This window comes from Nuphar pumila, chromosome 15, assembly GCF_984573655.1.
Source record: "Nuphar pumila chromosome 15, dmNupPumi1.hap1.1, whole genome shotgun sequence".
NCBI lineage: Eukaryota > Viridiplantae > Streptophyta > Magnoliopsida > Nymphaeales > Nymphaeaceae > Nuphar > Nuphar pumila.
Genome location: NC_143263.1, coordinates 5,229,028 through 5,301,116, shown reverse-complemented (window position 1 = coordinate 5,301,116; position 72,089 = coordinate 5,229,028). Strand labels below are relative to the sequence as shown.

General features: G+C 38.5%; 5 protein-coding genes across 8 annotated transcripts in view; 2 read left to right on the top strand and 3 right to left on the bottom strand.

Annotated features, from left to right (window-relative positions):
• The window catches only part of LOC149814242 (uncharacterized), a 13,902-nt gene extending 11,080 nt beyond the window's left edge, over positions 1-2,822 (top strand). Inside the window, exons 2-3 of the mRNA XM_089989546.1 lie at positions 1,395-1,512; positions 2,202-2,822. Coding sequence (XP_089845672.1) covers positions 1,395-1,512; positions 2,202-2,405 — 322 coding nt within the window. The 3' untranslated portion in view covers positions 2,406-2,822. The remainder of the gene's footprint in view (positions 1-1,394; positions 1,513-2,201) is intronic.
• Positions 2,823-17,150: 14,328 nt separating this feature from the next.
• On the top strand, positions 17,151-21,679 carry LOC149814241 (BES1/BZR1 homolog protein 4-like). Of its 4 annotated transcripts, XM_089988952.1 has the most exons (4): positions 17,151-18,460; positions 20,382-21,151; positions 21,234-21,300; positions 21,401-21,679. In XM_089988952.1, the coding sequence occupies exons 1-3, from the start codon at positions 18,245-18,247 to the stop codon at positions 21,271-21,273; spliced, it is 1,026 nt and encodes a 341-aa protein (XP_089845078.1). In that variant the 5' UTR covers positions 17,151-18,244; the 3' UTR covers positions 21,274-21,300; positions 21,401-21,679. The 4 variants fall into 4 exon arrangements, with proteins under 4 accessions (XP_089845078.1, XP_089845080.1, XP_089845077.1 ...); XM_089988954.1 differs by lacking the exon at positions 21,234-21,300; XM_089988951.1 differs by lacking the exon at positions 21,401-21,679 and having other exon boundaries at positions 21,234-21,385.
• Positions 21,680-24,257: 2,578 nt separating this feature from the next.
• On the bottom strand, positions 24,258-29,147 carry LOC149814240 (uncharacterized). The gene is made up of 5 exons (XM_089989124.1): positions 28,898-29,147; positions 26,400-27,302; positions 25,518-25,718; positions 24,992-25,187; positions 24,258-24,647 (listed from the first exon to the last, which is right to left on the bottom strand). Exons 1-5 carry the CDS (start codon positions 29,018-29,020, stop codon positions 24,472-24,474), a joined length of 1,599 nt encoding a protein of 532 aa, XP_089845250.1. The 5' UTR covers positions 29,021-29,147; the 3' UTR covers positions 24,258-24,471.
• A 10,338-nt stretch (positions 29,148-39,485) lies between these two features.
• Positions 39,486-40,280, bottom strand: LOC149814239 (uncharacterized). Its single transcript, XM_089989911.1, has one exon. The coding sequence runs from the start codon at positions 40,278-40,280 to the stop codon at positions 39,486-39,488; it is 795 nt and encodes a 264-aa protein (XP_089846037.1).
• An 11,786-nt stretch (positions 40,281-52,066) lies between these two features.
• LOC149814238 (aquaporin NIP1-1-like) lies at positions 52,067-56,465 on the bottom strand. Its single transcript, XM_089988479.1, has 6 exons — positions 56,406-56,465; positions 55,279-55,436; positions 54,286-54,507; positions 53,306-53,503; positions 52,981-53,042; positions 52,067-52,429 (listed from the first exon to the last, which is right to left on the bottom strand). Exons 2-6 carry the CDS (start codon positions 55,432-55,434, stop codon positions 52,210-52,212), a joined length of 858 nt encoding a protein of 285 aa, XP_089844605.1. The 5' UTR covers positions 55,435-55,436; positions 56,406-56,465; the 3' UTR covers positions 52,067-52,209.
• Positions 56,466-72,089: the final 15,624 nt, after the last annotated feature.

Genomic DNA, 72,089 nt, shown 5'->3' with positions numbered 1-72,089 from the left:
CTCTCATCAATTATAGATGACATTCTGATAGTATATCTGAATATCTCCATTGTATCAAATTCCTATGTTATTTTGCATTGAAATTTGAAGGTTAAAAACAATCTAATAATATTCACTTCTGATTTAGTGCTGAGGAGCCAGCAAGTCATCTCCAACTATGCACCAGTTATTACATGTCTACCTCCACTACAAAAAAATCTTTCAGTTTCAGTTCCGACTTTATTTGAGTGTGCTTTAGAAGCAATGTTTCTTTGATTGGATTCAACCTTTGATTGCTTTGATGGTTTTTCCTTATTGCGAAAAGATTGATTTCTTTTTATTGCTGGTTTCAGAAAAACTTCTCAATCCTTAAGTGGATGTTGACCTAATCTAAGGGTTCCATGTTGGGACCATTAATTGATTTTCCTGGAGAAATGTATCCTAATAATTTAATTGTCTATCATTTGATGATGTTATACTGCATTTAGTTGGCAAACTCGTGACTTGGGCTCGGATCGGACCCCTACTGAGTCACTGAGTTGACTCATTGACTCAGACAAGTCAGGACTTTATATTTTTTAGTGTAAGCACATGAATAAGACATGGAAATAACTAAACTTCAAGCTAATATGTCAATAACTAAGTCACAAAAACATATAATTATGCATGATTATTAACTTTTTTCATTGAACAATATTAGATTCTTCATAACAAGTGACTTTATATAGGAATTATGCATTAAATTAATAAAATACATGATAAAAAAATTATTTAATGGGTTGGATCGGCAGTCCTGAATCGTGACCCAGTTGGGGTCCGATCCGGGTCGACTCGGGCGATTCCCCAGTCGACTCACCAGTTTTGCCAACTATGATTCAGGGTAATGTGGATTTTGATCCAAAAGTTAGGGATGTGATCCTGTTTCTAATGATTGGTTTTTGCAGTGGTGCATGTATCATGATGTAGAATTTGAGTCTAAGATTTTCCTGATTTTCTGTCTTTCAATTTTTTTCCCAATTTCTTTGTTATTATTGCTCATTCTGAGTCTTAAGTGGTGTGTTTGTATGACCATCGAATGTTTTGTCAAGCAGTCCGTGCTAGTAATTTTTTCTCCATCTGTTGTTGATTTTTCATCACATTAACCATCTGCTATAGTGGTATGTTTAAAAACATTATTTTAAATACAGGTCTGGCTTAGAGTAGGTTCATCACATTAACCATCTGCTATAGTGGTATGTTTAAAAACATTATTTTAAATACAGGTCTGGCTTAGAGTAGGTTCATCACATTAACCATCTGCCATAGTGGTATGTTTGGAAAATTATTTCAAATACGGTTCTGGCTTAGAGTAGGTTTTTCCAAATCATTCTCGTTCGTGCATCTCTCTGCTGACATTTTCTCTTAACTTTTTTCAGGTGCTTATCAGGAAGTGAGCTGAAAAAGGTTGCTCTTGCTGGCTGTCCCCATATTGATAAAAGAACTGTATTTTCTGCTAAAAGGCTCCGTTCATTCTTCGAGATTCAAGAGGATAGTGTAAGCATCATCTTTCTGCTTCAATGACATGTTCTTCAGGGCAACCCCAATGAGGTAGTGTTGTCTTTTTGTCAGAACGGTGCATCTGAGTTTCAAGTTCTGAAATTACATTTGACCCAGGATCCAATGATCCTCAAGTTCATATGGCTGCCAGTCACCAAGTCCCTTTGTCACAGGATGCCTGTGTTCACGTCAATGGGCTCTGTAGGACTTGACCTACGTTTGAATTGCTTGTTCCTGCAGGCCCTTCTGGTCATGCATCTTAGTAGCATAGTTGCTGAAAGCCCTTAGAGTAAGTAGGAGTCACAATTCTTAAGAAGTGGGACGAGAAGCTGCCTGGAATCCTGATTATCAAACATGGGAATTCAGATTCTCTCAAGAATCTTGATGTTTTTTTATATGGAATCCCGATCCCTGTTCTAACACTATAGTTAGTATTAATGTTGTTGACATAGATGTAAATCACACTGCCTGCTTAGGCAGTTCATAGCTTTGTGCATGTAATAACTAGAGAAGTTATGGACATGCTGATTTTGTTGGATCAAGTTTCATGGTTTTGTCTGTTCAAGTTTGTCTGAGTCGTTCATAATTTGACCATCTCTGATGTCACAAGAATCATGTAATGGACTTTGGTATCACCTTTGTTCAGTTGTATGAATTGTCCGTTTCTTTTTTCGTTGATTTTTCAGGTTTGTGAAGCCTGCAAGTTGAAAGAGTTGTGCAGTTTCAGGAACCAGGGAGTGCAAACAGAGGAAAACTTGATGTATTTGAACGTGCTCAGAGTACTGACCATCTATGCTTTGAATTCAGTCCACCCGCAGCTCCCTGTATCAGAAGAGACAAAGGAGTCGGTCTGTAAATTACTGGAGGAGGTTGTCAACCTCAGCAAATAGAACTTTTGAGTATCCATGCAGCTTCCTTGTAAAAGGCCTCCAGGAAACAATTTTTGTTCCATACAGGTGGTAGTGTCTCGAATGACTGCTGCTACCTTTTTTCCCCTTGTTTTTACTGAGAGAGAGAGAGAGAGAGAGAGAGAGAGAGAGAGAGAGAGAGAGAGAGAGAGAGAGAGCTTTCTATTTATCACAGGAAGATGGCACTTGATGGGTGTTGTTACCATGTATGAGTAGTGCACATCTAGGAATGCCCAAGATTGGTGAAAGGGTTATTTTCTTCAAAAATTGTAAATTGCAAATGAAGGCATCCAGTTTTGGTCGAGTCATGCGGTGATGACATATATTGTAATCTTTGTTGACTATGATGATGATGATGATAACACGTTGCTTAAGGTATGAACAATGCATCTCTTGAAATGCAATGCCTGATCTGGTCGAAATTTTAGTAGACTGTCAATTGCTGATCAAGCTGCACACTAATGGTTGATCAGGTAATCCCAAGGCCTCTGAGGGTAACCGTTAAAAGCTCATGAAAATCTGGTGTTAGTGTTATGATTATTGTTATGGAGAGGGAGAGAGCATTATCATCATTCATGGTTTAACGTAATATACCATCTTAAGATGGACGGCTTTAAGTGGCGTCCTTTCTTTTGTAGCCACAAATGTCTGAAGTTCTGTGCTTAATCCAGACTGCTATTCCTTTCAATGGTGTGGTCGAGTTTCTTTATTTTCAACAGTCTAATGCAAATGGGTATCATCTACTTCCGAAATAATGTCCGACTTGTATGTTACAGGTGTTTTCTCTTGCATCTTTATACCAACAAATGCTCTCTTTGGATGCCCTGGCCACATGAAAATGGCTGAAGATTAATTAATGCATTGGCAAGAAGGCACAGTATATCTGGATTCTGGAGTTTATAATTCGGCTGGAATAGTTGGATTGCCCGTCCTTATCTACCCTGTTGAAGTAGACCAGCACAACAATTTACATCTCATACTTGGTGTTCATGGTGGACCATATATGGTTTTGAATAATTTGAAGATGGTGTGAAGCTATATGAGTCATCTATGGGTACATTGAGGGTGTTCTATCGTTTAGAAATTGGGCACTGCAACTCTTGACACTGATGCCAACTAATCCTTGAACTTCAAGTTGGGTGGCACCAAGGTCCTATAATAGCCGAAAATTTGTAAGATAAGACATTTGGGCTCTGTTTGGGAGCAGATGTTGGAGAGGAGGTGATGGGAGTGGAGAAGAAAATGAGAGAGGAGGCTGTTATCAACTACATCCTCGTGAGGATGTAGTTGAAAATGGCTCATCTTCACCCGCTTCTCCCCCTCTCAATACCATTCTCATCTCCCAAAACAGGGTTCCCAAACGCCTATGAGGTAGGTGGCATTAATTAAAGCCTCGTTAAATACCATCTACGTATGTCAAAATTCCTTGATGTATAGCTGACATTAGTGAGTTGGTCGATTTTCAAAATTGCTGATCATTTTCAAAACTTCATGGTAGCGTTTTGTCTTGCATAGTAGCCCCAAGGGCGCTCTTGTAGTTTGTAATTCTTGATTACTTTCTAAACACTTTTGCTTATTCATATAAAAAATGCTATAATAAAATTTTAAAATATGTTTAAAGGTAGTAAAAGTTGAAGAATTTTGTTAACATCTACAATAACTGCTCGTCAGGAGCTATATATAACCACTTGATTGTGAAACTCAATCAGGGATCGAACTCCATAAGGTATAATATTCCATGATCTATTTATTCACTGCATACTTTATATTAAGTAATTTAAAAGTTAAAATGGCTTCTCAAAGTGCAGAATTGCTGATGTTTAAGACATTAAGGCACGTAAAACATTTGCGCACTCAAGTGTATTGAAGGTTTCTAGCTCACACACACACACACACACACACACACACACACACACAAAACTAATTTGACTATATATAACCTTTATGAATATGCTTGTTCAGAGTGGTTCCAATCAATAAGTGGGACCACCATCATATTCCAAGTACCCTTATAAAAGGTCAGTACAAACGTGTCATGATCCTACAAAAGACACGAATATTAACAAGTACATATGCACGTGCACACAACCAAACTGATCATTTAGTGAAAATTGAAAGTTATGCTTGTAATATCTAAAACAATTTATTTCTTGCATTTCACAAGCAATTAAAAGATTAAAATATCGTATCTGATACATATTCTCAACTATGTAAAGCTCGCCCGGTACCTTTTGCCACTTATGATAGTAAAGGCTTGCAAACTGGAAGTACCATCAAATATCGTAGGTGAAATGAGCTAACTTTATGGTATTTTTAAAGTGTTACTATACTTACTATATTTTGTTGTGTATTTTCACTTTGTGTATGAACTTTTCAGCCAAATTAAGGCTAGATAAAGCTGCTATGGATCAATTATAGACTAGATATTAGCGGCTCTTTTATGGTATAAGGTCTCATCTGAAGGAACTCTCGGTTGAACCTGAGTTTAAGAGCATGCACTGTTATACAATGAAGGCCAAAGACAGTAATATACTCACGGCCTCTAACCCTTATTTCTTGTATGAGTTGAAGGGCATGCACTGTTTTTCATCACATTGAAGGACTTGTGTAATAACCCAAGGGAGGCCGGAATGGTCATGTCCTATAGAAAAACGCCCCTCCTTCTCAAGGGTCATACTCTTTGAACTCTAATAAGCTATGTATTATAAGTTTATGTATCTTAATTACTTATTTATATAACTTAATATTTTTATGTTAGACATGTAATTAACCATTGAAGGTGACCACTCTCAAAGCTCCAACATTATCATTATCATTTCTGACACCCATCAAGTTGCGATTTTAAAGGAAAAAATAAGAGACACCAACAAACAATATATTCATAAACGTGTGTGTCTGTGGGACTCACCTTGTCCCTGTACTTCATGGACAATGAGTACCACATTACGTGGTGTGGGGACTTGACTTGGTGCATGGGCAGGTGCAAGAAACAACATGGATGCCTTCCTTAGCTTCCAATGACAAGCAAATATTGGACCACGTCATGCTTTTTCCAACCATGTTGCATCTAGAGTGACATGAACCCCACACTTGAGAAGTTAGTGACATGTGTCCATGTGCCAAGAGAGGCTCATGTCGCCTAGGTCATTATCCTTGCAAACTTGATTGAAGAAAAGCAACTACTTGGGGGTGTAGAAATCAAATTGCTTGTGAGAGTTTTCTTTTAAATCGAAATTTCCTTAGAATTAAGGCCACAGCTTTCAAACGTGAACATGTTTTTTCAAAAGGACAGAGTGTTTTTTTATTTTTTACCTCTTTGACTTTCAATTGGGGTAGATGGTAGATGGCAGATGGTACAACTTTAAGGGTACTACTTGCCACAAACAACTCACAAGCAAAAGCCCTATTTCTCGCTTAGTCTTCTACTGGTGGTTCTTACAAATGTCACAAATTTTGGCGAGATATTTTGGCAGTTCTGTTTTTTGTCAAGAAAATATTTTAAAATGTATATGTATATATAAACACGTGAATAAAAATACATAATATACAGAATTTGTTTTTGCCACATTAATATTGAGATATTCTGGTACTTTCAAAATAGGCGATGTTTTGAAAATATCACATTTTTTGGATTACTATATCGCCTTTGAAAATATCAATAATATTTGTGATATAGGTTCTTTTCATAGTGAAAAATGCTGCCGATATTTTAAAATTTTCTCTTGATTTTATCTTGAGAAATTAGAATACCATGAAAAACTTGATAAAAGTGTTTCCTTAAAAAAAAATCTTGATAAAAGTGTTAGAAATTCATAATCGCATTTATTTTGAATACCTCATGGTTTTGTCACAATCTTATCATGTTTATTTGTATTTATATATTTATATATTTGTACTCATTGTTTCTTATTCAAGTTTAAGGGTAGGTTTGAAAGCGAGAAAGATGTAGGAAAAGTTATGCAAAATAGAGAATCTGTACGGATTTTCTTACCCATTCCAAACTAAGATAGACTTTTTTTGCTGAGAGAGTTTTTCTAAAAAGTACATTTTTTGATAGGAAACATTCCTCCAAGAGAGAGGTGGAAGAATGTTTAATAACAAGAGAAAATTTATTTTTACACTCACCACCACCACCCACCATCGATCTCATCACCACCCACCACCATCACCACCCTCTTCCTTTTCTCTCATTTTTTTCATATTTTCTCACTCTATTTTTCTCATCCTACACCAACAAGCAAAAAAAAAATTCTTTTAAAAAACTTCTCATATCAGAAACTCTTTTCCTATGAGAGTTTTTCTCTCTTCCAACCGTGCCCTAAATATGCATATTTTCTTCCTTTCCCAGAAAATGCCGAGAACATGATTTGTGACTATATGGTCCCTAGATATCTATATTAATGTACAGAAAAGGGATGAGGAGTTTTAGGGTTGAGGGCTATCTCTTTTTGGGATGACATGGGCCACAATGGTAACAAATAAATTTTCTTTTGTCTCCAATGTTTTGGAGACAAAGCAAAGGTGTCTAAAGCAAGCTTCTTGCTCATTTGTGGTGTTAGATGAGGGCATGGCGTGGTTTGGATATCTTGAAAAGTCTGAGGGTGAGTTTGCATCGCTGGACAAACGCTGTACTAACAGGACACATGGCATTTGTCCCAGACTCGCCAGTTGTGTCCCACCAAAAATAACACTGCAAGGGACGCTCTCCAACGTTATCAAATGTGGTACACACCGGATGTAAGAGCGCTTTGTCTCCTGCTCAGGTTTGTACCACAATTCAAACGTGCCCTTGATGCAGGAGCAGAGCAGGGTGCAGTCCAGGTACAAGAACAGTATGTATTTCGGGTCTTAGAGATCCATTTGGATCTAGTTCAACTTTAAGGTTTTATTTGAGTTCCATTTAGTTCTAGATCTTTTAATATAATTGATCCATCTCGGATCCACAATAGACTTAGAGTTTAGAGATCTTTCAAGGAGTTTGATGATTGAGATTATGAGTATTCTCTTTAATTTTATGCATCCGTTATTTGCTTATATTTCATTAATTCTGCTTTGGTAGCATAATTTGTAAGAGTATCGTAACTTAGTTGTTCCTCTGCGAATCGGGCTTCCCATTTGCATCACCGAGTCACAACTCACATGGAAGCCACTACACCAAACACAAACTTGTGATAACATGTAAACAATATTAAACGAGCTTAATTGAGCTTTAATGAACTTAAACTGGTGTTTGAACTCAGGTTTGTTTATCTAATCGAGCTTATGCTTAAGCATGAGCTCAGCTCATTCTATAAATGAATGAGCTTGAGCCGAACTAGAGCTACTTAACTAGTTGTGCATAGGGGTGTCAACGGGTCAGGTTTACCCGTACCCGGCCCATAACAAACCCTATGGGGTCCAGGTATGGTGATAAATAAGAAGACCCGATTAAGACCTGTGTCCGGACCCGAAGCTCCGATTAATATATGGAGCCGGGTATAGTTTGTGAAATTTTATACCAGACCCAGGCCCAACCCGAATTTTGATTAAGACCCACAAATTTTCAATGTAAAAATGATAAATTATTATTTTTTATTTTACCCCGGTTTATGTAGTTCTTATCGGGTCCGGGTATGATTTCTCTTATGGCGGGTCCGATTAGACCCGGGTCTGGACGTGACACCATACCCAAAAATAAAGGCCAGGCCTGGTTCCACCTGAGTCCGAACCAAACCCGATCCTTTGGTTGTGCATCCCTGATCTTAGAGACTAACTTGGTGCTTGTCTGTAATCCAGATCAATGTTAAAATCAGTCTGAATCGGCTCAATGACGATTCAAAGGGGCATCATTCACAACTGATCCAATTCAATTTTTTAAATATTTTTAAAAGGGTTAAAAAGTTGTTTTATTTTTTATTATCTAATGACACATACCATCTGATGGTAAAAATTTGTGGATCAAACAATTTAATTCCATTTGATTCTTAGGTTTTTCTTTTAAGAAACCGATTCACCTAGTGAACCCATATTAGCAACATTGATCAAAGTTAAAATGCTGAACGTCCATCAAAGGCGCAACTCAAAATTTCACAATTTTTTTAAGCAGAATTTCACATCTTACATTTACAAGTAGGGACATAAATGGTGGGATTTGGTTAGGATGTAGGCTTTACTGAACCTGACCTAATAAGAAAGTAGCTAAATTGGATTCAGTGTCAGATTCAGAATTGGATGAAAAGTACAATGCCAAATCTGGAACCGACTAGCATAAAAATAGCTAAACGGATGTACTTTTGTGCATAATCGGATTCAGATATCCATTTCAGTTCAAAATTGAACATAAAATCTTAAAGTTGATCCCAATTCAATTATTAATCGGCTGCTCCTTTGCCGAATCTGATTAAATGGATTCTGATTTTGTCAGATATCTGACCCAAACCCAATTCATAAGAAACGGACGCTTAGCCCTAGTAAACCAGTTGCTGCTTTGCATAAGTTTTTGAATTCTCAAAATTGCTAAACTTCTGTTTGTTCTCAGACCTCTCTTAGGCTCTGCCTGGGAACCCGTTATATATATATATATATATATATATATATATATATATATATATATATATGATTTACTGAATTAAAATTCTATTGTTTACCAAGGTAAAATAGGTAAATATAGGATTTATCGAGGTAAATGGGGTAAAAATTTTGAACCATTGACAATTTAAGGAGTTGCAAATACTTTATTTTCAAGAGGAGTTCAAATGGGTAATTTGGAAGAGTTGGAGTTGACTGAAAATAGGGATGACTGTGGACCGGGGAAAAATGGGACCCTGCCCCGCCTCGCCCCATTTGGACCAGAGAAAGAGGTGGGGATGAAGGTAGGGATGACAGTGGGGCGGGGCGGGGGGACAAGGTCTCCACCCCCGCCTTCATCCCCGTTTCATGTCCTCCATCCCCGGTTCAAACGGGGATGAGGCGGGGAGGGGAAAAGTGGCAGGGACGGGGTGGGGTGGGGAAAAGGGTACGTCCATCCCCACCTCCATCCCCAAACGGGGATGGATTTTAACCTTCGCCCCTGCCTCCATCCCTGTTTCATACCCTTCATCCTCGGTCCAAACGGGGCGGGGCCTCGCTTTCTCCGGTCCACTGCCATCCCTAGATGAAGGTTAAAATCAAAACCTGTGCGGAGATGAACTTACGCCCTGCTCTGCCCTGCCTCCGATCTCCGTTAGTAAAAATAACTAAAATACCTTTAGGAATGACAGTGGACCACAAAAAAAATGGGGCCCCGCCATGCCTCACCTCGTTTTGACTGAGGATGGAGGACATGAAACATGGATGTAGGCGGGGATAGAGGTTAAAATCAAAACCTGTGCAGAAACAAAGGCGGGGATGAAGGGCAGAATTTTGAGACAGGGCGGGGGTGGAGACCTTGTCTCCTGCCTCCGCCCAGTCCACTGCCATTCCTAACTGAAATTCTCGTCTCCCTCCAACTTCTTCTCTCAAATGTCAGCCAATTACCCATATTCAGTTCCACATTATATAACTGCCTCCGGTTACATCCCAACTCTTCCCACGACTCCCAAACATAACCTTAGGCCTGTAATTTTGGACTTGGTTGGTAGTGGCTGAGTAGGTCCATATAGGCAAGAGTGCTCGCGTGAAACCAAACTAAGACTTAAGAAAAAACCCATTCAAGTTTCATCAAACCTGGAACTGTCTCTCCCTCAAAGTTTAATAATAATCATAAAATCAGTTCTATCCAGTGTTATCGGATCCAGTTTATGCAGATCTTTGTGTCGACATCTCAAAATCCGGATCTTGGATCCAGGTCCATGAACCCAATTTTTAAGATCTAGAATTTAGGTCTCTCTCTCTCTCCAAACACAAATCCGCACGTGTCCATGACTTTGAGGACAATTTCACCAAATGGAGTGTGGTCCTTTGTGGCTTGGGACTTGATGTTGTACAAAGGTGGGCAGATACAATATTGACTACTGACTTAGGACGTTTGTCTACATTATTCATTTTCAATTCCAAAACTCTTTTTCTTTTTAATGGTTAAGGTGGGGTTTGGCGGATCCCTACCTGTTTATTAAAATATCATTTACCTCAATTCCTAAACTCTTAGGAACGCATAAGCAAGGATAGTGGAGGACAAAAATTGCTTTCTTTGTGACTTTTCCTTGAATAACATCTTTGCCACGCTTTTTTCTTTTTGTGGCATGAAAATAAAATAGTGTTTTGACATTATAACTCTTTCTTTCTTAAAGATGCAATCTTACATGGATTTTTTTTGTAATTTTTCAAAAAATGATTACTTGCTTTTTTAATCTCTCTCTCTCTCTAAAAAAATCACTTTTTCCATATATATATATATATTGCTTGTCTATTGAGGGACCTCGACATGGACAGGTGCATTTGGATGGCGATTTCATAAATTTAATTGCTACCATAACAGTGAAATATTTGTGATATTTTAAAAAACATCACAAAAATGCATTGCTTTCACACAAAAAAAAAACCCACGATTTTGTGGCATGTCGAAGATATGGTGATTTTATCATTAAAACATACATATTGCAAAAAAATATTTTCCCTCTATCATGATATCATACTTTTTGCATAGTTGTCCAAATCAAGCAAAGGCCTAGCAGATCGGTCCATCTAGATTAACTTAAATAAGCCAACCAATTTCAAAAATCTTGTTCTTAGAAAAAATATCAATAACGATAATATGACTAAAATAAAAATCTTTGGTTTTTAAAGGTCACCGAAAAATTCTGACACAACACAACAAAAAAGGTTAATCTTTACTATTCTAGTAGGTAGGGATGCACAAGGAACTGAGCAGACTCAGTAAAGCTGCTGGGCTCGGGCTTGGCTCATCCTATAAATGAGTTGAGCTTGAACTGAGCTATGAGACTCGGCCGTGCAAACGAGCCGAGCTTGAATTGAGCTATGAGACTAGGCCGAGCAAACGAGTCTAGCTTGATTGGCCTACCAAGCTCGATATGGCTTGGCTCATTGATATTTTATATATTGCCCCTCCCTCGAGCCTCCACCTGCCTCCAGCCCCATCTCGACCCCCCACCTAGACTCGAGCCTACTGTCCTATCTTGATCTCCTTGCTCTCTCTCTGAGCTCACTCCTCTCTATCTCTCATCTTTGCAACATGCTAGGAGCTAAGGCATCTGACCAGTGCTGCTTCCGATCGCCACCACCATGTTACCACACCTTTTGTTGAGGATCACCACCACTGCTCTCTCCCCACTCTTGTCTCACTCATACAAACTCTCTCGCCAAGGATCGTTACCACTATCCCTTTCGTCGAAGTTCGCCATTCGCCACCACCGCTCTCTCCCCTCTCTCGCTCATGCACCTCTCTCTCTCTCTCTCATCAAAAAGAAGCGTAGGAAGGGGAACACCATGTTTTGTCACTTCAATGCTTCCTCTTCCTTCTTTTCCTTATTATTCTTCTTTTCTCTCTCTCCTTCCCCTGTTTCCTCTTTTTACCTTCTTTTTTCTCTCCTTCTTGAGCTCGGGCCGAGCTACAACTTTGGTCCGTTGTGCTCTGAAGTGCCAGTAATCCAGGCTTGATTCTGGCTCGGCCCAGTTAAGGCTCGGCTCAGCTCAGGCTCAAGCTGAGCCTGTACACCAGTTCACTCGGGCGAGCCGAGTGTGCATCCCTACTCGTAGGTTCCAAACTCTCTCGTGAAACAACTCGAGGTTTTTTATTTTTTCTTTACGCATCTACATGTTTGGTTTTGGTTTATTGGAAACAAACTCTTAGATCATGTTGTCCTGACATGTATGTTGAAATTTCTTGAGGTTGTTGAAAAATCAATGGCTTACAATATACCAATTTTTCAATTATCTAAAAATTACAATTTTATGTTGAAGAAAATACAATCCTAAGGTCTATTCCTACTATTTACCACCTTTTTTAAAGAATGTATCATTTTCTCGAGCGGTCGTTTGCTCAACCTTGTTAGGTATGGGGGTGGCCAGGTCGGCCCAGCCAAAGGCCAGGCCCGAATCGTCAAACTTTGACCAAGCTTTCGGGACAGCACGTCCCGAACCTTTGACTTTGTCCATGATGCCATCGGCAACGTCATCATCACATCATCATGCATTCCACTTGTCATATTGCTTAAAATTAATAAAATATATTCGAACGATTCCCTGCGTATTCTCGTGCTTCGCTATTCCTAATTTACTAAACTAATCCTGAATATTTCACAAAATAGAATTGTTAAAGAACAGATATAGCCTAGGTGTGTAACTGGGTGGGGAATAGACCCGATGCCCCCAAACTGATTATACCGGATATTGGTGGACCCATGAGTTTGGGTCCAGTCCAAAATATAGACCCATAGTGAAAATGGGTTGGATCTTGAGTATTGTAAATGAAGACCTAAACCCTAAGGGGCCCAATCCTATCATAATGTACTCGAACCCAAATGATTCTTAGTATTTTAAAACCAAACATAACCTGACAAGTGGGTCCCAAATATATACCTGGACCTATTTTGTACCTGAACTGACCCGTACCTAAACCTCCATTTGAAAGTTTTTAATTAATAAATATTATATCTTCAACTAAACATTTAAAGACGTTGATAAACATAGAATTAATATAAATTGCATTTTCGTAATCCAAACTTTTATTCATTTTTGCTTATACTTCTTATTGCCCTTTTATCATAAAAATTGTCGGATTGAAGCAGAATAATACTTGAGAACTCATTGAATTCGATACATTTTTTAATATGATATATCATTGTTTTTTTTTCAACTTAAAATGTTTGGTTAGAGTGAATATACTCTTTTTATGTTCAGATTTTGACAGTATGTGGTGAGAGAGTTAGTGGGCGACACCCTCAAACACACAAAAAGATAAAAAAATGAATGACTATTTTTAGTGTCCTCCAGCTGGATGTCCCCCCCCCCTCTTTCTCTCTCTATTAATATATATATATATATATATATATATATATATATATATTTGCAAGTAAAGGGGGTGTTCTGTAGTTGTTTGTTACAAATTTGACCTTTTAGATGTGTTGAATATGGTTGATTGGATAGGAAACGACATTTAGATCATATTTTTCTGATAAAACAATTATGACTTTTTGAGGCTTATTATTTATAACAATTTTAGACTGTATTTTAAACCTTAACATATGTATACATACCCCCTTCGCGTGCCTACGTCTTAGGGTCATCCATCGGCCAAGAATGATAGCCCTTGTTAACCCCACGTGTGCAAAAATGGTTTTTAACATGGGTAGTTGATCGTCTTTAAAGACCCTTTTAGGGTAACACTTGCTTTGCTCTTGGTAGATTAGCCGTGGGACAGAAAAGTGGTAAGCAGCTAGGATGTTCAAATTAGGGTTGGATCTAGTCATTACTGGGGATGGCAGTGGACAAGGTCTCCACCCCCATCCCGTCTAAAAAAGTTAACCTCCATCCTCGGTCCATCCCATGGCGGGGGGAGGGGGACTTTGGACCTCCACCCGCCCCGTCTCAAACAAATTATCCCGGTCCCTGCCCTGCCATGGGTCTCACCACCACCCGAACCACTCAACTTCTCCATCAAGCTCCCCGCCATAGGAATCACGGTCGTCTTCGTCGTCTGGCCGCCACTAGTCCTTTTCATCCTATGCAGAAAGTTCACCGCGGCCGGGCTCCGCTTCTTTGATGATAACTCAGTCTTCTCTCCTCCGCCAGGATTCATCACCCTCTTCGAAGCCACAATCATCATCGCTATTGCGACGCTTCGACTGGGGTTGGAGCCCGAGTTTGGGTTGTAGTGGTTATAAGAGCTCGATGGGTTATTCGTCGATAGCATACTCGTGCAACTCTTGTTCATCCTCAACCCCTTCGTCGGCCTCTTCTTCGATTTGGTCTCGGCTTCCTTCACCTCGACCAAACTAGGTTTTTCTGGCTCCTCCCTAGGTGTCGGCTCAGGTTTCGCTTTAGGCGGTTTTGCAGCCTTCGACTGAGACGCAGAGAGGGTGCTGCACTTTCTGCTGACCGTGAACGGGGGGATGGAGTTCACTAACTTTGAGTGCTGCGAACCAGAGACAACCAATCTTGCATCTCATCCCTTACAAAGCTGGTCGATGAATCTGGCACCGACGATGATGGTCGCCGATGGTGGACAGAGAGAGAGGGCTGAGGGCCGACGAACCTGGTGTTGTTGATGCACACGATTTAGGGTTAGTAAGTTAGTATATATTAATATGGTTTTCTTGTAATTTTATTAGTTAGGTTTAAATATTTTAGTACTTTTATTAACGAGGTTGAGGCGAGGTGGGGGAAAGTGTAAGTCCATCCCCACACGAATGAATTTTGACCTTCATCCCCACTTTCATACCCTTCATCTCCGGTCCTTATGGAACGAGACAGGGCGGGGCCCCGTTTCCCCCCAGTCCACTGCCATCCCTAATCGTTACCAAGTCTGACTTAATTAGATTTGGCCTAATCGGGTTCGGAGTCGAATTCAAATGAAAAAAGATAAAACCAAATTCAGATCCAACTAACTTTAAACATGATACACTAATCAATTTGGGTTTTTAGTTGGATTTAGGTTCAGGTTTGAATGCAAGACTTAATACCAAACCCAAATCCGATTATTAATCTGATTCATATTTGGGTGGCAATCTCGCTTAATGAACTCGGATTTGGGTTGCACTTGAACAGTTTAGATCCCTATATATATATATATATATATATGAGAGGGTGTTCTCCGAGCACCTACTCTCACCTAAAAAAAATCAATTTTCAATTTTTTTGAACTTTTTTGTTGATCAAATATGATCTACAAGCATTATTTAGTACAAAACAAGTTTTGAATCATGTGATTATAGAATAATGTGTGTTTTTTAAGATGTTTAAAAAACAATGGTTCATAATATATCAAAATTTCATGACTTAAATTTTTTCATTTTATATTAAAAACACATTATTTGAGGACATCCATAAGGTCTGATTGAGAAGATACAACGGGAGGTGCTCCTAGCATTACTCATATATATAAGTAATGCTAACCTACTCCACCTACTTAGGCATGCTCTTGGGAGCACCTACTTAGGCATCTTCTTAATCAGACCTTATCCATGTATTTAACATAGTTTATTTGATAAGAATAATGTTTTGAATTATTTCTTTTAGACACAAAAAGAAAAGGTTTTTTGAGTTGGGTTGTTGATTTTTGAAGATCTTAAAAAACAAGATATATCCTATAATCACGTTATCCAAAACTTATTTTACACTAAAATTATAATTGTGGATCATATCTATAAGGTTTGATTAAAAAATAATAATTTTGTTTTTGAAAATTGAAAACTTTTATTAGGTGAGAGCAGGAGAGCACCTTATCATCCAAGCTTGGTATATCACATAGTTACCAAAAAAAACAACAAAAATGGATACGTGAAGCTAAAGCGGGGAAGTAAGTGTTAAAAAATAATTTGAAGCGTGATGTAAGATATGTTAACCGTCCAAGCTTTCCTTTTTCAGATTTATTTTAATTTCTTCTGCGGACGCGCCGTTGTTAGTGTATGGCCGCACACGCCAACGAGTAAGAGTTCATGGGCCCCACAGTGGGCCCCGGCGAATCACGTGACGGTGGAGCCCACCCCCGCCCCGCATCGCGCTGCTCCGTGTGAGGGAAGCCGCCGTACACGTGCTCCTGAAGGAGCGCGCACGTGCCAGGCCGACCGAAGGAAAGAGGCAGTGGGGTCCCACTGACTCGGGCCACGTGGTTCACCACGCGCGGTGCTCGCTTTTGGAGTTTTACCCGCCAAAACTTGAAAAGTCCGTTTTGCCCCTTTCACTTTCCCCTTTGCAAGGATGCACAAGACCTTCGAGAGCCAACGGTCAAGGGAAACGCCGAGTCAGCGAGCCTGTAAAAAGTCGAAGCGTTTAATTACCAATTTACCCTAAAAAAATTTCTAAAAGTTCTTATGAGTAATTCTCGACCCAGCAAAATTCTTAAAGCATTTGGTCAAGCACCGGACTCATAATTCACATGTTGACCATGTGAACCAGGCCCTAGTTCGGCTGACTCAACAAACCGAGTCCACGGCGTTGATGCAGTCTGATTGACTGGTTAGAGGTGATCCATTTGGGCAAAATGGTCATTTCAAGCCTTTTCAGCAACCGGGCTCGAGCCCAGATAACGAGCCGATCTTCGAGCTAAAGTGATCGTCGGGGGCTTCAAGGAAATTCGTGGTCTTAGTCAAAAAGAGAGGGAAAAGCTTGGCACGAGTTTTCTGCCTTTTCTTTATACGGACTAAAATACCATAAAAAACCTTTAAAGTAAATACAAATGACAAAAGGACCAGTCAACGACTCCCAAAGTTCCTGTGTATCAGGCCAATAGAGGAGAAATAAGGATGTGCTTGTCATTTATTTTGTTTTTCTAAAAATGTTTACTCCAAAATAGTCTCGTGTCGTGTCTTTTATATATAATTTTTGAAGAAAAATTACCTAAAAATGGCGCATTTCTGTCCCTTGTACCGTGTCCTTGTGACATAAATCTGAGGTCAATGGAACCAATCGGAGTCACCACCTTCCATCTATTCAGCAGAAGAAAATGGGGATATAAGCGTCGTTTCATGAATAGGCCGGGGTATGTCGAATACATTGAACGTGTAGTGGCTTTTATGTGATTTTGCAAATAAACATGGTTATTATTTCAAACCTTCCCATATATATGAGCGCCACGCCAAACCCACCGGATCCAGGTTTGGGGCTTCTGTGTCGCCGAAATCTGGTTTCCCGAGCGGTTTTGACGGGTTTCTGGGGGACCTGAACCGGTTTTCAGGGTGGCGGAACCCTGCGTTGCGTGGTTTTCGGAGCGGTTTTCCTTCCGAAAGCTGGTAAAGCAAACGCCTTTGCTCGCTTTACCGAGCTGTTTCATTGTTCGAGACTCCGATTCGTGGAGCGTTGGAGACCAGTAGGGGTTGATCGCGCTTTTAGCGATTGGATTCTTGGCGGGGGGTTGCAGTCTCCGCTCCTGGCTGACGGAAACTCCGTACGGAGTTGTTTTCCGGCAACGCTGATCTGGTTTTCCGAGGGGTTTTGACGGACTTATCGGAAGCGTCTCCACTCAAGGCGGAAAGTTTCGGAGCATTAGGGTTTTCCCGGCGATTTAGGATCGGATCCTCTCAGGTCGGGAAACCCGCTTTAATATCGATTTCTTTTTCTTTGATCGGGAGGGAATTCTTTTGCCGGACGTCCGGATCCGGCGATCAGACCGAATCTGCTTCTGGTGCAGAGTCTTCCGATATAGCGGAACCGATGATCGTAAGAATGAAGACGAGGACTTGATGTTTGAAGTGCGCTTCTTGGGGGAAGCTTCGGTTACGGGAGCGGGGAAGAACGCGTTTTCTTTTATTTTTTCTTCAAAGGAAGAGACAAAGTTAAGGTTTTTGGTGTGAGCTCTCTTGACTTCGGGTGGAAAAAGCGGAAGCGAAGTTGTTAGAATCACGGGAGTGGATTTCGTGCTTTCCAGCGAAGCCTTCTCAAACTAGGATTTCCCTGGAAGTTCCTTCGAGAACTGCGAAATCAGGGTTGCCGGTCTTCTCTCCTACAAGAATCGTTCACTTCTAGGGTTTTCCGGTTGATCTATCGGATAATAACTGCGAAGTATTTCAGGAAGCGTTGAATTAAGGGTTTTCTGGTTCGGTTCCGTCGAAGTCCGAGACAATTAGAGTTTTCTGAGGGAGAACGATAAGCTTTGGCTCTTTCGGGCCCTTATTCATTCTAGTCTTTAGCCCGGAACCTGGCTTTGCCTTCCGAAATTAGGTTTTTGTAGTTTTGATTGGTTTGAAGGGATGACGTCTGGAACGAGGCTCCCTACGTGGAAGGAGAGGGAGAACAACAAGAGGAGAGAACGTCGGAGAAGGGCAATAGCAGCCAAGATATATACTGGCTTGCGCATGTACGGGAACTACAAACTGCCGAAGCACTGCGACAACAACGAGGTCTTGAAGGCCCTCTGTGCAGAAGCTGGATGGACGGTGGAGGAAGACGGAACCACATACAGAAAAGTAAGTACTTATCGTGATTTTTTTTTCTTTTTAGTTTTCGTCTTTGTTGTTGTCGTTGCCGTTATTGTTGTTTTGCGTGTATGTGGTGGTCAGTTTTATTTCGGGTTTATTAGCATACTGGTGGGTAGTTGGAAGAAGATCTGGATCGTCCGTAACTTGAGGCGATGATTTAGGTGGATGTGCCTCCTACGGTGTAGCGGGGAGAAGTACTAGCATGGCCAATTTTGGGAAGTGATGGTTTGTTATGTTGGTCTAATCTTTCCCCATGATGTTGGTGCTTGCTGGACTTAATTGGGATTCAAGATTCTAATTTTTGATGATTGTAAGGTCTCCGGGTAATTCTTTAAAGAAAAATTGCCCGATTTGGATGGTGGAACCTTATCTTTTAACCTTTTAATTAGTGGTTCTTGTTGCTCCATGCAAAAAGTTTGATTCTTGACAAAAAATTGTTGCTTGTAGTACAATTCGTGCACATGATCTTACTCTGATCAGATCGATTATAGTGATCGTTGGGAGAGTGGCCCAATATGTAGTTGGTGTCCTTGCCATCTGTGATGGTTGTTTAACGTCTTCCTTTTCGTGAGAATTCATCTTTGACTTTGTTTTTGTGTACCTTACATGGTTTTATCACTAATCACTATGGATAATTGGAGATGAATAGTTGTGAAAACGAGTCCAAGTTGTCTTAAGCGACTACTGCGATTTCATGTATTGATGCAATTCTTATCTGAAAATGGCCAATCACCGCAAAAACTGGTTGCTTTTTTTATGTAGTTTCACGTGACTTGCATTAGAATGGTATGAGTCTATTTCCTAGTGGGTGAATTCTTCAAATTTATAGTTTTTCTGAGATGTTAGAGAAGGAAATTATGTGGTCCTTTTCCTTCTTCCTTTCCTTTCCTTTTTTCCTTTCATAAATTTTCCCTCCAGTATCTTTTCACAATGCTGTTGAGTGACTTGAGTCACAATAAATCCATGTATTGATATTTGTGGGCCGAGTTTTTCAATCTATTGATATTGATGGCCAGTCACAACAAAACTATATATTGGTATTTCTTTCTCTGTTGTGTCGAGCTTGTGATTTCGCAATGTTGCAACCAATAAATAGTTCTATAAAAGTTGACCATGTGCAAATTTATATTTATATATTTCCACTAATGGATGGTTTAGGAGACTATCACTAAACTGTTGGCCAGAAGACCAGCTTAAAAGATAGAAACATGGATTTGTTTATCAGTTGACCTTGCTTACTCTTCTGTAAGATCCATAAACCTCATCCTAGAAGTTCATGGTCTCAGGCTCAAACTTACAGCAAACTCAATCTCAGCAGCTACTCGTGTTAAAGTCCAGCAAATGGTATTCATTGTGTCTTGGCTTCTAGTACCCTTTATTATGTGGATTCTATTTTTCCACCTTGTTCAGAACAATTCTCGACCGTAATGTCGACTTTCTAATGATTCTCTTGTGCCACTGCATCCGGTGTTTCCAGACTTGGGTACTAAAAATTTTGGGCCCTACAGAGTTTCATAGTTGCAAAGGAACTATATCTGACATGTCTTGCAATTTGTTTTCCCTTTCATTTTTTCAGTATTTATTAGTGAGCTGTCTGCTGTCACTCTCCCATACAAACTAATGCTTAGTTGGGTGCCTGTGACTTAGTGGTTTAACAGATTGAATTAGCATTAAACTGTGCACATGAGCTTTTGCTTAAAGAAACTTGAGTTTGTTGACTCATGTTATCTAATATCTTTTTCAAAACTGGAGGCTAGTTTTCCAAGATAGGATGGAGCTTTTCTCTAGGATTATTGGGATGGGGTTCAACCGTTGTGGCGCCATTGTTCTGCAGTCATTAGTACATGCATGCTTGTTTGTAAATCTATTAGGCATGCATGTTGATTGCAATTTTCCTGTGTTTCACCAGGGATACAAGCCAGTGGAGGGCGTGGACATGATTGGAGGGTCTGCTTCTGCAAGCCCATGTTCATCCTACCACCCTAGCCCAGCTGCCTCCTACAACCCAAGCCCTGCTGCCTCCTACAACCCAAGCCCTGCCTCTTCCTCCTATGTTGATGGCAACTCTCTTATTCCCTGGCTTAAGAATCTCTCCTCTACCTCTTCCAGTCACAAACTGCCTAACCTCTATATTCACACTGGCTCAATCAGTGCGCCTGTGACTCCACCTCTTAGCTCGCCAACCGCACGTGGATCTCGTGTGAAACCCGATTGGGAGTCAAGCAATGGCGACCCTCTAGCCTCCCAAACTGCTGCTGCACCTTGGCCACACCACCACTATGCCTTCCTCCCTAATTCCACTCCTCCTAGCCCTGGTCATCAAGATCCCTATCAAAACGAGTTGAAACTCTTTAAAGGTGACTGGCTTGCAGGATTCCGGCTGCCGTCTTGTGGCAGCCCCACTTCGCCTACCTTCAGCCTGGTGAGCCCTGCTTCTAACCCATTTGGTTCAAAGGATGAGGGGAGCAGCTCTCGGATGTGGACACCGGGCCAAAGTGGGACATGCTCACCGTCAGGCAAGGAGGTGGGCCCTGATCCAGGTGATGTTCGCATGATGGATGCCTCTGAGGAGTTTGCCTTTGGGAACAGCATGGTCGTGAAGGCATGGCAGGGTGAACGGATTCATGAAGAGTGTGGGTCGGATGAGCTGGAGCTTACACTCGGGATCTCTGGAACCAGGTCTGCTGAGAGCTGACCCACTTAATTTTCCCTTTTTTTCTCTATTTTTTCCGTTATTTCATATGTTGGGCTTTTATTGTAGGGAAGAGTGTTTGGGAAAAAGGATAGTGTTTGTATTGTGAGCGGAGTGCAGTAGGGAGGCTTTTAAGGTTTTCTCTGAATTCCACCATATTTGTTCACAGACAAGAAAAATGGGTATTTTATCCAAATTAATTGAAGACTATTTATGTTATGTAATTTGATTCTTAGGATCATGTGATTCAAAAGCATGGGGATCTGCACGTCTGTACTGTCCTTTAAGAAGCTTTCTGCCCACAAACCTCAGGCATTTTCTCCTATCTGAATATGCTGGAATCTGGTTTAAGATGTCCAGTAGGATCTGTGCATGGGACTCGGGGCTCGCTGCGTGGCCGAGGTTTGCTGTGCTCATCAATGGGTCCTTAAAATTGGTGATACATTGTTAGTTTGTTAGCCATGTTTGCTTGTGGATATTTCATCTTGGTGGAAATTGAAGCACGTATAGCTTGTTGAATTACTTCAGATTTTGCGAAGGCTTGTGTGAGGTGTTTTCCAGTTTGAGCCTGTTTGGTTCGTGGAATTGATGATCTCGTGATTGAGATTTTGTTTACGCATGTAAATCGCCATAGAAGTCATTCATGTGGAGGGTTCCTGTGCTTCATGTGATTTACAAAAATTTCTCGCGGATTCCTTCATCAATCAGTGTTTTTTTGCTTGATAGCCAAGCTGGGGCTAGACCGACCCCCCCACCCCCCTCCAGTTATACAACCATACCATTGGGATTTAAACTTGCAACGTCCCAACACAGGGTGACTCCCACTAACTGCTCCTACCAAACAGGCAGAGCCCCTGTTGGAAAGACTCCTTTATTGCAAGAAAATGCTATAATCGGACCAGGATTAGCTAATCTGGTGGATCCGGTTAGGTCCAATCTGGATAGTAGGTATCAGGTCTTGGCCAACGCATCGGTTTGCAACAATGAACCAATCTGGTGACATCTAGGTCAGACCCTGTCCTGAGGGTGCGTTTGTGTTGGACGGTAACAGTCTGGACCTGCTTAAGGAAAGTTGGTTCCATTGATTCTGGGGGCGACATCCGTGTTTGTATCACCAGGTGGTGCTGTGGAAATAGGCTTTTATTTATGCATGGCGCAAACGCACCATTGAAGCAATTCCATCTCCTTGTGCTATTTATCTGGTTATGAGTTGTGCTGATTCAGTGTTTTGAAGGGCTCATCTTATAGCTTTTGGCACTTTACATTTTTAGGGCCTAAGAATGGCTATGTGCATGTCAAAAATGTAGACTCGCTGTAAAACATGAGACACATGCTTAGAATGCATACCAAGTAACGAACTCTTGGGACTCATCCTGCGGAAGTCGGTATGACACCACCTATTTCAAAGTAGATGCGGCCACCCTATGCCCGTGGGAAGTGGTGCGTTCGTGTAGTAAGAAGCCGGTTTCTGCATTAAGACCAGGAACTCGAGCCTGCTTCTGCGGACCTTATTGGCAAACGCAAAAGCTGCTTTCCTCCCACGGTATTGACCCTTTTCTCTTTGGAAATCCTCCCCATGGGGGGGGGGAGAAGAATCAGCGGATGGAGATTTTGCGCAGGTTTCCTGTGCGGAAATCCCTTCTGTATGACACCCTCAATTTTGAAGCATATCAAAATGAGTCCCATATGAGTCTCAGTTAGTGCAAGAGAGAGAGAGAGAGAGAGAGAGAGAGAGAGAGAGAGAGAGAGAGAGAGAGGAAAATGTATTTTCCCAATTCTTTTTTGTTTCTTAGAATGCTATTTTTGTCAGGCACTTACTGAGACTCATGTTTCTACCATGGCCGACTACTCCCATGCTTCTACCATGGCCGCCGATTTAGTGCATATTGGTGGTGATGGTTTCGGCCAGGAATAGTCTGTGGAAAAAGATATTGCATCAATGTATAGAAGCAGGAGGGAGATCATGACCTTTTTTGTCTCCCCTAGTTCAACTAATGAATTAATCTTTTTGATGATGAGGAACCTTCAACGAGAACTGGGTCACTTAATGGGTTCACTTCCCTGGAGGTAAAGCCAGGGTGGGATCACCAATACCCAAATCTTTATGGTGCCCACCAGTTAAAAGCACCCACACAACCAGTGGGAGTCAAACCTGGGACGAAGGGGTCAACACCTTCTCTCTAAGTCTGCTGCCACTTGGGCGACCTGGCCGGGTGTAACTACTGTATTAATCTTCCCAAGCATCATTTCATTGAGGCTGTCAAATAGGTAAATATGTGCATGTGTGCGTGGGGTATATTGTTATTTTTGGTATCTCATATGTATTAGTCGTCTTTCATCTTGTTCATTTGTAATGATACCAAAAGAAATACCACCGAGGTCGTATCCCATTTGGTAAGCAGAATCCTGTGCCAAGCTGAAGGCCCAGATTCGAATCCCTCTGCCACGTGGGGCTTAAGAGATATCTGGTAAGGGTCAGACTAACCCCAGCTTGCCTTTCAAAAAAAATTACAAACCTACTCCTGAACCATAAATGGGAACTCCAACATGTTCTTGATGGCCCATATTGCGTTCGCACATTGCAGCCCATATATTAACATACAAAATTGCGCTTCAAACCTTCCCAAATCCTACACAAACGACTCCCACTTCATCTGCCTACAGTATCTCAAAGCCAACAACATAAACAACGCCCAGACATGTAGGTAAAGAAAAATATACAAGTTTTATTCATCTTTATAATAACAAGCCACACTAGCGGCAAGTTTCTAGATTGTACTTGCCATGGTAGAAGCCATGGTTAAGCTATTCACCTTTTCTGTCTGTTTTCAATGTCTATGTAGGAGGCTTGAAAAATGAATGAACGCATGGAATTGGAAACAAACCCATGATAGCTTTCTGATACTAGCACATAGTTGACTGAATTCCCAGTGCCCCCCTTTATTTTGTCAACTTCTTAGTAAGTTTCATTCTCAAATGAGGCTGTGCTACAATGTCGACTTGATTTTTAGGATCTGTAAAGTCCGAGTTTCCATCACGTATGCTTGGATATTTATATATTTGTCTAGATTCAGTCAAATATGAGAGGATGTATTCCTTCAACCACCCTCTTATGAGAACAATAGATATGTACATGAATGAAAAGAATCGACATGCATCGATATATACAAAGGCACAGGCACGACACAAGAATCAGTTTACAGAAGCGTTTCTAGATTGGGGGATAGCTTGCAGTTTTTCCCTTTCACTCTTGCCGATTCTTCAGGAGCAGTAAAACAGCATCCTGCAGACCCATCAATGATCACTTCTACTTCCGGAAAAGATCAGATAGGGCATCATAGAGAATTGCAGCTGCAGGTGGCCTTGGCAAGGATCCAAGAAGAATTTCATGTGCAGAGATGTTGGACATCCCATAGAATCGGGAGTTCTCTGATGTGCGCGTTGTTACAATGCTTCCTTCAAGTGAACAACCAGCAAAAGCACCTGAGGGATCACAACTTGTCAAAGGCTGCCAATTCATAGATATCTGATCTTCAAAAAACATACAGAATACAGAGAACTTAAGCCTGAAAATGGATTGTATCCAGTGGTTCAGGGTCCAGACCTACAACTGTGGATTCAATGCATGATTGATAAAGTCATAGTGTTCAGCTTAAAGCTACCAGACGTTCTAATGCAACTATTTAACAATTCAATAAAAGATTTAAAATTCCTTTTGCAAACACTACTATTTTTCCCAACCAGCCTATTCTTCAGTGGAAAGCAATTCTGCCTAAAACAACCTAAATATAAAGCAAGATTCCACAAAAGGTTAACAAAAAAATTACCTTTACTACAGCTGTATGTGTAACAAGCTGCATATCCACCATCTCCCAAACGTACATCAGCTTCAGCTGCACGTCCCAAAGCTCCGGCTGCTGCACTCAGAGCAGCACCAACAGAGAAATGCATATTTCCACTGAATGTCTTCACAGCATCCTCGTTCCTCAACACTATAATGAAGTCTGTCAACTCACCTCCTGCCTACAAAAGATCAAGGAAAATTTAAGAGAGAATATCAGCAAGCTGCATTGTAAAGCAAAGTTTGTAAATGATGCTTCGGCTCCCTGAATGGTCTGATTTCAACTGAGCCTATTGCAGACAAGTCAAACCCCAGCTAGAGTTGTCCTGAAGTTGGTTAGTTCCTCATGGACTTGAACAGGGGAGCATCAGCACCATTCTATCTAAATGGGTTAGGATCTAGACCAAGTCCTCTGAGTTAATGGAGAGAGACACAAGTCTGAGGCAAGCAGACTCAGATGCATGGAATCATCAGTAGTCAATAGGTAGCTTATGCAGAAGGACGGTACATACCTGAGTACCCCAGCCAATACCAAGAGAAGAGATTGCAGATGGTGGTGACCACAAACCATCATGTCTACGAGCAATCACAAGGCCTGTCCCTACCTTATATGTAACCATCACGCCAACTTTCACTACAGTAAGAATTGCAAGACCTTTTGCATATTTAAGAATATTATCTGGAATAGATCTCTCTGCTTTCATGCTGCCAACCTGAAAAGTTACTCGAGTATCAATCATAATTAAGATAAATAAATTGGCCGTAGTTCACTTAAGGAACTAAATGAAAAGAAAAACCATTTATAACTGACTGTGGGAGCTTGAAACTAAAAACTGTTACTGCCAGTGTTTTCGGTAAATAATACAGACATGTAAAAATCATTATAGATGAAATTGTAAGGACAAAAAAAAACAATAGATTAGAAAATGTTACTAAAAAGGGACATGTGCTTCAGTGGTAGCACTAATAAGAGCCGTGAATTTTACTCTAGGACAAGCACATAATGAACCTTACAAGAATTTTGAAATTAGATGAGATAAAGGAGAACAAAATAGTTAAAACAGCATTCTTTTAGGAAGCTGTAGTGCTAAAAACAAAAGTACTGTCTTTCGTACATGAAACCTTAACTGTATAGCAACATCCTCTAAGTAAGACCTTTATAACAAACTTGTACAATTTGATTAGATTTAGATCTAGATGAAATACATGAAAGGTGCTTAGGGACAGAAGATGATACCCTGAACAGGAGAATGGAACTAATAGCAATATCAGTCAATAAGAAATTAAAAATGGCAAACATGCTTGAGCAATATTGCTACTAATCATTGATCAATGCAATTCGTCTAAAACAATGACAAAGAAGAGAAGGGGAAAGACAGATTTGAAACAAGTACCTTACAGTAACCTCGGATTGTATTTGTAGCCTTGTAGATCTCATATTCCATTGATTGAGCCCAAGGAAAATTTACCCAGGATCTCAAAGTGCTGAGGTCTGTCAGATCATGTGTTGCCAACTGTGCAGCATGGCTTACTTTATCTACTAAGTAAGACTGGACAGACTCAAGTCGCACACAACAAACGTCACAGACACGTTGTGGGTCATTTGTGCGAAACTTTAATGGCAACAGACTCCTTCCTCTAGAACATTCACCACAGAATATTCCTCCACAAAACCGGCAATGATGCCTTGAACACATTATGGGATGGAACCTCACACTGCATAGCATGCAAGTGGATGCAGAACTGTCAGCCAACCATTTTGGAGGCTCTGCTTCAAGAATTTCATTCACATTATTGAAATTTGTCTCAGTTAGAGTTTCAGCCATTTCTCTCCAAGCTTGATGTAGAATGTGGCTTGACATCCACGAAATTCTGCACTTTTGGAGCTCACCAGATGCTAGAGTGCCCATCTTTCCACGGGCTACCACCAACATCTCCCTCACCACATCCCACATAGTGAGGTCCTTATCTTCTCCACCGAACTGATTCCATCCCAAATCTCCCTCAGGAAAGTAGCCACCATTGGTGAGGAAGCTCCTGTTCCATTCTTCATGATCACTCTCAGACATAGGTGGAACAGAAACCGGTATCCATACACCTGTTTCCTCATAATGAGGGAAATCATAATAGAAGTATTTACCAACCTTCTGGTTATTGCAGAAATCCTGTGTGTAATTGTTCCCATTGATATCTGTAGGGTCAATATTTCTGTATTCTTGTGCCTGAATTCTTTCTTGACCGGAAAAATTTATTACCCTTGAATGGAGATCCTCAGTGTAGATTGAAATGGGAGACACCTGATCCAAATTCCACCACAGTCAGACCAATTTGAAAGTTTCACATGTATGAAAATTCAATGTACAACTCTTGCCCCACACCACCTCCACCCCCTTGCAATTTTTTGAGGAGGATATTGTCCCACATTCAATTGAACATGGTTTTCATTTAAAAGGACTAAATGAAAAAATGTCAGAAGAAACAGATCCTTGGAACAAAACGATTCCATTGTTAAGCCTACCAAGAAAACACAAGATAATATAACAGTAGCATAAATCAGAAAACAATGTTGCACTGATTAACAGAAGCTAACTTCTTAATCAGCTATTACAGAAAACAAAAAAAAAGGACATTTGTTGGTCATAAGCAGCTAACATCCACAGCCATCAGTTTGAAACTTGCTGGCATTAGAAGTTCCAGGAGAGCTGAAAATTTTGAAGTGCACAGTATGTCAAGTGATACACTAAACTAATTTCAGTTCAAGCAATTGTGTGCTTCTAGAGCGCCCAGATCACCTTCTCTCCTTCAGATTTTCAATGCCTAACAGTAGTAAAAGAGAATTGAAAATGACTAGCAGAATTTAAAATCTTAGTTCCACATAAAAGCCAAATTAAACCTTTAAGAAGTCAAGATATGTCACCAACTATCCTTTTAACCTAGGGAATACATTAACATTGATTCTATACTTGATCAACTATTTATAGGTTTTCTAACAAGGAACGTGAATTAAGCACCATCTAAACCATAAAAAAGTGATAGGCCTCACCAAACCAAATGATAGTCATGATTCCTGTCAAAATTTGCCTGTAAAACGGGAAGGACTGACCTTGCATTTCATTACCGATAACACTTCATGATTATCTGAATATGTTGATATCCAAAATGGACACGTATGCTAAACAAAGTTTGTTCCCTCGAACAGACCCACTCTATCAACTTATCATTCGTATGTGCTCTATCTTTGGTTATATTTTAACCAAAACATGTACACTGAGCATCAAAAACTCAAATCGCGGTAAAGGTCAAGAATTCCAATTTTATGTAATAAAACCAAATGAAAAATCCAAACTATTCACAACCATCCACAAATGAAGGTGTCCACTACCAAAACAAAGCGCTTTCATTTACAAGCAATTTAGTTTTATACCAGAAAATTAATGATAATGGTGATACAACATCGACAACAAGGCCGATATCGATACCTATAATTAATGCTATTAACCGTAATAATAAAGAGTTCCAAATTCATCAAATTTTAAATCTACAGGTGCCGAATCACCAATCATGCATCCATAAATTCTACGTGCAGAGTAACGAAAAACCCTAAAAGGCTAAAACCAATCCACGATAACACTATCCAAGAGAGCCTTTCCTTATTGTTATCCATAACGAAACGCACCCACTGGAAAGATTCGTTAAAGGCGCAATCGGATTCACGGAACCGCTCGGAATCCGAATCCGATAACGTCAAAAACTCTCTTGTTCCTTATCTTTTATGGAAGAATTCCAGTGGAATTAGGTTCAAACTCCACACAATTTCACGAAACCAAACACGCCCTAAAGGAAAAGTAAGAAAACCCCCCTAAAGTTTCAAAGAATTGAGGAAGCGATTCACCTGAGGAGAGGAAGAATTAGGGTTTCCTTCTTCTTCTTCTTCCAAGATGGGAGGGGGGACCCGAGTTTCCGCGTCCCGGGAGCCAACGGCTAGGATCTCCGGAGACATAACGTTCCTCTCCATCGGGTGAGGATCAGTTGATGGATTCCATCGAAAGGATTTCTAGGGTTTGCAGGAACAACGAGGAAGGCCTTCGATTTAGGGCTTGACAGACGGGCAGAAGAAGGAGGAAAACGCTTCTCGGAAACGCAATCTTATTAGGAAGCAAACTCATTTATAATTTATTGTAAAATTCACAAAAACATGCCTAGATTTTGAACAAATTACAAAAAATGCATATATTTTGAAAATTTACAAATCCCTGATTGGTTAGTGAAATTGTTCTCAAACACCCGCCTCCTTCAACTGGAGGTGGTTTACCATGGTCAAACCATGGTTAACCTTAACCAAATGACCACATTACGCCTCTTTTTTTTTTCTTTTACCAATTTTCCTTTATTAAAACCTGACTGGGTTTTGAGGTTTAGGTGAGAAAGGAAAATGGTAAAAATGGAGAAGGGTAATATGATCATTTTGTTAAGGATAACCATGGTAAACTACTTGTAGTTGAAGGAGGCGGGTGTTTGAGAATTATCATTAACCAAACGTGAATATGTAAATTTCTAAAAGATAGGCTCGTTTTTGTAAATATTTTAAATTTATTCAAGAACAATTTTTCAAAAAATGCCACTAATTTATCATCTATTTAAAGAATCGAATCGAATATTTGGTTATTATATTCAACTGGCTACTTTATATGAGTGCATTTTAAATGCCCAACTCTTGGTAAATAGGGATGCAAACGGATCAGATCCGAATCAGCTAAATACATAGGAAAATTCGGTTAAAACAACCAAAAAATCATATCCGGTCTGTTTCTTATAATAAGTTGAGCTTGAGCTTGCTCATTATTTAAAAAATGTTTTTTAAAATTAGAGATAATAAAAATTAGGCTCTAAACTTGGAGAGCCGAGCTCAAGTTGACTCATTTACAAAATAAATACATGGTATAAAAGTAGTAAGCACTAGAATTTCAACTCCAAAGTTATTGATGCAAAGCTAAACCCTACAATCCAGGTACAAGTGTTGCTAGGTACATAAATAGTACTGGTTCTGACTCCTTACAGTTGGTTGATCCTGCTCTTATTAACTCCATATCTCTTCTAATCTGGACTTGCTTATGTGGGAGAACATGCCCTTTGAATCTGTCCAGTGAGGTAAGATTTTGGATAAAACTCAGGCCAGGTTCCCTGTTGATAAATGGTGATGCTTTATCTGAAAAAAAAATGTCCTACCTAGAGCGTGCTGGACTGTGTTTCTAGCCTGTGAACAGAGACTTCCTACACTGGATAGGCTTCAAAAGTGTAGCATTCCCTTAGCTAATTGTTGTGTTGTGTGGGTGTCAAACAAGAATCTAATCAACATATTTTCATTAACTACCACCACCGGGTCGGCCGTGTGGCCGGCGAGGTGGTGACACCGGATCAAACCCCACTGGTGTGTCCGTAGCTTTCAGAAGTGGGCCACATAATGGGGGATGATCATGGAACCCCACCCAGAGTTTGAGGGTTCCTCGTCATAAAAACACACATTTTCATTAACTGTGTTGTCTCTAGGAGATTATAGGAGTGTTTTTTGGTGAAATTTGGGTGCCTATGATTATTAAGTAGAACTATTATTCAGGAGCTCAAGTGGTGCCAAAATAAAGTCCTTGGTCATGGGTGGCCCAGAGCTTTTTATGAAGGAGGGTGTTCTTTTAGGGTGCGTTGGCATGATGATGAAGAGGAAGCTGTGGCTGTTGGACTTTTTGGATTAGGTTCAACCGGATGTAACCTGGTTTGATACACAGGGCACACCAAAAGACAAAAATAAGAGTGAAAAAGGCTGTTAGGTGAATGTGAAAAGCTTAGGTTCAGTTTAAGAACGTGAATATGGTTCACACGCAAGAATGTCATGCATGTAACCTCACTCTTCTCCCATTATTTATACAAGGAGATTCACCGTAGCTTTATGAGAGCAACCAAGGTGATGGTGATCTCTCATTGGTTCAAGGGTTCTGCTTACCATTTGACCTAAAGGCTTCTGCTTACCAGCCACGTCTATACGAGCTTAGACCGGACCGACGATGGCGGCTTCCGGTAAGTTGTATTTTCCATTTGTTTTTCACCAACACTGAGTTATGAGCCCCACACTCCTCACTTCAGTTGTGCCTGTGGATGCGTTGGCACACTCTGCCGGTGAGCAGGGTCGCCAGAATTATATTTCAGCTTCGGTAAAATGAGTCCCCACAAGGTTTCCCCTTCTCGCCATCGTACCTGGGCACAACCACCACAGGAAGGTTAGACGAGGCCCTTTCGGGCGATGACTGGCCTCTGTTGGTCCGTTGTTGTCGGCTACCATGGTTGGCCATAGGTGGTGGCTGTCGAAGCAGCCACAGTCGATCGGCAGCCGACCACCAGACTGGCTGCCATCGATGGCTGGATAGCGTTGGTTGACGGTGGCTGCTGCTTGAGGCTGGACATCGTCATCGATGGTGGTGGCCGGCCGTGGGTTGTGCAGTTGGTGGATGGGGTTTTAGCTCCATCCGAACCACCTTTCCACCGCTATTGTTGCCGGCCACCACCACCGATGACGAGAAACTCTGACGTTTCACATTCATTTTTCTGAAAGTGAAACGTCGGGTTTTCACTATAGCATTAAAGCTACAATGAAAACCCAATCCGGCTGGACCTGATTCAGACCCGAATCTATTATCCTTTTTTTAGGGTAGAACAGGTCTTAGTCGACCCGTGGATCCGGTCCTGGACTCGAACCCAGTAGGTGGGTTTAGGGACCCAACCCGACGGGGGCTTGATCTGACTCGAACCAGTTGTTGGGACTGGGTAGATCGGATATGAACCCGATCCAGTTTAGGATTTGGATCCAACCCGAGATTCGTTTAAACAGGGTTTGGATCTGAATTGTGTCCAGGATCCGAATCTGACATGAGATCCAATCTAACTTGGATTCAGACCAGGTATGGGTCGAGGATTCAGACTTGAGATCTAGTCTAATCGAGACCCATTAAATCTAGATCTAGATCTGAACTAAGTCAGATCAAGTTTGAAATTGGATCCAAGCTTAGTTTACCCTTTTTAAGGAGCAGAATCAGTTCTATGATGGATATTGTGCATTTTGGGACAGATTCAGAACTTTTTTTGATTGGTTTTGAAAGGTTTTTCACTGGTTCCTGCATGAGGAGACCTTATTTTTTTGTATATGAGAAAAACATTGATTTTCTTATTTGGTTTTAGGGGTTTATAGGATTTAGTACGTATTTCAGGCCAATTTAAGGTCTTTCTTGACTAGTTTGAGGTAGTTTCAGACCGGTTCATGGTATTTTTTAACTAGTTTCAGCACAAGGACCCCGTGTAATACCTATAACAACATGTCTTTGTCATTTTTCATGCTTTATGTGTATTTATTATCATAGATGCATGACTCTTGTATGCATTTTATTTGTTTTCAGTTATCAATGATATTTAAGCATGAATTATGACTAAATTCATGATATATGTGATGTGTTTCATCAAAATTTTATTTGTACATATGAGATGAAGCATAAATTTGTATTTTTTATATTATTATACATAGTTTATCATGAATATACATGCATTATCATAAGTGCATGGGCATGCTCTATAATACAAATATGTTTATGTTAAAAGATCTTGATTAACTGACTCATGTAATCACCAAAGTGATCTGAGTTGCGTTGATTAAGGTTTTTTTAGATAGTGTTAAAATTTAATATTATGATTATGTGTGACTTGATGAAACATTGATTCTACCCAAAGGTATGTCATTGTGTTCTAAATTTACACATGTTATAATGATAGGTATGTATCAACCTATGAAGCATGTTCTTACCCAAAGACAAAGTGCCGAATTGCTTCTGGTCACATGATTTGCTAGTTTCATCAATTGAAGTCAATTCCTTAAGACTTGAGGAGTTAAAACAACTTTGGGTATTATCATTTTCACCAAAGTAGAACGATAGTGACCCTATTATGCTTGTCTCAGAAAAGGTGAATAATAAAGGGTCTCAATTTTACCTTTTCAACATGAGTCTCATTTGAGCATTTATATGGTCTTCTCCTTTTGTTATTGTAGTTTTAGGTTTATTGATCATTGACAATTCTAATAATATTTCCATCTTAGATGGATTTAATTTTTTGGATTGAAAAAAAATAGTATTATTTATTCTGGGTTATAACCTAGATTTGACTCCTAGAACTGAAAACTTTTACAGAGCAAAGCACAACCGATTAGAAGGCTACCATGTGAAGCGAGAGCGCTTGAGTAGACCTAACCTATTGCTTTTGCAATGAAGAGTGGCTCAGGACATTCGAGGCATCATCTGTCACTGTAGGACAATGACAAAATTTCTTGGAGCCATTGATGATTAATTTATCAGTTCTAATAAGGCTAGAGCCAGTACTCTAATGTCCAAGTTAATGTCTATAAAATATTCTGTTGATAGTCACATTTTAAAAATAGAAGACTTTGCATCTTAGTTGAATGTCATAAAGTTCATAATTTCAAATTTTTTTAGTCCATCTGATTTTGGCCTCATCGCCTACTGAATATAGACCTTCAAGATCTCTTACAATATACATAATGATGAGTGATACTACAATGACCTCTTGACTAAGTGTGTTGAAGATGAAGAAAGATTGAAGGGTGAGAAGTTGTCGAGTGCATATATGGCTTCTTATTAGAGAAAGTATAGGTTGAGGGGCAAAGAAGAGTTTATTCAAGAAGAAGAACAAGAAGAAAATCTTTGAGTAGAGTTTCAACTCTTAGGCGAAAGCCAAATCTCTAAGTGAAGGTTCTTCTATAAAGTATTTCTTCGGTAAGAAGAAGAGACATAAAAAGATGGATTGTTTGAAGCATAAGAAATAATTCGAGAATAAAGGTAACAAGTTATTTGTTTTTCATTAGTGCAATTTAATTTATATTTTATTGCATAGTTGGTGGATTGATTCTGATATCACGGTACACATTGTCAACTCTTTGAAGGCATTTCTAAACAAAAGAAAACTAATAGAACATAAAAAAATATATTTTTAGGAAACAAGACGCGTTCACATGTCAAGAACATTGGGACCTGTAGAGTCGTGTTGGAGTCTGGATTTATTTTGGAATTGGTTGATACATTTTATGTTTTATCTTATAGTTTAAACCTCATTTATATTTCAAAACTTGATAACTTTGTTTTTGCATTTAAGTTTGAAAACTTCAAGCTTATTATTGTTAAAAATTATATTCTCATTTATTCTGCATATGTGTGTGATAGTTTGTATCGTTTAAAAACCAAATTTTAAATTTAAAAATCTCATTTTATTGAGAATACAATGATTGCCAATAAATATGACCTGAAGGATAATCAACCATATTTTCTTTGGCATCAAAAGTTATAACACATCTTGAAAGAGATAGTCTAAAGACTTGTCAAAGAAAAAAAAATTGATCATTTGATTTCACGGATGCAGAATCATGTGTTGATTAATTGCATAAGGCTAAGCAGTCTAACACATAAAAAGGATAACAAATGCAACAATAGAGATTGTACATACAAATGTTTGCGAGCCATTTTTCTCATGTTACATAAGTAAAAAATATTTTATCATCTTTATAGACAAGATTATTCATGGTATATGTATATTTACTTGTTATTTGAGAAATTTGAAGTATATTGGGTTTGTAAGGACTTTAAGAAAGAAGTAGAGAAGCATACCGATAAAGTTATAAAAGTGGTTAGGTCTGATAGATGTGACAAATATTATGGTCATTTCACTAAGATAAAACAAAATGAATAGCCATTAGTGTGGTTTTCAAAAGAGTATGACATTGTATCTCAATACATCATGTCTGGTAGTGTTTACCAGAATAATATAGCTAAAAGAATCAATCGTATGCTTAAAAAAATGGTTTGAGCGATGTTAAATCACTCAAATCTTTTATTGGCCTTATGGGGTGAAGCTCTTAGGACAACAATTTACATATTGAATAGGCTTCCTATGATGGTTGTCCAAAAGAATTCTTATAAGTTATGGATTAGTAAAAAGACTTCTTTGTTATATATGTGCATATTAAGATATCCAAGTAAAGCTAAATTGTATAACCCACATATAAAAGTCTTTAATCCTATGATGACAAGTAGATTTTTATTGGTTATTTAGAAAGATCAAAGGGCTTTATGTTTTATTTTTTATCCCATACACTACAAATAGTGAATAAAGTAATATTTTTTTAAAATAATTCTATTGGAATAGATGCATCTCAAAGTCTTGCATTTGATGATTTATAGGATTCAATTTTCATACCTACGAAAAAAAATTTAGTTTTTTCGATCATTGTCCTTTTGAATGATATTAGAGAAAATCTAATCGATGAACATCAATCCTGAGTTGAATAATTAATTGATGAGGATATACAACAATAAGAGGATGCAGAGGTTTATTTTAATCCACTTGTAGCACCCGTATGGAGGTTCACAAAGACCAGAAAATCTACTATTTATCCAGACTATGTGATGTATTTACAATAACCTAATAATTTTATAGACATTGATGATGATTTATGAACTTTTGTAGAAGCCATTGAAAGTGAAAGATCGACATATTGAATCAATATTATGAAAAAAGAGCTTGACTCTATGACAAATAATCAAGAGTGAGATCTTGTACCTCAACCTGATGGAATAAGACTTGTTGGTTGTAAATAGGTCTTTAAAACCAAAACAAACTCTAAAGGGCAAGTGGAGAGGTACAAGGCTAGGCTTAATGCGAAGATATTTACATAGATGGAGTGCATTAATTATAATAAGAGTTTTTCTCCTTTCTCAACTAATTAAGAATTATTGAAAATAATCATGACATTCGTAGCTCATTTTGATTTAAAACTATATCAAATAAATATAAAAATGAGTTTCTTGAATGAAGATCCGGAAGAGCAGGTATATATGTAATAACTTTCTGGTTTCAGTATAAATCACTCAAATAATTTAATTTACAAATTGAAGAAATTAATCTATAGAGTTAAACAAGCCTTCCGCTAATGATATAAAAAGTTCAATAAAATGATTTTGAACTTTGAATTCACTGAAAACATTGTTAATAATAAATTAATAATTTTGATTTTATATGTTGATGATATTCTTATAAGTAACATGATTATGCTTTTATGTGTTTCAATGAAAATATCTCATTTTTTTGTCACATGCAAACAGACCCTTAATGATAATCTCGTGTGCATTTAATATTAGGTAGGCTCTTTTGCTTAACAAGTTAGCCTTGCCTATATATGTGTATGTTACTTTCTCATGTTTGTAACGATGGAACGACATTGTTTCTCATAGTGCCAAGATGTATAGCTAATGATGACCTGTTTTTTTTTCAATAAAAAGAGGGGCCCTAAAATATCCCCCAGCTAAGAAAAAAAAACTGAACTCTTCGTCTGTGTGCACTATGTGATTATAAAATATGTATAAACTATTTTTTATCATTACTTAACCAGCTGAGCCAAGTCAAGCACTCGTTGTTCATCGTCAACAGGGACAGGGGTCCTAGCCTTGGAGTTTTAGGCTATCGGCATGATGAGCATAGGTATTGATGCAGGTACCGAGAAACCGCGTCTAAGATCAGAGACCTAGCTGCACTGTGGGCTTACCTTTAGCCCCAAGGGAGTTGCCGCGCTTCGGCCTATGCAAGGAGTGACACTCATGAGATTTGAACCTATACTACCTCTCTAGCAGCCTAGGCCTCATCCCATTAGGACAAACCCCTTTGGGACATTTGAAAAATTGCTTGATTTATGCAACTGTGTAGCTTTTCAATTGACCACTTGAGTTTTTCACTGATGTTTTAGTTATTTTATTTCTCTAAAGTGCGTTTAAGTGAACGAGCCTAAGACAAGGTGTGTCAATTTTTTTGAAAGGCAAATTATACAACTATACCATTGGGATTTGAACTTGCAACGTCCCAACACAAGGTGGCGTAAACTGGCTGCTCCTACCAGACAAGCGGAGCCCCCGTTGTTGGGTGTGTCCTTATTGCGAAAACCAAAAACTCTATATTTTTCTCTTGAATTATCCAAAAAAAAAACTCTAAAAAATTAAACACTATAACACAATATTAGGTGGTTTATACGTAGTTAAATGTTAGGTCAATCTGGGGTCAAATGTGATAGCTGGAAGGTTAGGTAACATGATCGTAACAAAGAACAAAGGGGTCTCGGGTTCAAATCACACGGCCAGATTGCCTATCAAAGAGGAAAGATGCTAGGTGGATCTTAAAAAAAAAAAGTGATTCGTCACAATCTGTAATATGATTATGTTGAGATAGACAGCACTGTGAAGGTTCCTGATGGTTGCTTCCATAGGCAGCTGAATGTGGATCATAATTCTTGATTTTGGGCATGTTATTTATGTGAAGGTTCCTGATGGTTGCTTCCATAGGCAGCTGAATATGGATCATAATTCTTGATTTTGGGTATGTAATTTATAAAAGAAAGAAGAAAAACGTTGTTAGTATCGTGATATTATCGCGATAATAAAATGATATATATAATTTTTTTGAGATTTTTCAAAACATCATGATATTTTTTCCTTAATATCATTTTTTGAATTTACAGTTATATTATTGTTAATTTTTCAAAATATCGTCTATATCTGTAACTATGAACACTTAGCAAAATGCATTTATTTGTGAGTAAAGTACTCTTCCTTCACTCACAAATAAGATGCCTAATGAGTGGAGGAAGAGTACTTTGGTGCCTTTATATAAGAATAAGGGTGATATACAAGATTGCACAAACTATCGTGGTATAAAACTCATGAGTCATACTATGAAACTTTGGGAGAGGGTGATTGAGTCTAGGTTGAGGAAGGTTGTCATGATATCGGAGAATCAATTTGGTTTTATGCCTGGAAGATCAACTATGGAAGCTATACATCTTCTTAGACAACTTATTGAAAGATATAGAGAGAGGAACAAAGATTTGCATATGGTTTTTATTGATTTAGAGAAGGCATACGATAGAGTACCTAGGAACGTTCTCTGGTGGACAATGATGAAGAAAGGTGTTTATCTCAAGTACATTAGTATAATTAAAGATATGTATGGAGGAGTAGTAACCAATGTCCACACTTGTGGAGGGGTGACAACCAATTTTCCGATAACGGTTGGGTTACATCAAGAATCTGCTTTAAGCCCTTTTCTATTTGCGATAGTGATGGATGAGCTTAGGAGATCAATTCAAGAAAATGTATCGTGGTGTATGTTGTTTGTTGATGATATTGTTTTGATTGATGAGTCTAGAGCTGGGGTTAATGCTAAGTTAGAATTATGGAGACAGACATTGAAAGCTAGAGGTTTTAAGTTGAGTAAGAGTAAGACTGAATATATGGAATGTCGGTTTAGTAAGCAACGAAGTAGTGATGGGAGTGTAGTGAAGCTTGGTGAGCAAGAAATACCGCTGAATGATTATTTCAAATATTTGGGATCCATCATTCAAAAGTATGGAGAAATTGATGGAGATGTAAATCATAGGATAAAGGTTGGGTGGATGAAATAGAAAAGTGCAACTGGAGTGCTGTGCGATCGTAGAATGTCATTGCGGTTGAAGGGAAAGTTTTATAAGACGACTATTAGGCCCGCTTTACTATATGGTACGGAATGTTGGGCTGCCAAAAGACATCATATTCAAAAAATGAGTGTAGCTGAGATGCGGATGCTTAGATGGATGTGTGGAAATACAATAAAAGATAAGATTCGGAACGAGGAGATACGTAAGAAGGTAGGTGTTGCACCCATTGAAAATAAGATGCGAGAGAATCGTTTACGGCGGTTTGGACATATTCGGCGAAGGCCTAATGATGCTCCAGTTAGAAGGTTGGAGAAATGGAAAAATATATTAGTTAAAAGGACATATTCGGTGAAGGCCTAATGATGCTCCAGTTAGAAGGTTGGAGAAATGGAAAAATATATTAGTTAAAAGATGTCGGGGTAGGCCTATGAAGACTTGGATGAAGATGATAGGAAAGGATATGAATGCTTTGAACCTCACCGAGGACATGACATTGGATAGAAATGATTGAAGGAAAAAGATTCATTTGGAAGACCCAAAATGAATTTCTTTTTTTGGTTGATATCGCTGACCACAATTGGGATGAAAGCGTAGTTGTAGTTGTTGTTTGATCCTTCACGCATACAGATTTGAGGGGTACGAAGATAGGGGATGATGACTGAGACCCAACTCAAAAACGGGTACAGTTTAGTAACACGTGTAAGTGGTTTCCTATTTCGCATAGGTGGCATGGTAATTAGTTGGCTGAGTTGGAGCAATCCAGACCCTCTCTCTCTCTCTCTCTCAACACAAACACAGTCGCATACAGGATCCAAGCCAGTTAATCAGAATCAATCAAACAACCGTTTTTAATTTGACAAAATGACGAATCAAATGTTCCACAAAAATTCCATCAAGAACAAACGCAGACTTGCAATTTTCAGGACTCTCTGCAATCCGAACCCGAGACATAATACGACACGGCATCCCTCATGTCGTCGAAGCTCCCGGCGACCTCGAAGAACTTGGCGAGCCGCCGGAGCTCGCCGTCGCCGAGGTCGTCCACGAACGGGCTCACCGGAATGGCATTTTCCGGCTGAAACGCGTAAGAATTCGGGTTGTCGTCGACGATCACCACGCTCCCCAGATCCCGGCCGAGCCCGGAGAGGTCCTTCACCAGCCTCCCCTCGACCTCCTTACATGAGTCCCTGTACAGCCTGTGGGAGATCAGCCCCCGGCCGGAGTCCAGCCGATCCAGCACCAAGCTGGCGTACTCCATCAGCCCCGCCGTGAAGACGACGATCTCGTAATCCCTGCCGATCTCCTCCAGCAACTCGTCGACGCCCGGCCTTTTGACGACGTAGAACGTGAGAGGCGCGCCGTCGATCACTGGCCGGACGACGAAGTCGTACCTCTCCGGCGGCGTGTCGGAGGTGGAGTGGACCAGCGTCTCGTCGAGGTCGAGGACCACCGTCTTCCTGTCGGCCGCGGGCGGAAGAACGACGGCGGGCCGAGCTGGGAACCGGCTTTTTAGCCGCTTGTAGCCAGTTTTCCGGTCGCCATTGTGGCTCAGGATCTCGTTGAAGAGGCGGAGGAGGAGGCGCTTGCACGTGTGGATGGATGAGAGGATAAGAGCCGGGCCGGGGATCGCTTTGACAGGCGTGGTGGACTTCCGCCGAGGGGTCCAGCGGTCTCCGGCGAACTTGGGGGAGGGTTTCTTGAGCTTAGAAACCATGGTGGTGTGGGGGTTGGTAGGGTGGACTGTTGGTGAGCAGCGTTAAGGGGGGCGGGGGGAATGAAGGGTGTTGGGGTTCTAACGGTCATATATTTTGAATGGCTCTCATTGGGCATTTTGGAAATTGGTTCCAACGGTTAGAAATCTGTATTGCACCAAATGCATCCTTGCTCTCTTTCTTTTCTTCTGCTCCAACGGGTGGTGTTTACAGCTAAGCAGGTTATATGTCCCCGAAACAGGGCATCTCATGCTCGGGGGTCTCAAAAAGCACCACGTATTTAAGCAAGGTTGTCGAGGCGTTGAGCCTGTTATGAAGCGAGGTGTAAGCCTCGAGACGTTAAAGCGTAAGCTTCATGATCAAAATAATAAAATATATAATATTAATAAAACAATGAAAATTTTAAATAAAAACTACTAATCAACGTCAATATACAATAATCACTAAAAGAAAAAGAGACAAAAAATGAAGCACAAGAACAACTATGTAATATTCAATCGAAGATCAATATAAGGATGAAAAACTACAAGCCGTTCCCTTAATTTAAGCATCAAAGTAAATCGAATTCGGTCAATTACACAAAAATAAGAGGCTCCTTTTCTCGTCTCCGATACGATACCAAAAGAACATCAAGAACTAACTAACGCTTACAGAGAAGAAAACAAATAGCAAGGAAGAGGAAAAAGATAATTGCCTGAAACAATTTACTGCCCTTGTTAGTGAATTGGAAGAGGACCTTGGCCGATTCGAACGTCGATTTGAGGGCGACGAGGCCAGCTATGACGTCCAGGCCAATGATGCCATCCCTCTCCCTCAGCTCGTCGAAGAGAGGGCTCAACAGCTTCACCCTCCCCGACAGATCGGAGGCCTGCTTCTTCGAGGGGCCGCGTCAACTTTCCAACATGGCTTAGATCTCCCGAATGAGGTCGATCAACGACTGCACCACCTCCCTCGCCTCCGATCCAGAGGGAAACATTTCCCCCACCTCCCATTCCTTCTAAATGAAATCGAGCAGCGTGTTTGGGGATTCCTTCCTTTGTTCCGAAAGGAGAGGGAGCAAAACGAGGGGGAAAAGATCAAAGATCTCTTTTCTTTTTCGTTGTATGGACGGAGTAGGGGGATGAGTTTCAGGAGGCCTTGCTGATGGAAAAAAATGGAGGTATGGGAATTGGGAGGAGCGAGGGGAAGGTGCAGGGATATTGTTGTGCTCGCACCAGACTACATGATGCGCACGCCTTAGAAGCGAAGCGCACCTTGATGCGAGGCGTGCGCTTCACTCATGTGAAGCGCACGCTTCAAGCATGCAAACGCTTCATACAACGCCTCAGTACCTTCAGCTTGCGCTTCGCCTCTGAGGCGTAAGCTTCAGGTACTGAGGCGTAAGCCTCTCACAACACTGTATTTAAGCATGTGTGTCTCGTATCCCCATGTTTGTCAGCATTAATTAGCATTGAAGTTTGATGCGATTGCAAAGACTTAAGTACCTTCTTTTTCATTGGTGCAAAAAAAAATAACGATTCTACAAAAAAAAAGTGATTGTAAAGACTTAAGTGCCCTAAAGATGATTATTTAAGACTCAGTCTCTGCACTGCAGGATTATCCGAGAAAGAAATCTCTCCTCGATGAGGCCATGAACATCAACCCTCTCTCTCTCTCTCCCTTCTCTTTCTGCTTTTGTGCACATCCAACAATAGATCCTACATTGATCCATCAAACACCGACTGACCTGCACATTGACTGTTGTGGAGCATGATTCAGAGTTTTTACCCTTACAGGAGGAGGGTTTGGGGGCTTCTCCCAGCGTGCGTAGCATCATTCAACTAAATGAGTTGTGGAGCCTGATTCAGACTTTTTACCCTTACAGAAGGGGGGTCTGAGGGCTCCTCTCAGCGTAGGTAGCATCATTCAACTTGATGAGTTGTGGAGCTTGATTCAGAGTTTTTGCGCTTATAAGAGGAGGGTTTGGGGGGCTCCTCCCAGCGTGGATAGCATCGTTCAATTTGATTCGTTGTGGAGCCTGATTTAGAGTTTTTGCCCTTACAGGAGGGGGGTTTGGGGGCTCCTCCCAGCGTGGGTAGCATCGTTCAACTTGATTCGTTGTGGAGCATGATTTAGAGTTTTTGCCCTTACAGGAGGGGGGGGGGGTTGGGGGCTCCTCCTAACGTGGGTAGCATCGTTCAACTTGATGAGTTGTGGAGCCTGATTCATAGTTTTTGCCCTTACAGGAGGGGGTTTGGGGGCTCCTCCTATCGTGGGTAGCATCATTCAACTTGATGAGTTGTGGAGCCTTATTTAAAGTTTTTTCTCTTACAGAATGGGGGTCCGGGGCTCTCCCCAGTGCGGTAAATCGTTGTTATTCAGTAAGCAAATCACTGTAAATCGCTATCCGAATTAAGACCGACTTGTCATGGCCATATCTCCTTAACCAAAGGTCATATTCTAAATTCGTAAAAAGTGGCGTCTTTGTTATTGAGTCTAGTTTATTCTTGTAAATTTTCAGCGATTTCTATGGTCATTTCATTCCCTATTTTAACTAAAAAATAGACCCCTATTATCCTGTGTTGTGCAACCCAAAAATACTATAAATCGCTATAATGATTTGCGAAATACACTACAAATCATTGTTGGAAGACCGAATAACACTATAAATCGTTGTGAGGCTTATTGGAGACCCGGAAATACTACAAATCACTGTAGGAAGGTCTGTCAATACTACAAATCGTTGTTGGAAGACCGGATAATACTATAAATTGTTGTTGGGCTCGTTGGAGACCTGAAAATACTACAAATCGTTGTAGGAAGGCCCGTCAATACTACAAATCGCTGTTAAAAGATCAGATAACACTATAAATCACCGTGGGACTTGTTGGAGACCCGAAAACACTACAAATCGTTGTAGGAAGGCCCAACAATACTACAAATCGTTGTTGAAAGACCGTACAATACTATAAATCGCTCTGGGGCTCGTTGGAGATCCCTACAACATTAAAAATCGTTGTAGGGGAGTCATTGAAAAAATCGTAGGAAAGAAATAGAAAAAAGTAGAAAAATCATGGAAAAGAAATTACTTTATTGCTCTTTTTCGATAGTTAAAAGAGGGAAAGAAAATAAAAAAATCATACAAGACCCCCAAAAAATTTGGTCCCGTGCCGAGGGGGGGAGCCCCTGGACCCTCCTCCTGTAAGGGAAAAAACTCTAAATCAGGTTCCACAACTCATCAAGTTGAATGATGCTACCACGATGGGAGGAGCCTTCAAACCCTCTCCTGTAACGGCAAAAACTATGAATCAGGCTCCATAACTCATCAAGTTGAACGATGCTACAATCAGTGTGCAGGTCAGTTGGTGTTTGATGGAGCAATGTAGGATCGTCTGCAGGATGTGCATAGAAGTAGAAAGAGAAGAGAGTGAGAGAGTTGATGTTCATGGCCTTCTCTAGGGGGAACTCTTTGCCTCCCTTGATTTATTCTCTAGATAGAGAGAGAGGGTTTTACAGTGTTTTACGGAGAAGGAAGAAGAAGAAGATGACGATGAAAAGTTCAAACAGACATTTTTGATGGCTCAGGTTCGTTTCGCCGGATGACCATCAGATCGCCGGCTCACCATCTGATCGTCGACTCACCATCGGATCGTCGGCTCACCATCGTTTCGCCGGGTCACCATCGGCGAAACGATTAAGGTTCGTTTCGTTGTGTAGACTTTGAAGAGTCAACATCATCCTCGACTTTCTGGATGGAGGACATGTTTGTCCTTTTTTTGAACCGTTTGTTTTTTCTTTTTTGAACGAAGGGCATTTTTGTCATTTTCTCAAACCATCGTTTTATGAAAAGAATAGCAAGAAAGGGTACTTAAGTCTTTGCAACCACACCAGACTCCAATGCTAAGTGATGTCAACATACACGGGAATATGAGCCCCATGTGCTTGTATACGTGGTGCTCATTTAGACCCCCGAGCACAGACGTGGCATTCAGTGAATCATCGGGGGAGAACATACACCACCCTCTCTGTTTACAGGGTCTCGACGTGGACCAAACCATATCTAATAACAGGGTTTAGGCCTGCTTTCACCTGGGTCCGAACCAAATCCAACCCGTTGAGATCCCTAGTATCAATAACATATAATAGTTCTTGGATGTAAGCGGGTTGGACTCACATAGGATCTAAGCATTGTTGAGGCTGACCTTATTGGATCTTGCCTAATCAGATTTGGATTCAGAGTAGGGTGGGGAAAATGTAATGCTAAATCGGATTCCGATTACCTAATTGGGTATCTTTTATATGTAACCGAGGTCGGATAATCTGTCTGAATTTGGATTTGTTTCTGAATCTGATTATTAGTCTGATCATTTTTGCTCTAGTAAATCTGACCAATCGGATTAAGATCTGGTTGGATATCTGTTGAGCCATTCAACAATCCAGTTACATTGTGGGTACGTGAGGATGATGGATTGTGGGTCCCACTGATGCTGATTTTCCCTGGAGCCCAGGGTCTCTAAAAAAAATGGCCGATATTTGTGACTAGGCTTAGGGGTGTGACCCGACATCGTGGACTCATGGGTTCGGTCAAACACAAAATACATACCCATAATGAAAATGGGTCAGGTCTTGAATATTGTAAATGAAGACCCAAACACGTTAGGACTTGACCCGATTTTTATACCCAATCTAACCGGTTCCCCATAATGTAAAACAGAACCGACTCAATTATGTAATCGAACCCACTTTTAAACATACCCGAACCCGAACCAACTCAAACTAAAACCAATTATGTAACCAAACCCGTTTTATATAGGAACTGACCCGATACATACCCAATACATTTTGAATATGATATATATCATTGATGCTTTTTATTTCAACTTGAAATAATTGGTTGGTATCCATATATTCTTTTATATTTAGGTTTCGACATTATTTAGAATACTTAATAACTTTTATTTTTTTAACATATAATCTTTTTAATGAACAACTGATTGCATTAATTTACATATTTTTTGATTGGTGGATAATTAGATCTAAAATACCAATTATTTCAAGATCCGAGCTGAAACCCAAACCTGAACTCGAGTTGATTATACACGAACACGTAAAACCATATGAGTCTACATTTTTCAGCCATCCCAAACTTGAACCTGGATCCGAATCAAAATGGGTTGGGTCTGGGTTTAATTATTATATCCTATTAAAAATTAGGTCTATTGAAGACCTGACCTGGTCGATACATTCCCAAACCCGTTAATCTACATGCGTCCACAATTTTCAGCTGTATCCGATCCTGAACCCAGACCTGAATTAAATTGGGTTGGGTTGGGTTTGGGTTTAACTTTCAGAACTGATTAAGAATCGGGTTCGATAAAACCCGACCCGCTTACACCCCTAGGTATATTACATCAATTAGCCAGATCTGTCTAGAGGGTGAGCATATCGTGTGATATGCCGAATCACCCACTTGTTTTGACATCATCACTGTCCATTCAATCAGACGAACAACAGACCAAAGCGATGTTGAGGTCGGCGTCATGCATGCCTCACTTGTTTGCACAACGAACGGTGGGGATAAAGGGAATGAAATGCTGACGTGCCAAAAACACCTAGGTTGGGTCATTCGGCTTATCACCTAATCTCTTCTGACTAATCAGCAGATAATTTTATACTTTTCTTCTTCGAAAGTATGAAATTAAAACTCATATGACAAGCCAGGGGCGAACCAATTCATGCTTGGCTCTTTTGTATGGTTAGCTGAGTTTGTGCTGATAGTGAACCAAAGTTAAACGAGCCAAATTCGAGCTGGCCTGTTTACAAAATATACATATTTAAAAAATTAAAAACTAATAAAATTCAGACTCTAACTTGCTGAGACTCATTCACAAAATAAATGCATTGTTTCAAAGTTGTAATCCATAGGATTTGAGCTCTAAACTTATTGTTTGCAAGCTAAACATTTCAATTATTCGTCTAAACTTTATAATATAAAATATAAGTACAGTACATTTATTACTATTAAACGACCCTACACTATAAGCCAAATATGTTTTGTTTAGATTTGGCTTATTTAACTTGTTTCTTGAGTTTGATGATGAAGTGACGTAGGATTCAAATGATTCATTGGATCATTTAAAATTCATATTATTTTAATTTGTATATATTTTTTTGTTTTGGGTCATTGTAATGGACATTTCTTTGATTTTTTAGTTAATTATTTCTATATTTATTTTCCTGTTCTCTAGATAATTTGTAGTTTGGTTAGAATTCCTCGTAAATCGGTCCTCTGATTTACATCATGAAGTCACAGGATCAAATTCCACTGACGCACGGGCCTACTTAAATCTTTAAGAGGTGGTCGTCGTGAAGCCTAACCCGAGGGTTTTCTCGCTTCAACAAGGATCCATCGTAATAAAAAAACAGAAAACTTGTTTTATGAGTTCGAAGGAGATCTTTACTATCTGAATATAAGCTCAGAAGGACTAGGATCGAATCCTGCTGGTGCATGTGACTGCCGTTGCTTTATCTGAATATAATGAATACGGGAAATAATTATCACAACCTTTTCTTTCCCCAATTGCCAAGCTTGGTGTGGACCCGGTGGGATTTATGATATAGCTACTTAGCCTACTACATTATATTATATATACGGTACCGCCTATAGAAGTAGAACAAGTTGGTCATGATCAGATTCCTACTTGCTCTTGTTGCTATCATCTTTGGTTACTAGACTAGTTCATGGATGCTTTGCTTTAAATTCTTTGATGGGTCCACCATTGTCGGTCATATCTAGGGGTGGCAATCGGGTCGGGTTGGCGGGTTGGCGTGTCAGCATACCTCAACCCGAACCCGACCCGTTTATTAAACGGGTCGGCTGTGGCAAACACGAACCCGACCCGTTTAATAAACGGGTAACCCGACACGACCCGCCAACCCATTTAATAAATGGGTTGGGTCGGGTAAACGGGTTTTCAGGTTGGCGGGTCAGGTTGGCGGGTTGACGGATCGGGTTGGCAGGTAGTTAGGTTGACGGGTCGGGTTGGCGGGTTGGTGGGTTGGCAGACGGGTTGGCGGGTCGGGTTGGCGGGTTGGCGGGTTGACCCACCCGCCTAACCCGTTTATTAAACGGGTCAGCCGGGTTGGCGGGTTGGCATACCCCCAACCCGAACCCGACCTGTTTAATAAACGGGTTACGCGGGTTGACCCGTTTATTAAACGGGTTGGCTTAAGCCCAACCCGAACCCGCCTAAGAGGAGGCGGGTTGGCGGGTCGTGTCAGAAATTGCCACCCCTAGTCATATCATTATTTGCCCCTGCTTTGATTCATTCTTTCAATTTTCAAAAATAATAAAACACTCGACAGATGACGGAGAGCCAAAAAGAAAAAGAAAAGAGATGAATGATTACGTGCACGCCATGCAGTCCTATTAGATGATGATTAGTAGGGAGTAGAGATGTAAACGTTTGGATTCGGGTCGGATATGGCCAAATACTAAATTGGACTAGTCGGATGGCTAAACGAATTATTCAAATTCAGATTTGGATACCAATAGCCAAAAGCTCATATTCTATCCGCTTATTTACATGTAAACTGATTCGGATATGGATATTTGTTGGATTGGGTAGCAAAAAACTAAAAACATATTTGCATCTGATTATAACCGGATATAGTTGTTGGGAGTGGTGATAGAAACAGCAGATTTGGCAACATCGTCGCGAGGATGTTGCTGAATTTATACTGTCATCATCCCTACCAATGCCACTCCAATAGTCGTCTTTTCTCCCGAAAAAAGGATTGCATTCAATGGAGATGACTGGGATTTCTCCCTCATCGCTTCTCGCAACCACAGTGACAAATATCGCGAGATTTATGAAAATCTCGCGACAATTGCCTGAAAGTTTAAAACGGCAATTTCTAGCAAGATTTTCAAAATATCGTGAGATTTATGAAAACATAAATACCATGATTTAAACATGATATTTACATTTTAAATGACTATTTATCATGAAAAAACCCATGTATTTTTAGTTTTAAATCATTTTTATTAATATTTTCTTATAAAATATTTTTTATATTTTTTTATTGCCGAGATTTTGCCAAAAAATGCAAGATTTTATGAAAAAATTTCAATTTCTCACAAGTTTTTTGCCGAAAAAAACATTTGTCACTATCCTCCCAACCACGTCTCCCAAACAGAGCCTAAGCACAATCAAATTCAGATGGGTATATGATAAAATCTAATTCATTGGCATGCCTAATAATTAGTAGGAAAATGCACTTTCCTTTTTAGGCATGATCAGGTCAGAGGCACCTCTCATGGATTACTGTCATAAGTGCCTTGAATGTCGTTCATCTATATAATTAATGAACTACCCAAATAACATGGTTGGATAGTTTACCTCTCAGATGTGTCCCACAAAAATTTTCAAAGCCACTCATCTTGTAGATGAACAACATTTAATGCACAAAAATTGAACGGTTGCGAAACAAGAAAAAATGATGGTGTTTAGTTGCCCTTCATCTCATGGATAAACGGCATCCAAGGAACCTCTGATGAAATTATAGTCAGAGGTGCCTTTGACCTGAGATACGGTTTCTTTCTCTTTATTTTATTTGCATAGTTCACGATTCATCCTATAACAAGGGTCAGTAGTGAATGTGCCAATTTGACAGGATGGCATGAGTTTGAAACCCGACATCCCACATCCTTCGTTGCCAGGGATGTCGATGGTTGAGTGTGACCCCATTCCAACCTATACAGGTTCCAAAGGGTAAAGTGTTAGCTCACAAAGTTTTATGTTGTTACTATATAAAAAAAAAGTGTTCGGTACAGGGTCAAATTCAATGTTGTTAAAATTTGTTCGCTAGGTGAATTAATTAAAAAAAAAACTGATCATACTATTTTCTAAATTCTGCATGCTTTCACAAATACAAAAAAATATGTCAAAGTTATCTGCATATCCAAAATCATTGATTTCAAACTTATTTAGCACCATTGTGGACTCCCTTATCTTAAGGACAATATTTTGTGATTTTTCAAAAGACAAATTCAACTAAGGAGATTCACTTGATATATATTTGTGCAGACCTCCTAACCTTCACATCAATATCTTGTGAACCTCTTGACCTTCGCACAAATATCTTGTAAACATTTTTTAACTAAAGAGATTTGCATTATATTTTTGCGGACCTCCTAACCTTCACACAAGTATATTGTCAACCTCTCAAAGGCTAAAATCCAACTAAGAAGATTTACATTATATTTTCACAGACCTCCTGGCCTTTACACAAATATCTTGCGAACCTTCAAAAAATTAAAATTACAACCTAAAGAGATATGCATGATGCCCCAAAAGGGTTTGGCGTAGTGAGATGGGACCTAAGTTACAAGGCAAGTGGTATAAGTTCAAATCTCATGGGTGTCATCTCTAGAGTAAGCCTAAACAAGGCGACTTCCTAGGGGCAAGGGGTAAGCCCACAAAGTTTTATGTTGCTCGGACACTGTCCGTAAGTAGGCAAGCAAAGCTAGCTCGGTTAGGTCTCTGATCTTGAGAATGGTTTCTTCGTATAAATATAAAAAAAAAGAGATGTGCATAATATTTGTGTGAACCTCCTAATTTTTGTATAAATATCTTGCGAACCTTTGAAAGTTAAAAATCTAACTAAAGAAATTCACATAATATTTGCATGACCTCTTACCTTCACACAAATATCTTGCAAACCAATAAAAACTAAAATCCAATTAGAGAGATTCACATTTGCATGGATCTCACAACTTTCATACAAATATGTTACACACAGCTGACAAGTACTCTATCTACAGTGAGATTAACTACAATAAGCGAAAGCCACTTAACAATATGTTTGGTACTTAGTGATGTTTTAGTGCAATTGTCAGCATATTCACGTAAATATCATGTAAATCTCCTTTTTAACTTTCTAAACAATTCGTATTTGTGTGAATGTCATGGTAGGAGGTCTATACAATTATCACATGAATCTCTTTAGTTGGATTTGTCTTTTAAGGATTTACAAGATATTGATGCAAGGTCACAAGGTTCGCACAAATTAAATAAATTATATTAAATAAGTCTAGAACCAATGTTTTTGGATACACAGAATTTTAACATATTTTTGGTATTTGTAAAATACACTAAATTTTGAGGATAGTATGATCATTTTTATGTAAAAAACAAAATGTACCAATTGATATATTTGTCAATCAAAATGACTTTTTATCATCGGATGACACTTGTCATTAAACAATAAAAAATATTTTAAATTATTAAACAAATTTTTAACCCCTTAATTAAAGATATTAAAGAAAATGAATTGAATCGGTTTGTGAATCAGCCCCTTTTGAATCGTCATTGTGCCAATTCAATCTGAATCGGCTTGTTCAGACAGATTTTTACAGCATTGGTCAGATTAAATACTCAGGTCGAACCTGCGAGGTTCGATTAACACGCAACTCGCAAGAGCATGGTTTATGAATTTCATACCAAACTCTGGTCCGACTTGAATTCTGGTTAAGGTGTGCATTTTTTAATGCAAAAAAATATTATTTTACCGAGTAATTTGAGTTTTTTTTTTTACATAATCCTTATTGAACCAGGGTCTGGTTTTTCCTATAAAAGATTATCCTTAATTATGAATGGCTGAAAAAGAAAGGAGGGCCACTCCACATCCATGTTTTTGAAACGAAAGGGCAACCTTGTATGAACGGGAACTACAATCGACAGCCACAACCCCCTTGGTCTTAAATCATTGGTTAAACAGGCAGGGCACCAAAGATGTGGATTTTCTTTTTACAAGTGGGAACATAAAGCCCCAAGGCGGGTTGAAGTAGTAGGGTGGGGCCTTGGCTGCTAGACGGGCAGTCAATGTTCTATTCTCATGAGTGTCACTTTTCTGCACAAGCCAATGCTTAGCATAGGCCGCGGGGGCGGGGGTCCTAGCCTTGGAGTTTTATGCAGTCAACACGATGACATTAGGTATGGCATGCTGAGCCAGTGCAACCAGGTCTTTGTGCTGGGTGCGGTTTCTTCGGGCCGACGCCCAGCATAGGCCAGGACGGGGTCTCGGCCTTGGTATTTTATGCCTTTGGGACGACGACGGTAAGTATGGCAGGCTAAGCCAGCCTGACCAGGCCTCTTCTATTTCAGACAGTTTCTTGGAGTAACAAATCGAAAAAAAAGTGACCTTAGTCTGCTCTATGCTATCCATGGAAATAGATACGGCAGCCAAGTTGGAAGACTTTAATTTAGATGAATTTGAACAGCAAGGTCTTAATTCGGCTAAGTAGGGTCAGATGAACTTCCTGAGTAGCTAGCCATGGTTGAATTTTGAGTCAATGTTGAAAATGTCCGTCATCTTCATCTACTATATATTGAGGACTTCATAGCGTAAACGCAAATAACTCAAAACTCACTAGTTTGATTTTTTTTTTTTTGGAAAAATAGAGGACACATATAAAATTTAATTAATAAATACTATTTTTGATATTTTAATATTAAAAAGGCATTGTTATTGAAATAATCTTAAAGACATTAAAATTTCTAAATAATATAAAATATCAGTGCCGTGTTCGGTCGTGTCACAAGGGAGACACGGCCCAAATGGGCGTGTCCTTGTAACAAAGCACCGTACGTGTGCCCATGTAGATGGGTAATTCATGGGTAATCTGTCAATTTGAGTTTCAGAATTGCCATTTGAAAACTAGGAATGTGAATCAAAAGTGCTAAAGAAATCATTCCAAAAGGCTTAATTAAATCAAGCACAAAGGACCAATCGATCAATGAGACAGTTAGTTGAATACTCATTCCATATTTTTCAGGAAAACCTTATGGAAAGTTAAAAACAAAAGATCATGGAGAGAGAGAGAGAGAGAGAGAGAGAGAGAGAGAGAGAGAGAGAGTATCTAATCTACATTAACGTACAAGAAGTCTGTTACAGAGAGCCACTTCTCCCTACGCTCTTCAACAAGAAACCACTCTTGGTTATTTCGCTTAGGGGCTTGTTGGTGAAGCGCATGAGGTTATAGGCCAAGGCACCACACACTGCACCGCAAATCGGACCCACCATGTAGACCCAAATACTGTCATATCGGTTCCCGACTATAGCCGGACCCAGAGTTCTTGCTGGGTTCATTGATGCCCCGGAAATAGGCCTGCAACGAGGAACAAAACCCAATTAGTGTACACTTACAAAGCAGGTTAAGCACCATGGTCATTATATATGGCTGCCAAGTGCCAAGTTGGTTGGCCCGCTTGAGTGGGTTGGTTGGGTTAGCATAACTCACTGGACCCATCTGAGTTGTGATAACTGGACTAAGCCTACCCCACTGGGCTGGGGCAATATCCTAAACAAACTGTGCACTAGGTCCTGTACAGTTTCTAGGTTGGGTCATGTGAATTTGATCCACACATTAACTTGCATGAGACAACACAGCCAATGGTCTGGATCACTTCTAAGTTTGGACATGTTGACAAATAATCTTTAGCCTATGCAAAAAAAGCAAAGCAGATCCAGTGATGTAGCCACACAGACAGAAAATCGCTGCGTGTAGAATCACTGCATACAGTGATTTTCTGTGTTTGTGTTTTACACAGAACGATAGTGATTTTCTGTGTTTTGTCTGGTCCGAGTACTTTGTGAAGGCCGATCACCTAACCACGCCCCCAAGAAAGGGCTTAAAGTATACAAGGTTTTAATGAATACCCTGCAAACATCACATTTAATAAGATGGTAGCTCCAACAGCAATTCCTGCAAGTTCTCCAACCTGCAATAAAAAAAGAAAGCCAGATTGGTCATCTAAAGACAGGCAAACAAGCTAGTGGTAAGAAACAAGTCACTACAAGAATATCATTTCAGTGTAACAAACTTGCCAAAATGTGAAAAGAAAATTAATTCTATATTTCCCTTTTGGTTAAACTGAAAATCTGGCATCCACTTAGTTGGTATTTGAATTCCTTGACAAAATTAATGTTTGGTTCAAGACATTTCAAAGTCTGATGAAGTCTTTGAATATCCCAAGGTACTTACAGCTCTTGTATCAGTGGCAACTCCTGAGATAACGAACATCAGGTAAAATGTGATTACGAATTCAAGAACCAGAGACTGCAGGTTTGATCCAGTAGGCAGTGTTCCGGGAAAATGTTGCAGCCCTCCACCAAACATCAGACGAAGTGTTCCACTAGCCAGGGTTGCTCCCAGCATTTGTGCTGCCACATAAGCAGGAACCTGCACAACAATAATTAAGTCAGTAAAATAAAGTAAAGAAAGTGCATAAATAATGTAACTGGAACCAAGGCTCCCAAGCACACCTTTTGGGTATTTCGAAAGGAACCAAAATAACTGAAGGTTTTCTCATTTTTGGAGTTTTCTTCATTTTACCCAGAGGTATAAGTATGATAATATATAAGATTCAGCACATTGCATGTGTGTTGGGTGGAAGGTTACTTTTGAGGACAGTGATACTGACTTTAGTGCAATACTATGACTGACCGTGAACTAGAAAATATAACAAAGATGGCTATCTTTACAGTTTTGCTCTTTTGTTTGGTAAACATCATGGTGCCTGCTTTTTCCAGACGACGACTTACATGGCGTTTGATTTTTCCAGGCCACAAGTTAGACAAGTGGTTTTCCCAAGTCGCCTAATTTTTCAGGCGACAAAAGGTCAAAACCATCTTGAAGAAAATTAATTGTTCAGCTTTGTCATTTTCTTTTTCTTTTTTTTTTGATGATCAAGCTGGGGGATTAAGCCCCCCTCCTTACTAGGACACAAGCCCTTTGAGTCACGAATTTACCATGTTTGTCATATTTTTTCAGTCGGCCAAAACACGGAATGGTGCCCAAAGTGAGTGCCATCTATGTCTTTATCAGTTATTTTTACCATCCATTGGCAGCAGAGTGAAAAGATTAGCAGTTTTAATTACTATACTTTTAAGCGTGCCATAAAAGTGTATGGTTTATAATGCAATGAAATTTACCTCCTTAGTCAAGATAGAAGAAAATTTTACCTGCTTCAATGGGAACCTTCTAGAGATTGCAAAGGCAATGGTAACAGCGGGGTTGAAATGTGCCCCTGAGATGTGTCCAACGGAGTACACCATGACCATGACCACCAGCCCCCATACTATGGCAACCCCAGGGAAGGTGATAGTCCCTTTACTCTTGTTAATGGTCACTGCCCCACATCCAGCAAATATTAAGAAGTATGTTCCAAATATCTCTGCAATTATCTGCAAGCAAAATTGCAAACGAATTAATCCTTTTTTTTAAGGAAACATCATCATTATCATCTCTCTCTCTCTCTCTCCCTCCAATTGTAGGTATAATGAGAAAACTCAAAAATCACAAATATATTCAACCTCAACCATACAAGTGTCTACTGCACTGGTGAATCAGGCTCAATCTGGACTGCTTTGGTCTTGTGAAGAGGACACGGCTATGGACAATGATTCATTTGAGACACTAATACTCTAATTCCTTTTGGAAACTAGGAAAAGGGGACCGAACTTTTTTAATCGTTAACTAACTTTAGATGTGTTAAATGATGCGCCCACGTGTCTTGTCGTGTCATACAGACACGGACACCTGAATGGCATGTCCCTGTGACGTGAGAACTTGGACCAGCTAAGTACCAAACGCGTCACCCTGAGGTCGCTTGAGATCGAGTCCTCAAACTCTAGGATTAGCTTTTACCTCCATTTCTAGAATTGGTAAAGACGCTAAAAATAGACCTGCTGGTGCTTAAATAGCTCATATAAAACAGGTCGGATATGGTTTTGATAACCATTCAATAAGCAGGAAACAGTAAACTGGAATAGCAGAACTCATAAATAAGACCATGTACTTCATAAATGGTTCAATAAAATCTTGCATGAAAAATTAGGTGAGAGCTCTGAAAGTTTCAGAGAAATAAATAAAACCATGAAAAAAAAAGAGGCCATTCTCTCATATCATAAGTAGGAGAAGAATTGGAAGTGAAGTAAAATAGAGAGGAAATTCACCTTCTGCAGGAATTGAACTGAGAGATAGCATCTTGATCCAGTACGTGACTCCTGATTGCAAGAAATATTCCCACTTTCCATTCGACCGATTTGCTCATCGGAAACTGCATTGGATACCGGTTTAGCATGGGAACCATTGACAGAAATCTCAGCCATCTCTGCATAAATCATAATTGAGAAAATTAAATGGTGGTCTTTGTGAAAACAAGGATTAGTGAAACAGAAATACCTCAACAAAGAAAAGAATTGATATGAATTCATTTGTGGCAACCACAGAGATCCTAATCAAACACCTCAACAAAGAAAAGAATTGATATGAATTCATTTGTGGCAACCACAGAGATCCTAATCAAACACCTCAACAAAGAAAAGAATTGATATGAATTCATTTGTGGCAACCACAGAGATCCTAATCAAACACCTCAACAAAGGAAAGAACTGAGATGAAAGCTTGTGGTAACCAGAATATATATATATATATATATATATATATATATAAAGAGAGAGAGAGAGAGAGAGAGAGAGAGAGAGAGAGAGCCGAAAGTAATTCAACATTACCACTCATGAAGATCAACAAAATGTTGAACCCATGAATTGAACAAGAACAAAAGCCAAAACAAATAAAGAAAGCACAAGAGAAAAGAACATTAGACAGATAAAATGGGCTCACGTCATAGCCGCTTGCCCAGATTGTGACAAAGGATAGGTAGCATCAGTAGGAGGGAGAGAGAGAGAGAGTCTAACAAAAGACTTCACAGAACAGTGAAGAAACCCACAAAACCAAATAGCAAGATTGAACTGAAATTTTTAATGGGTCCCTAAAAAACTGCAAAAAAAAAGCACTGCAAATTGAGATTCAACAGAAACAGTTATTTGTGTAGAAGGCCACAACAAGAACCAGCAAAGAGAAAATGAAAGGACTGAACTCAAGTCTTCATGAATAACCCCAAGAAGAACAAACAGAGAAAAACTCTCCCCATTTCCAACTTTTTCGCAGCCAATTTTGTTGACAGAAACCACAAAGAATGGTGTTGAAGGCAAACCATACAGATAATTAATGGAAAAAATTTGAGCAGAAGAATTTCATACTTGTCCAAGAAGAAGCACGAACCAAAATTTATCTGTACCTTGGAGTGTAGAAGAAACAACAGAGATTAGAGAATCCTAAAGCCCAGAATCAGGAATGCTGGATGCTGGTACTCAGTCGTAGAAGGCTCTATTTATAATTTCATTCATGAAAAGCCAATTGACTTTTTCCGTTCCTGTCAATTGGTATTTGGACCAATTCCCAGTGATTTCACACACAAAAGTTTGTGGGATGAGAGAGGAAGAGAGAATTAAATATAAAGAAAATTTTGGATGGTGAAAGGAGAGCATTGAAGGCAGGCCTAAATGAACACCCGCTTGGTGAAAGAGAAGTTGAGTTGGCAGTTGAGTGCATTAACTTTATATGGTAATTTCCATTAACTATACACGATAAACTATAAAGTTTAATGTGAACACTAGCTTTATTATTTCGCATGTTTTTTCCACATGGGAGTGAAGAAAAAGGCTATCGTGGATCTTGGAAAAATATACATAACTGGCTTCACTTTTTCAAGTGAGGTAAATGGTAGTCTAAAATTAATATGCTTGACTTGATGTTAGCAAAAAAAAAAGACAGAGTGATTCAAATGGGAACAAGGGTCATCCTCAGGTTGTTCCTAACCCTGTTCCCAAAAATTAGGATCTGGATACTGGACCAGGTAGAACCACGTTGCTACCAATCAGATCCAGATTTGGTCTTGAGAGGCACAGGGCTGCAAACAATTAGGATTCAGGTCGGATATCTGAACAAATAGGAATCCATTTAGCCAGTTTCAGTAGCCAAAAGAAGATCCGATTAACATTTAGTTTAGGATTCAGTATCATGTTTTGCATCCGAATCCAAGAAAAAACCAAATCTGACTAAATTCCAAATCCGAGTACATGAAAATGTCGGATTTAAGCAAGGCAGATTTGGATTCGGTTTTGGCTGATCGCCATCCTATTCTTAATCTGAATTCGGATCCAATTATGCCAGACCCAACTTAGTCAGACTCGGTAATGCCTAGATCCAACCCAAGTCGGAACCGTTTACACCCCTAGGCACACCCAGATAAACTACATCCCACAAATTTACAAGTGAAGCTGTTAGAGAAACATTTATGTGGTCCTAGACATTCTATAAAGGGCTACTGTGAGCTGAATCTGAACTCGGACCTATCCCTGGATTCAATAATTTACACACAATGCTAACTTAAACTAGTGGTTATTATTCTTTCCACATTTGGATGTCAAGGGATTCCACTCTGAGTGCCTGAAGCCCAGAAACCCATGCAGACTCCTAAAGGGTCATCATAATTCCATCTGACTGAAATAACAGAAAACTGAAATGGGAAACTCCAAGAAAGCGCCTTTCATTTGCCTCTCTCTCTCTCTCTCTGTGTGTGTGTGTGTATATATATATATATATACACACGAAAGGGCATAAGGCCGAACTTTCTTCTGTCGAGTGAGAATCGGAAGCGCTGGGTGCATCCAAGTGTATGATATAAAGGCTTTTAGCAGTTGCAACCGCTGGTAAAAGCCTGGGCGGAAAAAGGCTTTTAATAGCAGTCACGACTGTCTAAAAGCCCTTTTTTTCTTAAGCGGCAGTTATGACCGCTGCTAAAAGCCTTTTTTTTTCTTAAAGGCGTGCGTCCGAGGTAACCCTACTATATATATATATAAAGAGAGAGAAGCAGATTTTGTATTTATGAAGGTACAGTAGAAATCATCTTTTTTTATATATATTCATTTTTTTAGCAAATCAGATCATATTCTTATACATAGTTTCTTAATAAGAAATAGGTTTTGAATCGGGTGATTTTGAGATGTAAGAAGTTTTTTTCAAGAACATAAAAAAATCAACAGCCTACAATGTACAAATAGTATACGGCTCAACAGATCATAATCAAGAAATCCAAAGAAAGATTCTGCATTTGGATGTTGATATATGCTTCCGACCTACAGTCACTTGCCAAGTGATATTTCATAGTAGCTTTCACTTTAGCCCCGAAACCCAATTTTAGAGAATCCCTTGAAGTATACAACTAGGGCCCAGATGATCGAACAGCGCATGTTCAGGCTTGGCTCATTTACTATTGGATTGAGCTTGTGATTCGGCTCATATTCATGTTTAGCGTGTATATATATATATATATATATATATATATATATATATATATATATATATATATATATATATAGAGAGAGAGAGAGAGAGAGAGAGAGAGAGAGAGAGAGAGAGACTACCTAAACACTTTGTGTTTAAAGCTGGACTAGTTCAAGTTAAGGAGCTGCTCGTGACTCTTTTTACAACCCTCAAAAATAGGTGAGACTTAAATGGAACTGTGACCTTTAAGATGTGCACATGATTTACCTTTTTCCCGTTATGACTAATTTTATTTATATATATTTTTTGAACATTTAATATGGCTAGATGTATTAGCCTTTGTGTGGGTGATCCAACCCTCCAAAATTTAATTCCTGTACTGACCACAGTACAGTTGAGTCACATCATTGTTTCCCCTTCCTTCTCTATACTGTTTCAGTGGAGAAACTAATGATCAAATGCCATTAACAGTGTAGGACAGCCAGTGTTTGGGACAAAAATCCAGCTCATGCTGATCCCTCAATGTGGATTGTCTTCTTTCCGAGTCTGGTTGGGTCCAGGCCCATGATTTGTCACTCTTTGTATACTGCTACCAGAAGCATGTGCACTCTTGAAACTTGGGGATGATTTTATTTTATTTTTTGGTTAGATGTGACCAACAACATCTCAGTAAATCTTCGGTGTTCTAATCTTCATCAAGCTTGCACTTGCTTAGATAGAAGCCTAGCTTTGGTCCAAGTCATCTAGGTCAACATGAACTAGGCTACTTTAGATGCCAGTCCAACAAAACCGGCTATTTAAGGAAGGGGAAATATTAGCTTTACTCTAGGGTACGGTACTCTCTAGCTGAATCTCATTGGTGCAAGCTTTATTTGGCCAATTTGAACCCACAAATGGGTTCAACATAGTCCATTTACTGAGTGCACTTTGGGTTGAGTTGTTTTTATCGTAAAAACATATGATTTACTTAATGGTGAAATTTTGAGGCTTTGTGAAATGTTGAATTTTGTAGCCCTTACAAAACCTACTTATACAATATGATTGGATGATCTAAAACATGTTTTCTGCTAACCAAACTATATATATATATATATATATATATATATATATATATATATATATATATATATATATATATATATATATATATATATATATATCAGAACTGAACATATTACACTCCATTTCTATTTCTGCCCCATAAGTTTTAAGTGTTTTATGATAGATCTGAACCGTTAGATGTGTTTAGCATGTTCAATTTAGTGAGAATCGACTACTCTTGGATCATGTTTTTTTTTCGATGAAAAACATATTTTTATGAGCCAAGAAAAACTGGTACCTTCGTAACCATTGATTTTGGATAACCGAAAAAACTTGTATACAGGTCAGATTCTGGCGATCCAAAAGCCGGTTTCCACTAAACATAACCTATAGATCACATCTACCGTGTTACATGTGAGAAAAAAAACTTAAAACTACTATTTTTGAAGGGTCCTAACCAGACCTAACGAAAAAAGGGAGGCCTAAGGAACACGTTACTCTCTCTCTCTCTATATATATAATATATATATATATATATATATATATATATAGAGAGAGAGAGAGAGAGAGTCCAGTGTAGGTGCTGAATACTACATGCTTAATGGGGTTTTTTAGCTCTTAGGTTATTTTTTTTGCAGTTATTTGTGAGGAATCCACACCTGGATCATGTATTTTTGATGAAAAAAATAATAGTTTGAGCCTAAAAAGTTTATAAATGTTTTAGACCGTTAAATTTTCAAATCTTATGAAAACCCACCCATGTTTGGAATCTAACACTTTAAGAGCTAATCCCTATAAAATCAAGTACATAAATCACATCTGTATGATCAGAATTTAAAAATAAAATAAAAAATCTGAAAAAACCATTAAGCACCTACATTATGTTATATATATATATATATATATATATATATATATATATATATATATATATATATATATATATATATATATATATAGAGAGAGAGAGAGAGAGAGAGAGAGAGAGAAAATGGGTAGGTGCAAAATTAATACATGCTAACTGGGTTTTTCTGCCCTTCCAATGTTTTTTTACAGTTCTGTACCCATAAATGTGTTGAGCATGGTAGATTTAGGAGGAATCCACACCTGGATCATGTATTTTTGATGGAAAAAATGTTACTTGGAGCCTCTAAAATTTACAAAGATTATGGACTGTTAATTTTTTGAACCTTATAAAAAACATCCATGTGTCATAATCGATGACTTCAATAGTTGATCCCTATAAAATAAAGTACATAAATGACATCTGTATGATCAAAATTTAAAAATAAAACGAAAAAATTCTGAAAACTCATTTAGTAGGCACCGATTACTCTCTCTCTATATGTATATATATAGTTTTTAGTGCACACATGCAAACAGTATCAATGAGTTGAAACTCATAAGGGTGAGTTGTTTCAACTCAATTTGACACCCTAGATATGACCTACATATTTTATTTAGTATTGGCCGTTGGATCGCCGGATTATGATGTATGAACATTTTTTTTCAGCAAATCAAAAAATTCAACTGATGCAATTCTTTTTTGCTCAAAAAGTATAATTTTTGGGTCAAAAAACATGATCCATGGGTCAATCTTCACTAAATAAAACATGTGGATCACGTGTCAAATTAAGTCAAAACAACTTTGCACCTATGAGTTTTGATGCCATTACCATACAGATGTGCACCGAGGAATATATATATATATATATATATATATATATATATATATATATATATATATATATATATATATATATATATATATATAGAGAGAGAGAGAGAGAGAGAGAGAGGTACTTACCAAATTGATACATACTAAATGAGTTTTTCTGCCCTTCTCATGTTTTTTTGCAGTTTGAGCATGAACGATTTGCGAAGAATCCACATTTGGATCATGTGTTTTTGATAAAAAAATGATATTTGGAGCTTAAAATTTTTACAAAGATTTTGGACCATTGATTTTTTAAACCTTATATAAACCCACCCATGTGTCAAAACCGAACACTTCAAGAGCCCATTCCTACAAAATCAAGTACATAGATCACATCTGTACCGTCAAAATTTAAAAATAAAACAAAAGAACCCCAAAAAACTCATTTGGCACTTATCATTATATATATATATATATATATATATAGACAATTACTCTAGCATAAATCATGGGTTTGATCATCATAATGATAAATATGATGCATTTTTTTGAAATTTTTGCTATTTTTTCCATGTCCAAAATCACAAATACAGAAACTTCATTATGACCTTTTTAATCTTCGCATGTGTCAAACTGGTGAAGTTTGCATGATATATCACTCTGCTCCTCGGCTAACATAAACTCCCATTTAAAAGGAGTTTTGTACATTTTTTTCTTGGGGACATCACAACGGCCACATAAAATTATGCATGAACTTCATGTTAATCTCAAACTTCGGAACATTGCACATATATCACAAAGTTTGCACATAATTTTATGCGAATCTCATGTTACTCTCAAACTTCAGAACATCTTATAACTGTTGAAGTTCACACATATGTCACAAAGTTCACATAAAATTATGTGTAAACTTCGTGAGTATAAAATCTGAAACATTGTACCCCATGGCTTTTTTTGCATAAATTCTTAGGTTTTTTTGTAGTCCCCAACTGACTTTTCGGCAATGACTTTTTCAGCGATATTCTAACAACTATTTCGACGGGTCTTTATCCTCGAGTATTCTACCTGTATGATACAACATCATTGTGTTTTGTTCTTTGTCTCTTTACCTTAGGTGGCTCTGTTGTACAAATCACTTTTAGTTGATAGAAAGGTATAAGAGTTGATGTACTGATGTGTAAGAAATTGTTCTCTAAATTTTTTTTTTAAATGTATTATACGCAGCTCGATACAATTCAACCATGAAGAACTTGTCTGAATAATCCTCCGGTAGCTTGTCCTCATACAAAATACATGTGATCGCATGTTCGCATGGATTCCCTCTAACTTGTCACTTTTGAAAGAGAACAATAAATTTTAAAGATCAACACCGTAACTGTAAGATCAATGGAGTGCTTCGTACCACTGTTGGTGGCATGCACTACTTGTACACGTACTTCTTGTGCCTTCCTCACAAGTTATTATAGCTTTTTGTTACCTTCGGCACCACAAAGTCTGTCATATGTTGCCCGATATTCTTTTTTTTTTAAGTTTCATCAAAATGAGATGCAATTTTTCAATAAGAGAAATTAGGGGTTTGCCACATATGACAAGAATTCACGCATTGAAGCTCTCTGCTATATTAAATGTTAAACACCCATATATTTTCATTGGACAATGTCTATTAGTTCAATGTCTTGATTGCACATCAATGGCAACATAATTGTATGCGGCTTCGTCTTTGCTCTTAAAAATTTTAAAGAAAATAACTGCAATGTTGTCTCATGACTGCTCGAGTTGCAGTCCACAAGAGTACACTAAGTGGTGAACCGATTTTCTTAAAAAAGTTCTTTGTTAAATTAATGCTTCATGTAATATCCATCATTACATGTAGGCCATGTGGGGGTACAATATACTTTAGACCTTCATGCCTATTAGAGATAATTGTAAGCTCTAATATCTCTTTATATTCAGTATAGTGTATTAGTTCTTTCTTTAGATGTTTATGAATCTTTTGACTCCTTATCAATAACTTCAAATGCTACCAAAAATATATAACCACAAGAAACAATATCATGGGTTGACAACAATATACCGGTGTATCTTTCTTTCAGGAAAGTTCTATCTACTATAAGAACTAGACAACATCATTTCAAAAATCCATTGATGCTTGGATGAAAGGATAAGAATATGTACTGAAATCAATCTTTTTGATCGGTCTGTATGTACCCTAGCTATCCTAGGTTAACCTTCATCAAATGATCTAAATAAATGAGAATTATCATGAAGGACTCTTCGAATGAACCATAAAATACTTCATTTATTTGTTCCCATACATGTCATGCTTGTTTGTAAGTGACCTCCACTCCTTTTTTGCGAGTGATGTCATTCATGATTTCTCTTAAAGTTATCTTCGAGTTATCGTGCATACGTTTGTGAATAACATCTAAATTTTACTTAGAATACATTTTTTCTACTACAAGGTTGCACAATGATCTATCACATGTATGCTCACTTCAATATTTCTTCACTTGAAAGGACCCTATTTTGCACACTTTTGTGCAATGGATCTTTCAAGGGCAAACAATTGTAGTCTGTGAGTTCTTTCTCATGCATATGATAATAACTCTGTTATTGCAAATCTTAAAGAATTTTGTTTTATAATTATTCCTGATCACATGATCTTTTAAAAATGTTCAACAACGTTGAAGATCATTAAACCTTTTGCCGAAAGCAATTTCTCAATCGTTTGAGCTTGTTGTTAGCCACTTAAATTGTTTACAATCATTAAGTGGTTCGTTATATAATTGCTCATACAAATGAGATGTCTCCACTTTAATGATTTTTAATTGCTCTTTATTGTATGAGAATCCATTGAACGGAATCTCATTCAATGTCTCATTAATGTAAAAATATAGAACAATTCTTATGCCAAAAAAAATATTCATATAACTTCTACATTATACCAAGGCTTCAACTTCTCAAATGTGATTTGTGCATAGCTTTCACCAGTCATTATTTGTCTCATGTCATCACTATCATCATGATATAATCATCATGATCGATATCATTTGATTCTTTATTGCTACCATTAATTGCTTGTTTGGTTGCACAAACTATGTCAAGATTCGTCGTATTTATCACTTTCAACTCATCTATACATTCAATATTCTTGTATTTCTAACATTCAAGATTAATCATATATGCAAAAATACAATAATTGCACCTATATCTCAAGTATAAATTAAAACTTATACCTAGCTTTATCATTGACATTGGTTTGCCGACGTAGTTCATTATCCGCTGTAGTTAACCTTTAATCGTGCACAACATCAATTGTTCATTCTTTATTGCCTACATGTCAAAGATGCACATTCTCTAAAGGATTGAGCTCGATAGATGATGCCCAAGATATATGCACGTTCTTCAAAGGATTTTCATTTTCAATTTTGTGAGCAACTAAGTGAATATCACCACTAAATGACATAGATTCTACGTCGTCATCATCTAAAACCTCTATCCATATATGTTGGTCATCTAATTTGGGATCTCCTTATACCGAAGGCTAATTGACTCTTTTGTATATCTGGTTTTACAAAATATCAAAGCTACAAATTCTTTATAGTTACTATTTTTTTAAGTCCAGTATAGATCTCCAAGTAAGGTGACCAATGCTATAATAGTATATTTTTGCACTTTCAAAGGCCATCGTTAAGTGTTTGTATCAACCACATGACATATATCATTTATCTTCATAAACCAACATATAGAAAAAGGACATCCATGTACAAAGTATGTATATATATATATATATAGTAAACCCTAAATGGTAAATTTAGTGATAATTATTAAATAAAACACAAAAAAATACATAAAAAAGATCAACAACAATCAAACATATATATATGTATGTATATATAACATATGGTTGTTTATATGATCATATCTAAAAAAAAATCAAATTGTTAAGAAAATAACAACAAAAATCAAACATTGTACCTGACATACCATGTTTATTATACAAGATCCGCAATATATAAACAACGAAACTGGAGGATGAAATAGAAGCATATGAATCGTCGAAACAAATGAAAAAATTTATGTTTCAAAAAAATAATTGGGTCAACCGTTAAATATGTGTTTACAAAAAAAAATCATTGCTGATGATTCCTAAATACTTGAAGATGAAGTCCCATCGAAATAGTTGTCAGACATACTGCCGAAAAAGTCATCACTAAAAAATAAGTTGGGGACCACAAAAAACACAAAATTTATGCGAAAAGATTCTTGAGTAGAGTGTTTCAATTTTTATATTAAATAGTTTCACACATAATTTTATGCGAACTTTGTGACATATGTGAGAACTTCGTCAGGTACATGCGATGTTCTGAATATTGAGAGTAACACGAGATTCACATAAATTATATGAGAACTTCATGACATATGTGCGAACTTTGTAACACATGTGTGATGTTCCGAAGTTCACACATAATTTTATGCGACCACCAAGAAAAAAGTGTGAAACTTCTTTTAAGTGAGAGTTTGTGTTACTCAACGAGTGGAGTGATATATCGCATAAACTTCTCTAGTTTCGTACATGAAAGGGTTAAAAAGGTCATAACGAAGTTTGGTATTTACGATTTTGAATATAAGGAGAATAGCAAAAATTTTGAAGCATTTCAAAAAATGCATCATATTTGTTACATAGTATGATCATTCCCATTTTCTATTTGTAAAATTTTGACACGTGAATTATTCATCTTTGAAGCTCTTTAAGAACTTGCTTATACAACATAAAATGGATGATCAAAAACTTGTTTGACTAAATAAACCATGTCGGTCATATTTCTATAGCATCACAATATATATATATATATATATATATATATATATATATATATATATATATATATATATATATATATATATATATAGAGAGAGAGAGAGAGAGAGAGAGAGAGAGAGACCTAGCCGTGTTACCTCAGCCTGCCATAATTACGATCACTGTTCAGGCAGTGTAAAACTCATATATATATATATAGTTTTGAAAGATATTTTGTATTATCGGCCGGGAAACTAAGTTAGCATTGACTTGATTGGCAATGGCAATTAAGCTGAAGGTGTATTGCCTGATGCAATCATGATTCAGGGATGATGTCATCCTGAGTCGTCTCGCAACGTCGACTGGAGAGTGTTTTGTTTTTTTGTTGAAACGCATGTCTTTTCAGTCAGTCGGACTCTTGGGATTTCACTGTTGACATTGATTTCAAGGCAATGGTGGTGATCACTCGAGTGAGCATAATTTTCAAAGGGCGCATGCCCAATGGAAAATGAATGTTTCTTTTGACTTGGTGGTTAAACTTGAGAGAGTTGGTGAACCAAGTTTGACTTGGTCCGACTTGGTCGGCCTGGCCTGTGGAACTAGACTGGGCAACTTTCAACTCGGCCCACCATTTTAGACCAGTCTATGGACTAATCAGCCAAACTGGTCCATGTCAGTTCTGACTGGGCATGAGTGGGTGAGCCAAGGCCTAGTGGGACATGGCTATGTTGGCAGATTGGGCTGTGAAATGAAGATTGCACTTGTTATGGGTTACACAGCTTGATCTAATGTGGTTTGCACCTGAGCTCATAATGACTCAGCCAGCTAGGCATATAACTTGACATGGTGAAATCTATTTATCAAAGGTGGATTCTAAGTCAAGAAATGACCCAGTTAGATCTTGTGCGTCATATGTGACACAAGAATACATGCTGATGACGCAGACTCGGTCAAATTGGTTCAGCTAAGGAACACTTAAAGAAGGGCATTGAAAATCTAGGTTAATTAATGAGTGCAGTTCAATGACATATTTCACAAAAGTCTATGACCATGATTTTCAAAGGAGAGATTGCGCCTTAATTCTTGGTAAAGAAGAGAGCAGGATCCTGAAAAGGTCTTGCAGAATGTATAGTAATTAGACTCAAAAGCAGAGGCGTGCTTAAGTTAATACTTCCCACTTTTGAGGTCTTAGGACCTGCCCTAGTAGTAAGTCAAGACTTGGTCCAGAACAAAGTGGAACCCATTAGAGCTGGTAAACTAATTGAGAGCCAAGTCATGAGCAGCTTGTTTAGCTTAAATGAGGCGAGCCCAAACACAAGGTATTCAGTTTGGCTCGGGTGAGCTCATATAGATAAAAATATATACATATAAAGAAAAGAATGCATAAAATATATATACAAAGAAAGGATGCATAGAAAATACATGCATAAAATATAAACTATTAAGTGATATATATATATATATATATATATAGACACACACACACACGGCTCATCTCATTTTGGGGCGAGCCAAGCTCGAGTTTGGCTCAGCCAAACACAAGCACAAGCCGAGTCACAAGCTCAATGCATTGGTAAACGGCTTGAACATACCCTGTTTGGTTGGTTCGGCTCATTTACCAGCCCTAACCAGTGTACATGATAAAAAAAACAAAAGAGAAGAAGCAGAGTTTTTTGGATAACTAAGGAAAGCTACCTCACACACCTGAGGGATCAAACCAGATCAGGTCCTGGATCCAAAACATAAGGTCTTGTAGAATCTACGACAGATCATGTGCAATCACATTGCACGGTTTAGTCTTCCGCTGCACCTGATGCACCCTCCATCTTCTGTTGGGCCCCACAGCTGAGAGGCTGTACCTCAGGAGTGCGGTCAGGTGCAGCGGCACACTCAAAAGTGTGCAATGTGATATCAACTGATCCACCCTCAGAATCTGAACGTGGACACGACTGGGTCCATCCTTATCTGCCCACATTTACAATTTACAAGATTTGAGTGATGCTGCTGCAGGAAGTTGCAACGTTGCAGCTTCGCGGCCATGGATCTTTTCCCATGGTTGATTTCTATAGCAAGATGCTGTATAGAGAAGGATCCAGAGCAGGGTGGCTCAGCCAATAGGTTTTGCACCATGTCAAACATGAAACCAGACGTTTCATACTAAAGTTGGGCCCATAAAAAAGGCACCTTTGAGACCGTCAATCGTCAGCGTCCATTGTTTCATCCCACAGGGACCTCATGGTCGTTGTATACATACGTTATGGACGATGAGGCTGTCAGATCACTTTTTCTAAGAGTCACTGCTCTCCTCATTCATATTATTTTGACAGTTACCTCTACGGTTGGAGTTAATGAATATGCTCATATGTTTGCGTCATGTTAAACGTACTCTTCCCTTTGTGAGAGAGAACTCATGGCCAAGCACATTTATACCGAAATTGGTTGGGGGTTGGATCATATGACTACCATACTATGGGCTATACACGTTACTTTCTCAAGGTTGGTGAAATATGAAAAAAGTACAAGTTTTTAGAAGGTTGAGCAGCTTCTACTTTTTCACCTCTAACAAAAACAAACATATATGCAGAAATGCTTTAGTTTTTTTTCGTTCTCTGTCAAGAAAAAACCCCAGCCATGAACGTGTTGCTCATCGGCTAGAAAGGGCTTGTGAACTTTACCAAGTGTTTGTTGTAAAATCAACAATGGTGGAATTATGAGGATATAATTCCCATCAGTTTGACTAACACGGAGCCCTTTACATCCATTGCTTTCTTTAAAATAGTTTTCATCTCCCACAATGGTGCAAAGAGTTCAAATGTCCACTGTAAGATTGCAATGAGCCAACAATAATCATTGCACTTCTATTTTGCTTGCATGACCTTTCAAAGCTTAAATTAATACATCCAATTTGACAAAAAAATTAGGATGCACAAACTCTCTTTCTACTACCTATGAGAGACAATGTTCTTGGCAACCCAATACAAAAAAACAAAATTAAAAGATGTTAAGAAATGAAAGAGAAAGAATTAACATGTTTTCTGTTCATTTTGTTGCCTTTAATAAACAAGTATAAGTAGAAATGTCAAAAGGTGCCTATCAAATGAAACACTTTTTTGCCTTTTAAGAATAGGTGTTGACACCCATCCATGCTCCTTCATCAATATTTATGGCGAAGTGACACCACAAAACTCAATGCCCGGATGTCTCTTCCTATTTAAATATGACACATGTCACATTATCATTGAATCTCAAAGTCAATGTGTCATAAGAGACAACTCATATGAAGAGACACCCACATAAATACAAAAGATTTTTTAAAAAATTACATAAACTTTAAATCAACATTTTAAAAATAACACATAACTGATTTTATAAATTACTTTAAAACTAATTTTTATAATTTTTTTTCTAATTTTAAAATAATTAAAACATAAAATTCAAAGCTCATTGAGAAATAATATGCATAATTTAAAGTGCCTTGTGGGTTTGAACCTACGTCATGTAAATGCATCAAAGTTTATCAAGATGCTAGAGTGAAATTAAATCTTAAACTCAAGACCTTTAATTTATGACCCCGATAGATCACACGCATACTATTTCAAATGCTTATGTAAGCATTTTTTTAACTCAACACATTACAACCTTGTGTTTATCCCCTGTACAATAGATACTTTAGAGCTTGTCTAAGCTCCATAGAAAGCAACTCCACTTTCACATCCACATATGTAAGTTCATCAAAAGAATCTTGTAATTAAAGTTCTTCAACCTTATAGGCCCATGAACTTATTAAGAGATTAAATATCATCCAAATAATCATTATAGTCATTGATTTTAATAGATAAGGTTATGAATTCTCACTAAATTTTTAAGATTTTTTTTTTTTTTTCTTATATCAAGTGTTATTAAATTTTTAATCAATTAATAACTTATTAGTTCCTTTGAACCTAACCTTTGAGATCTTCAAGAACTCTAGTTAGGGTTTTCGTGATTTACCATATTATAGGCTTTATCATAATTCCTGCAAAAGTTTATCTATAATAAGTCACTTAGTTATGGATTTCACCAAAATTTGTGATTTGGTTTACCTTTTTATTTGATGTGTCATATCATTTGGATCCAAATTAATTATTTAGATAATATATTTCATAAATTCATGCTAGTATGAGATCTCAATTAAGTCATGTCATCTACATGTCTTAATAGGATCTAGAACACATTTGAATTTTGATCTTAAATTCAATATCAGGTCTTCAAAATCCATCATAAAGTTTTAGATTATTTAGATCTAAATTGTACAATTGGATCCTTCTCTTTTAAGGTCTTTCGTATGTAAACTTAATCCAATCCTACTCAAGAGGATCTAGTTTGAATCACTTAAGATCCAATCCAACTTTTGCTCAATGGAAAAGAGGTCCATTTAAATGCAAGTTATATAAATTGGCTAATCTATAAAGCAAACAAATAGTCAACCATCTCAAGATAAGCTTTATATATATAGAGAGAGAGAGAGGGAGAGAGAGAAATGGTTCCATGCTAAATGGGTTTTTCTGCTCTTCCTGTGTTTTTTTTTCAGCTTTGACCCCATAAATGTGTTGGGCATGGTTGATTTATGATAAATCCACACTTGGATCATGTGTTTTTGATGAAAAAAATGATATTTGGAGTCTCAAAATTTACAAAGATTTTGGACCATTGATTTTTTTTAACGTTATAAAAACCCATCCATGTGTCAGAATCAAACACTTCAAGAGCTGATCCCTATAAAATCAAGTACATAGATCACATATTTAGGATCAGAATTTAAAAATAAAATAAAAAAACCCTGAAAAACTCATTTAGCATGTTTCATTTAGCATACCTATATATATAGGTTTTTGCGGTTTTATTTTTAAATTCTAACCATACAATTGTGATCTATGTATTTTTATAGGGATCGGGTTTTTTATAACATTCAAAAAATCAACCGTCCAAATCTTTGTAAATTTTTGAAGCTCCAAATATCATTTTTTTCATCAAAAATACATGATCCAAGTGCAGGTTCCTTGTAAATCGACCATGTCCAATACATTTGTGGGGTCAGAACTGCAAAAAATACCAAAAAAGCATAAAAACCCATTTAGCACGGACCCATTACTCTCTCTCTCTCTCTCTCTCTCTCTCTCTCTCTCTATATATATATATATATATATATATATATATATATATATATATATATATATATATATATATACACACTTTTTTTTTAGGCAACCACAGACCTCTTATGGATCACAGACATATAGGATAGCACATGCTTATGCCAAACAAACCTCCTTGGTGTCATGTTTTCCACGTATTCATGCCAATGACAAAATCAAATTTGGCTCATTCACATCACCATAAATTTCAACGAGACATTTAGTATCCAAGCAATAAATGTTTCCGTAATAACACAACACGAAACAACTTACATCAAATAATTTTATATAAGCACCATCAATACATGCTTGACATTAACAAAATGGGATATGACCCAATTCTGACCTATGTAAGATCATATCCAATAACATATCGATTTAGCTATAACGACACAAATCCATTCAACTATGCAGGTCCAGTTTATATCATGTATATGGACGGAGTTTCGTTTCACTTTTAAGCTAGCTCGGACAGGATCCAAAACCACCGTAGAGATCATAGACCTAGTCACGCTGGCTCAGCATGCCATACGTATGGTCACTGTCCCGGTGGTGTAAATCCATGGCACACCCATACTCCCAAGGAGTCGCCAAGTCTCTGCTGAGCAAAGGCTTATCTCTTGCCCTCATTAATGCAAGGGCCGCTGAAGCTCATGAGAATGAAACCCCGATCACCTACCAAGTGGCCAATCCCCCTTTCACTGCACCAAACCCCTTGGGGGCGCACCAAGACCTGGTTGAAATATTTAATTACCAATAAGAATTGTAACAGTATCTAAATTGATGACATTCTTTCATAATGCTTCTTATTACCTTGATTCACTTTTGAGCTGAAAGGACACAGTCACAGTGCTACATCTAAGAAGCATTATGATTTATGAGAGCGGATCCTGCAAAACGCTGGGTGAGATTAGCAATCTCACCCAGCGTTTACAACCACAAAACCCACCCCTCTGTGGGTCC

Bases quoted from the DNA above. Each gene is read 5' to 3' on its own strand.
- LOC149814241 (XM_089988952.1), top strand. From the start codon at position 18,245: ATGACGTCTGGAACGAGGCTCCCTACGTGGAAGGAGAGGGAGAACAAC. The intron at 18,461-20,381 runs GTAAGTACTTAT...GTGTTTCACCAG, and splicing joins ACGGAACCACATACAGAAAA to GGATACAAGCCAGTGGAGGG. The intron at 21,152-21,233 runs GTCTGCTGAGAG...CTTTTATTGTAG, and splicing joins CTCGGGATCTCTGGAACCAG to GGAAGAGTGTTTGGGAAAAA.
- LOC149814240 (XM_089989124.1), bottom strand. From the start codon at position 29,020: ATGGAGAGGAACGTTATGTCTCCGGAGATCCTAGCCGTTGGCTCCCGG. The intron at 25,719-26,399 runs GTACTTGTTTCA...GTAACTTTTCAG, and splicing joins CAATCCGAGGTTACTGTAAG to GTTGGCAGCATGAAAGCAGA. The intron at 24,648-24,991 runs GTAATTTTTTTG...GTGATCCCTCAG, and splicing joins CACATACAGCTGTAGTAAAG to GTGCTTTTGCTGGTTGTTCA.
- LOC149814239 (XM_089989911.1), bottom strand. From the start codon at position 40,280: ATGGTTTCTAAGCTCAAGAAACCCTCCCCCAAGTTCGCCGGAGACCGC.
- LOC149814238 (XM_089988479.1), bottom strand. From the start codon at position 55,434: ATGGCTGAGATTTCTGTCAATGGTTCCCATGCTAAACCGGTATCCAAT. The intron at 54,508-55,278 runs GTGAATTTCCTC...TTTTGCTTGCAG, and splicing joins CAGTTCAATTCCTGCAGAAG to ATAATTGCAGAGATATTTGG. The intron at 52,430-52,980 runs GTATTCATTAAA...TCCTCGTTGCAG, and splicing joins TTAAATGTGATGTTTGCAGG to GCCTATTTCCGGGGCATCAA.